This window comes from Hyperoodon ampullatus (assembly GCF_949752795.1).
Source record: "Hyperoodon ampullatus genome assembly, chromosome: 12".
NCBI classification, from domain to species: domain Eukaryota; kingdom Metazoa; phylum Chordata; class Mammalia; order Artiodactyla; family Ziphiidae; genus Hyperoodon; species Hyperoodon ampullatus.
The window spans coordinates 80,409,095-80,481,183 of record NC_136925.1 but is presented as its reverse complement, the minus strand read 5'-3'; the positions used below and the strand labels follow the sequence as shown (position 1 = coordinate 80,481,183).

Here is a 72,089-nt window from a genome sequence, read left to right as displayed (position 1 = left end):
TAGGTTGTTGGTGGAACTGGATTTGAAACTAGGCAGTGTGGTTCTACAGAGAATATTATAAACCTCTTTATACTTTGCCTGCAAAGAAACAAAAAGTAGACTTACAACAGATTTCTTATGAGCATCAATAAATACCAGATGAAATGTCACTAGAAGTAGCATGAATATGCTTAAGGAAACCTACTGTTAATTTAGAATTCTAAACCCAGCTAACTATATTTTAGGACAGAGTGAAATATAAAATATTAATTTATTTATTTTTATTGAGGTACAGTTGATTTACAATAAATATTATATTTGTTTCAGGTGTACAACATAATGATTCAATTTTTTTGAATTTTACTTTATTTTTTTATACAGCAGGTTCTTATTAGTTATCCATTTTATACATATTAGTGTTTATATGTCAATCCCAATCTCCCAATTCATCACACCACCACCATAACCCCACCACTTTCCCCCCTTGGTGTCCATATGTTTGTTCTCTACATCTTTGTCTCTACTTCTGCCCTGCAAACTGGTTCATCTATACCATTTTTCTAGGTTCCACATATATGCATTAATATACGATATTTGTTTTTCTCTTTCTGACTTACTTCACTCTGTATGACAGTCTCTAGATTCATCCACATCTCTACAAAGGACCCAATTTCGTTCCTTTTTATGGCTGAGTACTATTCCATTGTATATATGTACCACATCTTCTTTACCCATTCGTCTGTCGATGGGCATTTAGGTTGCTTCCATGACCTGGCTATTGTAAATAATGCTGCAGTGAACATGGGGTACATGTGTCATTTTGAACTATGGTTTTATCTGGGTACATGCCCAGTAGTGGGATTGCTGGGTCACATGGTAATTCTATTTTTAGTTTTTTAAGGAACCTCCATACTGTTCTCCATAGTGGCTATATCAATTTACATTCCCACCAACAGTGCAAGAGGCTTCCCTTTTCTCCACACCCTCTCCAGCATTTATTGTGTGTAGATTTTCTGATGATGCCCATTCTAACTGGTATGAGGTGATACCTCATTGTAGTTTTGATTTGCATTTCTCTGATAATTAGTCATGTTGAGCAGCTTTTCATGTGCTTCTTGGCCATCTGTATGTCTTCTTTGGAGAAGTGTTACATATAGGTCTCTAATACATTTTGAGTGTATTTTTGTGTATGGTGTTAGGGAGTGTTCTAATTTCATTCTTTTACATGTAGCTGTCCAATTTTCCCAGCACCACTTATTGAAGAGACTGTCTTTTCTCCATTGTATATCCTTGCCTACTTTGTCATAGATTACTTGACCATAGGTGTGTGGGTTTATCTCTGGGCTTTCTATCCTGTTCCATTGATCTATATTTCTATTTTTGGGCCAGTACTATATTGTCTTGATTGCTGTAGCTTTGTAGTATAGTCAGAAGTCAAGGAGTCTGATTCCTCCAGCTCCGTTTTTTTCCCTCAAGACCGCTTTGGTTATTCAGGGTCTTTTGTGTTGCCATACAAATTTTAAGATGTTTTTGTTCTAGTTCTGTAAAAAATGCCATTGGTAATTTGATAGGGATTGCATTGAATCTGTAGATTGCTTTGGGTAGTATAGTCATTTTCACAGTATTGATTCTTCCGACCCAAGAACATGGAATATTTCTCCATCTGTTTGTATCCTCTTTGATTTCTTTCATCAGTGTCTTATAGTTCTCTGCGTACAGGTCTTCTTTCTCCCTAGGCAGGTTTATTCCTAGGTATTTTACTCTTCTTGTTGCAGTGGTAAATGGGAGTGTTTGCTTAACTTCTCTTTCAGATTTTTCATCATTAGTGTATAGGAATGCAAGAGATTTCTGTGCATTAATTTTGTATCCTGCAACTTTACCAAATTCATTGATTAGCTCTAGTAGTTTTCTGGTGGCATCTTTAGGATTCTCTATGTATAGTATCATGTCATCTACAAAGTGACAGTTTTACTTCTTCTTTTCCAATTTGTATTCCTTTTATTTCTTTTCCTTCTCTGATTGCCGTGGCTAGGACTTCCAAAACTATGCTGAATAATAGTGGTGAGAGTGGACGTCCTTGTCTCATTCCTGATCTTAGAGGAAATGGTTTGTTTTTCACCATTGAGAATGATGTTTGCTGTGGGTTTGTCTTACACGGCCTTTATTATGTTGAGGTAGGTTCTCTCTATGCCCACTTTCTGGAGAGTTTTTATCATTAATGGGTGTCGAGTTTTGTCAAAAGCTTTTTCTGCATCTATTGAAGTGATCATATGGTTTTTATTCTTCAATTTGTTAATATGGTGTATCACATTGATTGATTTGCATATATTGAAGAATCCTTGCATCCCTGGGATAAATCCCACTTGATCGTGGTGTGTGATCCTTTTAATGTGTTGTTGGATTCTGTTTGCTAGTATTTTGTTGAGGATTTTTGCATCCATATTCATCAGTGATATTGGTCTGTAATTTTCTTTTTTTGTAGTATCTTCGTCTGGTTTTGGTATCAGGGTGATGGTGGCCTCATAGAATGAGTTTGAGAGTTTTCCTTCCTCTGCAATTTTTTGGAAGAGTTTGAGAAGGATGGGTGTTAGCTCTTCTCTAAATGTTGGACAGAATTCACCTCTGAAGCCATCTGGTCTTGGACTTCTGTTTGTTGGAAGATTTTTAATCACAGTTTCCATTTCATTACTTGTGATTGTTCTGTTCATATTTTCTTTCTTCCTGCTTCAGTCTTGGAAGGTTATACCTTTCTAACAATTTGTCCATTTCTTCCAGTTTGTCCATTTTATTGGCATAGAGTTGCTTGTCATCCTCTCTTAGGATGCTTTGTATTTCTGCAGTGTCTGTTGTAACTTCTCCTTTTTCATTTCTAATTTTATTGATTTGAGTCCTCTCCCTATTTTTCTTGATGAGTCTGGGTAATGGTTTGTCAATTTTGTTTATCTCCTCAAAGAACCAGCTTTTAGTTTTATTGATCTTTGCAATTGTTTTCTTTGTTTCTATTTCATTTATTTCTGCTCTGATCTTTATGATTTCTTTCCTTCTACTAACTTTGGGTTTTGTTTGTTCTTCTTTCTCTAGTTCCCTTAAGTGTAAGGTTAGATTGTTTATTTGAGACTTTTCTTGTTTCTTGAGGTAGGCTTGTATAGCTATAAACTTCCCTCGTAGAACTGCTTTTGCTGCATCCCATAGGTTTTGGATTGTCATGTTTTCGTTGTAATTTGTCTCTAAGTATTTTTTGATTTCCTCTTTGATTTCTTCAGTGATCTCTTGGTTATTTAGTAACGTATTGTTTAGCCTCCATGTGTTTGTGTTTTTTACATTTTTTTCCCTGCAGTTGATTTCTAATGTCACAACGATGTGGTCAGAAAAAATGCTTGATATGATTTTAATTTTCTTAAATTTACTGAGGCTTGATTTGTGACCCAAGATGTGATCTGTCCTGGAGAATGTTCCATGTGCATTTGAGAAGAAAGTGTAATCTGCTAATTTTGGATGAAATGTCCTATAAATATCAATTAAATCTATCTGGTCTATTGTGTCATTTGAAGCTTGTGTTTGGATGATCTATCCATTGGTGTAAGTGAGGTGTTAAAGTCCCCCACTGTTATCGGGTTACTGTCAATTTCCTCTTTCACAGCTGTTAGCAGTTGCCCTATGTATGTATGTATGTATGTATGTATGTATGTATTTATTTGTGGTACACGGCCTCTCACTGTTGTGGCCTCTCCCGTTGCGGAGCACAGGCTCCGGAGGTTCAGGCTCAGCGGCCATGGCTCACAGACCCAGCCGCTCCGTGGCATGTGGGATCTTCCTGGACCGGGGCACGAACCCATGTCCCCTGCATTGGCAGGCGGACTCTCAACCGCTGTGCCACCAGGGAAGCCTGCCATATGTATTTTGGTGCTCCTATGTTGGGTGCATATATATTTATAATTGTTATATCTTGTTCTTGGATTGATCCCTTGATCATTTTGTAGTGTCCTTTCTTGTCTCTTGTAACATTCTTTATTTTAAGGTCTATTTTATCTGATGTGAGTATTGCTACTCTTTTGATTTCCATTTGCATGGAGTATCTTTTTCCATCCCCTCACTTTTAGTCTTTATGTGTCCCTGGGTCTGAAGTGGGTCTCTTGTAGACCGCGTATATATTGGTCTTGTTTTTGTATCCATTCAGTGAGCCTGTGTCTTTTGGTTGGAGCATTTAATCCATTCATGTTTAAGGTAGTTATCGATATGTTTGTTCCTATTACCATTTTCTTAATTGTTATGGATTTGTTTTTGTAGGTCGTTTTCTTCTCTTGTGTTTCCTACTTAGAGAAGTTCCTTTAGCATTTGTTGTAGAGCTGGTTTGGTGGTGCTAAATTCTCTTAGCTTTTGCTTGTCTGTAAAGCTTTTGATTTCTCCATTGAATCTGAATGATATCCTTGTTGGGTAGAGTAATCTTGGGTGTAGGTTCTTCCCTTTAATCACTTTAAATATATCATGCCACTCCCTTCTGGCTTATAGAGTTTCTGCTGAGAAATCAGCTGTTAACCTTATGGGAGTTCCTTTGTACATTGTCATTTTTTGCTTATTGCTTTCAATAATTTTTCTTTGTCTTTAATTTTTGTCAATTTTTTTACTATGTCTCTCGGCGTGTTTCTCCTTGGGTTTATCCTGCCTGGGACTCTCTGTGCTTCCTAGACTTGGGTAGCTATTTCCTTTCCCATGTTAGGGAAGTTTTCAACTATAATCTCTTCAGATATTTTTTTGGGTCCCTTCTCTCTCCTCTTTCTGGGACCCCTGTAATGCAATTGTTGTTGCATTTAATGTTGTCCCCGAGGTCTCTTAAGCTGTCTTCATTTCTTTTCATTCTTTTTTCTTTATTCTGTTCCGTGGCAGTGAATTCCACCATTCTGTCTTCCCAGTTGCTTATCCGTTCTTCTGCCTCAGTTATTCTGCTATTGATTCCCTCTAGTGTATTTTTCATTTCAATTATTGTATTGTTCATCTCTGTTTGTTCTTTAATTCTTCTAGGTCTCTGTTAAACATTTCTTGCATCTTCTCAATCTTTGCCTCTGTTCTTTTTCTGAGGTCCTGGATCATCTTAACTATCATTATTCTGATTTCTTTTTCTGGAAGGTTCCCTATCTCCACTTCATTTAATTGTTTTTCTGGGATTTTATCTTGTTCCTTCATTTGGTACAAAGTCCTTTGCCTTTTCATTTTGTCTATCTGTCAATGTGGTTTTCCTTCCAGAGGCTGAAGATTTGTAGTTCTTCTTGCTTCTGCTATTTGCTGTCTGTTGGATGAGGCTATCGAAGAGGCTTGTGCAAGTTTCCTGATGGGAGGGACTGGTGGTGGTTAGAGGTGGGTGTTGCTCTCTTGGGCAGAGTTCAGTAAAACTTTAATCTGCTTGTCTGCTGATGAGTCGGGCTGGGTTCCCTCTCTGTTGGTTGTTTGGCCTGAGGCGACCCAGTATTGGAGCCTACCCGGCTCTTTGATGTGGCTAATGGCAGGCTTTGGGAGGGCTCACGCCAAGGAGTACTTTCCAGAACTTCTGCTGCCAGTTTCTTTGTCCCCATGGTGAGCCACAGCCACTCCCTGCCTCTGCAGGAGACCCTCCAGCACTAGCAGGTAGGTCTGGTTCAGTCTCCTATGGGGTCGCTGCTCCTTCCCCCTGGGTCCCGATGCATGTACTACTTTGTGTGTGCCCTCCAAGAGTGGAGTCTGTTTCCCCCAGTCCTGTCGAAGTCCTGCAATGAAATCCCGCTAGTCTTCAAAGTCTGATTCTCTAGGAATTCCTCCTCCTGTTACCTGACCCCCAGGTTGGGAAGCCTGACGTGGGGCTCAGAACCTTCACTTCAGTGGGTGGACTTCTGTGGTATAACTGTTCTCCAGTTTGTGAGTCACCCACCCAGCAGTTTTGGGATTTGATTTTATTGTGGTTGTGCCCCTCCTCCCGTCTCATTGTGGCTTCTCCTTTGTCTGTGGATGTGGGGTATCTTTTTTGGTGTGTTCCAGTGTCTTCCTGTCGATGATTGTTCAGCGGTTAGTTGTGATTCTGTGCTCTCTCAAGAGGGAGTGAGCACACGTCCTTCTACTCCGCTAACTTGAACCAGTCTCAATGATTCAAAAAATTTTAGAGGATATTGCACTTATAGTTATAAAATATTGGCTATAATCATAATCCCTGTGCTGCACTGTATATACTTGTAGCTTATTTATTTTATATGTGGTAGTTTGTACCTCTTAATCCCCTACCCCTACATTGCCTCTCCATATTCCCTCTCCCCACTGGTAACCACTAGTTTATTTTCTATATCTATAAGTCTCTTTTTTATTATATTCACTAGTTTGTTTTATTTTTTAGATTCTACATGTAAGTGATAATATGCAGTATTTGTCTTTCTGTGTCTGATTTATTTCACTAAGCATAATACCCTCCAGGTCCATCCATGTTGTTGCAAATGGCAAAATTTCATTCTTTTTTAAGGCTGAATGTTATTCCGTTGTATATATATACCACATCTTCTTTATCCATTCATCTGTTGATGGACACTTAGATTGCTTCTGTATCTTGGCTATTGTAAACAATGCTGCTATGAACATTGGGGTGCATGTATCTTTTTGAATTAGCATTTTAGTTTTATTTGGATATATACCCAGGAGTGTAATTGATGGATCATATGATAGTTCTGTTCTTAGGCTTTTAAAAAAAATATATTTATTTATTTATATATTTATTTGATTGCACCAGGTCTTAGTTGCAGCAGGCAGGGCTCCTTAGTTGCTGCTCACCGGCTCCTTAGGTGCAGCCCGTGTGCTCCTTAGTTGAGGCAGGTGGGCTTCTTAATTGTGGCATGCATGTGGGATCTAGTTCCCTGACCAGGGATCGAACCCGACCCCCCTGTATTGGGAGCATGGAGTCTTAACCACTGCACCACCAGGGAAGCCCCTATTTTAGTTTTTGAGCAACCTCCCAACTGTTTCGATAGTAGCTGCACCAATCTACATTCTCACCAACAGTGTATGAGGGTTCCCTTTTCTCCACTTCCTTGCCAGCATTTATTATTTGTGTTCTTTTTGATGATAACCATTCTGACAGGTGTGAGATGATATCTCATTGTGGTTTTTATTTACATTTCTCTCATAGTTAGTGATGTTAAGAATTTTTTTACATGCCTGTTGGCCATCTGTGTGTCTCCTATGGAAGAAATGTCTATTCATGTCTTCTGCATTCTTTAATTGGGTGTTTTAAAATGTTGAGCTGTGTATATATTTTGGATATTAACCCCTTATAGGTCATATTATTTGCAAATATTTTCTTCCATTCAGTAGGTTTTCTTTTCATTTTGTTGATGTTTTCCTTTGCCGTGCAAAAGCTTTTATGTCTAATCAGGTCCCAATTGTTTGTTTTTGCTTTTGTTTCCTTTGCCTGAGGGGACAGATTCAAAAAAAATATTGCTACAATTTATGTCAAAGAGTATTCCGTCAGTGTTTTCTTCTAGGGGTTTTATGGTTTCAAGTCTTACATTTAGGTCTTTAATCCATTTTGGGTTTATTTTTGTATATGATGTTAGAAAATGTTCAAATTTAATTCATTTACATGTAGTTGTCCAGTTTTCTCAGCGCCAGTTATTGAAGAGACTGTCTTTTCCCCATTGTATATTCTTGCCTCTTTTGCCATAGATTAATTGACCGTAAGTGTGTGGGTTTATTTCTGGGCTCTGTATTCTGTTCCGTTGATCTATATGTCTCTTTTGTGCCAGTACCATACTGCTTTGATTACTGTAGCTTTGTAGTATAGTCTGAAGTCAGGGATATGATTCCTCCAGCTCTGTTTTTCTTTCTCAAGATTGTTTTGGCTATTTGGGGTCTTTTTTGTTTCCATACAATTTTTAAATTATTTGATCTAGTTCTGTGAAAAATGCCATTTGTATTTTGACAGGGATTTGATTGAATTTGTAGATTGCCTTGGGTAGTATGGTCATTTTAACAATATTAATTCTTCCAGTCCATGAATATGGTATATCTTTCCATCTGTTTGTGTAATCTTATGTTTCTTTCATTAGTGTCTTACAGTTTTCTAAGTACAGGTCTTTTACCTCCTAGGTTTATTCCTAGGTTTTGAATTCTTTTTGTTGCTATTGTAAATGGGATTGTCTCCTTAATATCTCTTTCTGACAGTTCCTTGTTAGTGGATAGAAATGCAACAGATTTCTGTATATTAATTTTGTATCCTGCAGCTTTATTGAATTCATTAATGAGCTCTAGTAGGCATCTTAGGAATTTCTATGTCTGAAGCGTCAGTTTATCTGTAAACAGTGACAGTTTTACCTCTTCCCTTTTAATTTTGATTCCCTTTATTTTTTTCTTATCTCTTTCTGTGGCTAGGACTTCTAAAACTATGTTGAATAAAAGTGGAGAAAGCAGGCATCCTTGTCTTGTTCTGATCTTAGAGGAAATGTTGAGATATGTTCCCTCTATACACAGTTTCTGGAGAGTTATTTTTTTAATCATAAATAGATGTTGAATTTTGTCAGAAGCTTTTTCTGCATCTATTGAGATGATCATATCGTTTTTATTCTTCAGTTTGTTAATGTGATGTATCACATTGATTGATTTGTGGGCATTGAAAAATCCTTGCCTCCCTGGGATAAATGCCACTTGATCATGGTGTATGACCTTTTTAATGTACTGTTGGATTCGGTTTCCTAATATTTTGTTGAGAATTTTTGCATCTGTGTTCATTGGTGTTATTGGTCTGTAACATTATTGTTTTGTGATATCTTTGGTTTTGGTATCAGGGTGATGCTGGCCTTGTAGCATGAGTTGGGAAACATTCCTTCCTCTGCAGTTTTTTGCAATAGTTTGAATGGGTAGGTGTTAACTCTTCTGTAAATGTTTGGTAGAATTCACCTGTGAAGCTATTTAGTCCTGGACTTCTGTTCATTGAGAGTTTTTTAAAAAAATTACTGATTCAGTTTCATTACTGGTAATTGGTCTGTCCATATTTTCTATTTCTTCCTGGTTCAATCTTGGGAGATTGTACATTACTAGGAATTTGTCTGTTTCTTCTAGGTTGTCCATTTTATTGACATATAGTTGTTCATAGTAGTCTCTTATGATCCTTTGTATTTCTGTGGTGTCAGTTGTAGCGTCTGACTTCTGATTTTATTGATTTGGACCCTCTTTTTTTCTTGATGAGTCTATCTAAAGGTTTATTGATTTTGTTTAGCTTTTCTAAGAACCAGCTCTTAGTTTCATTGATCTTTTCTATTGTTTTCTTAGTCTGTATTTCACTTAAATCTGCTCTGATCTTTATGATTTCTTTCCTTCTACTAATTTTGGGTTTTGTTTGTTCTTCTTTTTCTAGTTCCTTTAGGTGTAAGGTTAGGTTGTTCATTTGTTTTCTTTCTTGTTTCCTGTGGTAATCTTGTATTGCTATAAACTTCCCTCTTAGAATTGCTTTTGCTGCATTTCATGGATTTTGGATCATTGTGTTTTTGTTTTCGTTAGTCTCCAGGTATTTTTTTGGTTTCCTCTTTGATTCCTTCAGCGATCCATTGGTTGTTTAGTAGCATATTGTTTAGCCTCCACACACTTGTGGAGGTTTTATGCAGTTTTTTTGTTGTAGTTGATTTTTTTCTTTTAATAAATTTATTTAGTTATTTATTTTTGGCTGTGTTGGGTCTTTGTTGCTGCATGCGGGATTTTTCTAGTTGTGGTGAGCGGGGGCTACTTTTCATTGAGGTACATGGGCTTTTTCTAATTGTGGCGAGCAGGGGCTGCTCTTTGTTGAGGTGCACGGGCTTCTGATTCCAGTGGCTTTTCTTGTTGTGGAGCATGGGCTGTAGGCGCACGGGCTTCAGTAGTTGTAGCTTGTGTGGGCTCTAGAGTGCAGGCTCAGTAGTTGTGGCGCACGGGCTTAGTTGCTCTGTGCCATGTGGGATCTTCCCGGACCAGGGCTTGAACCCGTGTTCCCTGCATTGGCAGGCGTATTCTTAACCACTGCACCACCAGGGAAGTCCCTTGTAGTTGATTTCTAGTCTCATAGAGTTGTGGTCAGAAAAGATGCTTGATCTTTTTAAAAATTCACTGAAGCTTGTTTTCTGGCCTGGCATGTGATCTATCCTGGTGAATGTTCCATGTATACTTGGAAAGAATGTGCATTCTTCTGCTTTTGGATGGAATGTTTTATATATGTATATATAGTCCGTCTGGTGTAATGTGTCATTTAAGGCCAGTATTTCCTTATTGATTTTCTGTCTGGATGATCTCTCTATTGATGGAAGTGGGGTGTTGAAGTCCCCTACTATTACTACTGTTGATTTCTCCCTTTATGTCTGTTAATATTTGCTTTATATATGTAAATGCTCCTATGTTGGGTACATATATATTTATAATTGTTAAATGTTCTTGATTGATTCCCTTATTCATTATGTAATGTCCTTCTTTGTCTCCTGTAACAGTCTTTGTTTTAAAGTCTATTTTGTCTCATATAAATATTGTTACCCTGGCTTTCTTTTCTTTCCATTTGCATGGAATACCTTTTTCTATCCCCTCACTTTCAGTCTTTGCATGTCTTTAGATCTGCCATGAGTCTCTTGTAGGCAACATATATACAGGTCTTGTTTTTGAATCCACTCATCCGTTCTGTGTCTTTTGATGGGACCACATAGTTCATTTACAGTTCAAGTAATTATTGATATGTATGTCTTTATTGCCGTTTTGGTAATTGTTTTTAGCTTGTTTTTTGTAGTTGTTTTTTGTTCCTTATTCTCTTCTTGTTATTTGATGACTGTCTTTAGTGTTTTGCTTGGATTCCTTTCTCTTTTTTTGTGTGTGTATTATAGATTTTTGGTTTGTTATCATGTGGTTTATGTATAACAATCTATATATAAGGTGTGATTGTTTCAATTTGCTGATCTCTTCAAGAGATGTGCCTATGATTAAGCACAGGGCTCGAACCCGTGTCTCCTGCATTGGCAAGCAGATTCTTAACCACTGCGCCACCAGGGAAGTCCAGGGAAGGGGTTTTAAAGGCAAGGTGAGGGAGGGGGCCCTGGGGAATGTGATCAGCTTGTGCACAATTTTCTGTTTGGTAGGTGGTGAGGTGACCAGGTGACGCCCCAGGGCTTAATCATAGGCCCCTGTGCCTATGATTACTGTTTTTTTGTTTGTTTGTTTGCGGTACACGGGCCTCTCACTGCTGCGGCCTGTCCCGCTGCGGAGCACAGGCTCTGGACGCGCAGGCTCAGCGGCCATGGCTCATGGGCCCAGCCACTCCGCGGCATGCGGGATCCTCCCGGACCAGGGCACAAACCAGTGTCCCCTGCATCGGCAGGTGGACTCCCAACCTCTGCGCCACCAGGGAAGCCCTGATTACTGTTTTTGACATCATAGTTTACATCCGGTTGTTTTGTGTATCCCTTAACTGCTTATTGTGGATACAGATGATTTTACTACTTTTGTTTTTTAACCTTCCTATAGCTTTGTGTGTGGATGATCTGCCTTTACTGTATATTTGTCTATACCAATACTTTTGTAATTTTAATGTTTCTAGTTGTGGAGTTTTCTTTTTCGCTTAGAGAAGTCACTTTAACATTTTTTGTGAAGCTGGTTTATATTTTCTGGTTATTATATTATATTTCTCCTGCCTCTGTGGGAGATTCTCCAAGATCAGCAGGTAGGTCTGACCCAGGCTTCCTTCAAATTACTGCCTCTGCCCTGGGTCCCAGAGGGCATGAGATTTTGTGTGTGCTGTTTAAGTGTGTGTTACTGAACCAAACTTGGGTCCACTCGCCTCACATACAGCGAACCTAGTCTGCTGGCCCAGGTTGTGGTGAAGGAAAGTACAGCATTTATTGCGAGATACCAAGAAAGTAGTACAGGCGCCTCTAATAGTCAGAAGACCCTAACTCTGTGATGGCTTTCAGGGAAGGTTTTTTGGGTTTGTTTGTTTTTTTTAATTAATTAATTAACTGATTAATTAATTAATTAATTTCTGGCTGTGTTGAGTCTTTGTTGCTGTGCACAGGCCTTCTCTAGTTGCGGCGAGCGGGGGCTACTCTTCATTGTAATGCGTGGGCTTCTCATTGCAGTGCCTTCTCTTATTGTGGAGTGCAGGCTCTAGGCATGTGGGCTTCAGTAGTTGTGGCACGTGGGCTCAGTAGTTGTGGTGCACAGGCTTAGTTGCTCCCTGGCATGTGGGATCTTCCCGTACCAGGGCTTGAACCCATGTCCGTTGCATTGGCAGGCAGATTTTTAACCACTGCGCCACAAGTGAAGTCCAGGGAAGGGGTTTTAAAGGCAAGGTGAGGGAGGTGGCCCTGGGGAATGTGATCAGCTTGTGCACAATTTTCTGTTTGGTAGGTGGTGAGGTGAGCAGGTGATGCCCCAGGGCTTAACATTAAAATTTCTTTTTCTTAGCTTGCTATATCCTTCTCTTACAGTAACACTTCTGTAAGAAAAATGAGAAAATGACTGTCAGAAAGAGAGCAGCCTTCTCTTTAATGTAATAAAAATTTCCCACAGACTGGAAAAGAAGAAAACCAACCGATGATTCCTGAACAGTGTTTGCATAGTCTCTTGTTCGTTGCACTATTCTCTTTTCTCCCCTGTCTACCATTATCTGTACTCAGTGGAATTCTTTAGCACTCTCTTGCAAGACCTGCTGGACTAGTTCAGATTTTCCCTCCAATCTGTCCACAGGCCAGCTGTCCTCAACTTACACAGTAGAGTCGGGGGTGGGGGGGTTAGTTCCAGTTCCTGTACATATAGTCACCTACATCAGTGTTACCATACATTTATTTTTTTACATTACAGTTTCCTGACGGTACCATAATTGCACCAAATTCCTGTGTCATTCACACTAAAGGTGTTATTGTTACAATACCCATCAGATAGAACGCCTGTCTCATTACTAACTCTTTCTCAGCGGAACATTCCTTTTCCAATATACCATGTGTTATCTTTTTTTTTTTTTTCGGTACACGGGCCTCTCACTGTTGTGGCCTCTCCCATTGCGGAGCATAGGCTCTGGATGCGCAGGCTCAGCAGCCATGGCTCACGGGCCCAGCCGCTCCGCAGCATGTGGGATCTTCCCGGACAGGGGCACAAACAGGTGGACTCTCAACCACTGCACCACCAGGGAAGCCCACCATATGTTATCTTGTATGGGGCTCTTTCTTGTTGGCCAAGTCAGAGTGGTCTCTGAGTCCCACTGGTTTTGAGGGCAGAACCAAATGTTGCTTTTCAAAGTGCAGCTCAACATGGAGACTGGCGTCCAAATGTGGGGCACAGCTTCTTTATTCACCAGGGCCCAGTGGCTTCCCATAGGCAGTATGTGCTGTCTCTGGAAAATGTTCCTGTCCCCTTTGCCTACCAGTTGTACTACCTGATATAGCCCCTTTTTACTAATCCAGGGAGCTGAGGCCGTCAAGGCGCAGTGGTGTAACTTACAGTTACTGCTCAAAATATCCCATCGCCCAGGGTGGGGCCATAGGTTTTCCAAAGCTTGGCTTTCTGGCTTTCTGCACCCCAGTATAGTGGACCATTGCTTACCTGCCACTTTGGCTTCCAATTGGATCAGCATGCTCAACAAGCTTTGCTGGGTCTTTACATAGGCCTGTTCCCAGAGGTGGTACTTGGCCTTTTTGCCATTATTTTCTAGGTCTAAATGAGAGTGTGAAAGAAATGGGTACTTCAGTTCCAGAATAGTGTAATTATAGTGAAGGAGTAAAGTAACTTTATCTTGAGAAGGAGTCAGAACTAGCCTCCAGGATCAAACAAAGGCAGGGTTTTGGTACACAGATAATACGACTTTCCTCCAGCAACAGAAAAATTACAGTCCTTACCTTAATGTAAGGAGCCATCCCCTTTGTTTCTTACTCTTTCTTCTAAAGAGGACTTCCAGATCTGTTAATGGCTTTCAGCAGCAGTTTTCTCCTTTATTGTGGTGATGGGCAAGAGGGATCGCCCCTTCACTTGGGAGTGTATCCAGAGCTTAACATCTTCAAGTTTAACAGGAGAGTTAGTTACTAGCAAAACCTGATAAGGCCCCACCCACTGGGGTTGTGGTTGGTTTTCTGGGAGTACTTCTTTCCAGGTTTTTCAAAGCTCCCTGTTCCCCAGGTTTTGTCTGATGATAGGGGAAATCTGTAGAGTACTTCATCCTGTTATTGGCAAATCTACGAATAGCATTCAAAACTAATTCCAGTGTTTGTACGTACCTCATAGTATCTAATTCTTTTAATTCTGATCAGAAATTTGTCTGCCTAGCAACTCAGAATAGAGGAACGGTCTCTCGTACAGTATCTCATGAGGACTCAGTTGGAGTCTGCTTCTAGGGGCCACCCTGATTCTAAACAGTGCAAATGACAATATTTTGTCCCATGTTAAATCAGTTTTTTGACAGATTTTGTCTATAGTTCTTTCAAAGTATAATTCCTCTTCTCCATTTTCCCAGTTGACTAGGATCTCCAGGATGCATGTAAATTCCATTTTATTCCAGGTTGCTCTGAAACCCCTTGTGTACTACTGTCAACAAAAGTTCATCTGTTGTCACTCTGAATTGAGCTGGAGAGTCCAAACCTGGGAATTATTTCTTTAAGTAAGGACTTCATTCCCTCAGAAGCCCTTTCTGTCTGGCACAGGAGTGCTTTCACTCAGCCTGTAAAAGTGTCTACCATTACCAGTAGATAATGACAGTTCCCTTTAGTCTTGGTCATAACCATGGAATCCACCTGTCACTCTTTCCCTGGGCTTCCCCCCTCACCACCACCACCCTCCTAAATTTCATATGAGGCGGAGGAGGCCTATTTCTGGGTTTTTTTTTTTTTTTTTTTTTTTTTTTTTGCAGTACGCGGACCTCTCACTGTTTTGGCCTCTCCCACTGCGGAGCACAGGCTCCGGACACGCAGGCTCAGTGGCCATGGCTCACGGGCCTAGCCACTCCGCGGCATGTGGGATCCTCCCGGACCGGGGCACGAACCCCTGTCCCCTGCATCGGCAGGCGGACTCTCAACCACTGCGCCACCAGGGAAGCCCTTCTGGTGTTATTTTTAACACAAGTCAAGTGCTTCTGTATAACCCTTTGAACAGTCCTGGACATAATAGGTCCTTGAATAAAATCTTGTATCCATTATAGGGTGGCGTCCCTCCCATAGTGGGTGTTCTGATGGAAAGACCTAAGCACTTCTTCCATTAAGCTTTCAGGAATCAAAACCTTTACTTGGTTATTAACCAGCCGCATTCTGGGTTCCAAATGGGTAGGGTTGAATCCCTTTTTATACAACATAGTTATCAAGCTTGATATAATGGATTTACTAAATTTTGCCCATAACGAAGAGTAAGTTTATATGATACATTTATAAATATTGATTGCAACTAGGTAACAAAGCAAGTCTCCATAATTCCAAAGAATTTATGTCGTATAGCACAATAAAAAGATAATCTTTAGAAATTTTGTATGTTTAGAGACTAAAAACAAACTAATCCGTGGATTAGAGAAAAATCACAGTGGAAGTATCAGGACTTGTGAAATTGAAGTAAAGCAAAACTTAGAGGGGAATTTATGGTCTTAAATGCATTTATGAAACAGCAGGAAGTGCTCATAATATGTTAAGTATTACTGAAGAAGTTGCAAAAAGAACAGAGTGAATCCAAAGAAAGAAAGAAGAAAATAGTGAAGAGCAGAAATAGAAAACAAAACAAAATGAAATAGAGATGCTCAGCAAAAGCAGTAGGTGATAAAAATTAATAAATGATTTTTTTCTATTAATAAACTTTAAGAAGACTGCTCAAAAGTAAAAAAGAAGAGGCACAAATACTGCTAGGAACAAAAACCATAGGCAATTTTGGGATAAAAAGATCATAGGAATAGCATGAACAGCTTTATGCTAATGATTTTGAAAACTTAAATGCCCATTTTCTTGAAAAATAGATATTATCAAGACTAATTCAAGAAAAAAGAAAATCTAAACTAGTAATTTAAAAAATAAGTGACTCTGGGACTTCCCTGGTAGTACAGTGGTTAAGAATCTGCCTGCTAATGCAAGGGACACAGGTTCGAACCCTGGTCCGACAAGATCCCACATGTTGCAGAGCAACTAAACCCGTGCACCACAGCTACTGAGCCTGTGTTCTAGAGCCACGAGCCACAACTACTGAGCCAACGCACCTAGAACCCGTACTCTGCAACAAGAGAAGCCACCACAATGAGAAGCCTGCGAACCACAAGGAAGAGTAGCATCAGCTCGCCGCAACTAGAGAAATCCTGCACACAGCAACGAAGACCCAATGCAGCCATAAACAAACAAATAAATAAATAAAAAAGTAAAAATAAATGACTCTAAAAAAGAGGCACATTAGCAAACAAATGCAATATGTGGACCCTGTTTAGATCCTAATTCTAACAGACCAATAGTGCAAAACAAAAGTTTATGAAATAATTGAAACATTTGTTGGATATTTGATGATTCTAAGGAACTTTTTTTCAAGAGGGACATAATGATGGTTAATTTTTTTTTAACCATCAGTAACATTCTACAGTATTTACAGGTTATATATTACATGACATTATGGATTTGCTTCAAAATAATTCAGTGTTATGGTGGTGGAAAGTGAATGTGGGTTACAATATAGATTTCACTGTTCAGTACCATAGCCACTAACCATGTGGGTATTTAAATTAAAATTAAATAAATTTAAATGACTGAGATTTCAGTTCCTCAGTCACATTAGCATATTTTCACACTAATGGTGCAGATATAGGAAATGTCTATCATGCAGAAGTTCTATTAGATAGAGCAAGTATAGATGAAACAAGATTGACCATGTGTTGACAATTTTTGAAGCTGAGTGATGGGGTTGAGTTTATTATTCTGCTCTATTTGTATACATTTGAAATTTTCCATGAAAGGAAGAAACAAAGAAAAACCATGCATGACCTTTGTGGAGAAAATTACAAAAGATCTAAAAGGAGAATTGAAGATACACTTTTCATGAATGGAGGCACTCCACATGATACCAGTTCTCCCCAAATCTGTAAATTCAATTCAGTTCCAATAAAAAACCCAATAGCGAGGGCAAACAGCAGAAGCAAGAAGAACTACAATCCTGCAGACTGTGGAACAAACACTGCATTCACAGAAAGATAGATAAGATGAAAAGGCAGAGAGCTATGTACCAGATGAAGGAACAAGATGAAACCCCAGAAAAACAACTAAATGAAGTGGAGATAGGCAACCTTCCAGAAAAAGAATTCAGAAAAATGATAGTGAAGATGATCCAGGACCCTGGAAAAAGAATGGAGGCAAAGATCGAGAAGATGCAAGAAATGTTTAACAGAGACCTAGAAGAATTAAAAAACAAACAGAGATGAACAATACAATAACTGAAATGAAAAATACACTAGATGGAATCAATAGCAGAATAACTGAGGCAGAAGAATGGATAAGCGACTGGGAAGACAGAATGGTGGAATTCACTGCCACGGAACAAAATAAAGAAAAAAGAATGAAAAGAAATGAAGGCAGCCTAAGAGACCTCTGGGACGACATTAAATGCAACAACATTTGCATTATAGGGGTCCCAGAATGAGAAGAGAGAGAGAAAGGACCCGAGAAAATATTTGAAGAGGTTATAGTTGAAAAATTCCCTAACATGGCAAAGGAAATAGCCACCCAAGTCCAGGAAGCGCAGAGAATCCCATACAGGATAAACCCAAAGAGAAACATGCCGAGACGCATAGTAATCAAATTGGCAAAAATTAAAGACAAAGAAAAATTATTGAAAGCAGCAAGGGAAAACCAACAAATAACATACAAGGGAACTCCCATGAGGTTAACAGCTGATTTCTCAGCAGAAACTCTATAAGCCAGAAGGGAGTGGCATGACATATTTAAAGTGATTAAAGGGAAGAACCTACAACCAAGATTACCCAGCAAGGATATCATTCAGATTCAATGGAGAAATCAAAAGCTTTACAGACAATCAAAAGCTAAGAGAATTCAGCACCACCAAACCAGCTCTACAACAAATGCTAAAGGAACTTCTCTAAGTGGTAAACACAAGAGAAGAAAACAACCTACAAAAACAAACCCATAACAATTAAGAAAATGGTAATAGGAACATACATATCGATAATTACCTTAAAAGTGAATTGATTAAATGCTCCAGCCAAAAGACCTCTGAATGGATACACAACAAGACCCTATATATGCTGTCTACAAGAGACCCACTTCAGATCTAGGGACACATACAGACTGAAAGTGAGGGGATGGAAAAAGATATTCCATGCAAATGGAGATCAAAAGAAAGCTGGAGTAGCAATACTCATATCAGAGAAAATAGACTTTAAAATAAAGAATGTTACAAGAGGCAAGGAGGGACACTACATAATGATCAAGGGATAAATCCAAGAAGAAGATATAACAATTATATATGCACCCAACATAGGAGCACCTCAATACATAAAGCAACTGCTAAGAGCTATAAAAGAGAAAATCGACAGTAACACAGTAATAGTGGGGGACTTTAACACCTCACTTACACCAATGGACATATCATCCAAACAGAAAATTAATAAGGAAGCACAAGCTTTAAATGACACAATAGACCAGATAGATTTCATTGATATTTATAGGACATTCCATCCAAAAACAGCAGATTACACTTTCTTCTCAAGTGCACATGGAACATTCTCCAGGATAGATTACATCTTGGGTCACAAATCAAGCCTCAGTGAATTTCAGAAAATTGAAATCATATCAAGCATTGTTTCTGACCACAATGCTATGAGATTAGAAATGAATTACAGGGAACAAAACGTAAAAAACACAAACACATGGAGGCTAAACAGTACGTTACTAAATAACCAAGAGATCACTGAAGAAATCAAAGAGGAAATCAAAAAATACCTAGAGACAAATGATAATGAAAATTCGATGATCCAAAACCTATGGGATGCAGCAAAAGCAGTTCTAAGAAGGAAGTTTATAGCAATAAAAGCCCACCTCAAGAAACAAGAAACATCTCAAACAATCTAATCTTACACCTAAAGGAACTAGAGAAAAAAGAACAAACAAAACCCAAAGTTAGCAGAAGGAAAGAAATCATAAAGATCAGAGCAGAAATAAATAGAAGCAAAGAAAACAATAGCAAAGATCAATAAAACTAAAGACTGGTTCTCTGAGAAGATAAACAAAGTTGATAAACCATTAGCCAAACTCATCAAGAAAAATAGGGAGAGGACTCAAATCAATAAAATTAGAAATGAAAAAGGAGAAGTCACAACAGACACCACAGAAATACAGAGCATCCTAAGAGACGATGACAAGCAACTCTATGCCAATAAAGTGGACACACTGGAAGAAAGTGACAAATTCTTAGAAAGGTGTAACCTTCCAAGACTGAAGCAGGAAGAAATAGAAAATATGAACAGGCCCATCACAGGTAATGAAATTGAAACTGTGATTAAATATCTTCCAACAAACAGAAGTCCAGGACCAGATGACTTCAGAGGTGAATTCTGTCAAACATTTAGAGAAGAGCTAACACCCATCCTTCTCAAACTCTTCCAAAAAATTGCAGAGGAAGCAACACTCCCAAACTCATTCTATGAGGCCACCATCACCCTGATACCAAAACCAGACAAAGATACTACAAAAAGAGAAAATTACAGACCATTATCACTGATGAATATGGATGCAAAAATCCTCAACAAAATACCAGCAAACAAAATCCAACAACACATTAAAAGGATCCCACACCACGATCAAGTGGGATTTATCCCAGGGATGCAAGGATTCTTCAATATACGCAAATCAATCAGTGTGATATACCATATTAACAAATTGAAGGATAAAAACCATATGATCATCTCAATAGATGCAGAAAAAGCTTTTGACAAAATTCAAAACCCATTTATCATAAAAACTCTCCAGAATGTGGGTATAGAGATAACCTGCCTCAACATAATAAAGGCCATATATGACAAACCCACAGCAAACATCATTCTCAGTGGTGAAAAACTGAAAGCATTTCCTCTCAGATCAGGAACAAGACAAGGATGCCTACTTTCACCACTGTTATTCAACGTAGTTTTGGAAGTCCCAGCCGCGGCAATCAGAGAAGAAAAAGAAATAAAAGGAATACAAATTGGAAAAGAAGAAGTAAAACTGCTACTGTTTGCACATGACATGATACTATACATAGAGAATCCTAAAGATGCCACCAGAAAACTACTAGAGCTAATCAGTGAATTTGGTAAAGTTGCAGGATACAAAATTAATGCACAGAAATCTCTTGCATTCCTATACACTAATGATGGAAAATCTGAACAAGAAATTAAGGAAACACTTCTTTTTACCTTTGCAACAAAAAGAATAAAATACCTAGGAATAAACCTACCTAGAGAGACAAAAGACCTGTATGCAGAAAACTATAAGACACTGATGAAAGAAATTAAAGATGATACAAACAGATGGAGAGATATTCCATGTTCTTGGATTGGAATAATCAATACTGTGAAAATGACTATACTACCCAAAGCAATCTACAGATTGAATGCAATCCCTATCAAATTACCAATAGCATTTTTTACAGAACTGGAACAAAAAATCATAAAATTTTTATGGCGACACAAAAGACCCTGAATAGCCACAGCGGTCTTGAGGGGAAAAAAACGGAGCTGGAGGAATCAGACTCCCTGACTTCAGACTATACTACAAAGCTACAGCAATCAGGATAATATGGTACTGGCACAAAACCAGAAATATAGATCAGTGGAACAGGATAGAAAGCACAGAGATAAACCCACACACCTGTGGTCAACTAATCTATGACAAAGGAGGCAAGGATATAGGATGGAGAAAAGACAGTCTCTTCAGTAAGTGGTGCTGGGAAAACTGGACAGCTACATGTAAAAGAACGAAGTTAGAACTCTCTCTAACACCATACACAAAAATACACTCAAAATGGATTAGAGACCTAAATGTAAGACTGGACACTATAAAATTCTTAGAGGAAAACATAGGAAGAACACTCTTTGACATAAATCACAGCAAGATCTTTTTTGATCCACCTCCTAGAGTAATGGAAATAAAAACAAAAATAAACAAATGGGACCTAACGAAACTTAAAAGCTTTTGGAAAGCAAAGGAAACTACAAAGAAGACGAAAAGACAGCCCTCAGAATGGGAGAAAATGTTTGCAAACCAGTCAACGGACAAAGGATTAATCTCCAAAATATATAAACAGCTCATGCAGCTCAATATTAAAAAAAAGCAAACAACCCAATCAAAAAATGGGCAGAAGGGCTTCCCTGGTGGCGCAGTGGTTGAGAGTCCTCCTGCCGATGCAGGGGACACGGGTTCGTGCCCTGGTCAGGGAGGATACCACATGCTGCGGAGCAGCTGGGCCCGTGAGCCATGGCCACTGAGCCTGCGCATCCGGAGCCTGTGCTCCGCTGTGGGAGAGGCCACGGCAGTGAGAGGCCCACGTACCGCAAAAAACAAACAAACAAAAAATGGGCAGAGGACTTAGACATTTCTCCAAAGAAGACATACAGATGGCCAAGAAGCACATGAAAAGCTGCTCAACATCACTAATTATTAGAGAAATGCAAATCAAAACTACAATGAGGTATCACCTCACACCAGTTGGAATGGCCATCATCAGAAAATCTACACACAATAACTGCTGGAGAGGGTGTGGAGAAAGGGGAACCCTCTTGCACTGTTGGTGGGAATGTAAATGGATACAGCCACTATGGAGAACAGTATGGAGGTTCCTTAAAAAACTAAAAATAGAATTACCATATGACCCAGCAATCCCACTACTGGGCATATACCCAGAGAAAACCACAATTCAAAAAGACACATGCACCCTGATGTTCATTGCAGCGCTATTTACAATAACCAGGTCATTGAAGCAACCTAAATGCCTATCGACAGATGAATGGATAAAGAAGATGTGGTACATATATACAATGGAATAGTACTCAGCCATCAAAAGGAACGAAATTGGGTCATTTGTAGAGTCGTGGATGAATCTAGAGACTGTCATAAAGAGTGAAGTAAGTCAGAAAGAGAAAAACAGCTATCGTATATTAATGCATATATGTGGAACCTAGAAAAATGGTACAGATGAACCCGTTTGCAGGGTAGAAATTGAGACACAGATGTAGAGAACAAACGTATGGACACCAAGGGGCAAAGCGGCGGGGGGGTGTTGGTGTTGGTGTGATGAATTGGGAGATTGGGATTGACATATATAAACTAATATGTATAAAATGGATAACTAATGAGAACCTGCTGTATAAAAAAGTAAGTAAAATAAAATTTTAAAATTAAAAAAATTAAAAATGTAAAAGATTGCCAAAAAAAAAAAAAGCCCAGTAACCAAGATAATCCTGCCAAGAATGGGGGCAGAGGTACTCACTCTAGAACCTATCAAGGCTTATTTTAAAGGTACAATAATTAAGAAAGGTGTTATATTATTGATGCAGGGTTAGACAAATGTGTTAGCAGAACAGAATTATCCAGAAATGGACCCTAGGTAGATTAGACCTTGGTGTAGGGAAAAGTCATTTCTAATCAATGGGGAAACTATGGTTTAGTAATAAATGGTCTTGGGATATTTGATTTCTAGAGTATGTTGATTTGACTTTAGACATCCTGGGTTTTAGGTGTTTGTGGTGCTTCAAGGTGCAAATATGCATTAGGCAGTTGAATATATGTGCTTAGCAGAGAGACTTGAATTAGCTATAGAGACTTGGGAATCAAAAGCTTACAGGTAAAGCTTTGTGATGAAAACACTGAAATTACTTAGCACGAGAAAATAACATGAGGAAAAAAGAAGAGCACAGGTGGAACCCACTGAAACACTAATATTTAAGGGCTGGGTAGAGGCAGCAGAGACAACGTAAGCTCAGTAAGAGCAGGGAGTTGTGCTGCTTTATTCACATCTCAGGTTTCCATCCCTGACAGGTGGTAGGTGCTCAATAACTGAATAACTGTTTGTTGAATGAGTAATGGGATGGAGCAGCCAGTAATAGGGGAATCAAACTAGAAAACCAGGTGTCATAGTAGCTAGAGGAGACAAGGAGGGAGTAGTCAAATGCTTTAGACAAAGACAGTAAGATGGTGACTGAAAAGTGGATTTAGCAGCAAAGATGTCACTGAGTGGTGACCTTGGGGAGGGCTGTTTCAGGGTTGGAGAAAGACACACTGGGGAAAGAATCTTAGGGAGGTGAGAGAAGTGGCAATAGCTGGAGGGCACTTGGGTAGACTGAGGGTTTCCTTTTTTTCCCCCAATTGTTTGTTTTTGTGTTTTGATGGGAGAACATTGGACATCCAGTATTTAGTGGGGAAGAGTAGAAAGAACTGATAGAGGGGGAGTGTGTGAAGATTAAGAAGAGAAAGACAGATAATGAATCAGGGTCCACATGGAAGGGAAAGAAATGATATCTAGAACATAGGTGGTACATTTCCCTTAGAAAAAGGGATGAGACCTTTTCCTCAGAAACAGGAAAGAACAGTGCAGACAAAAATCCATTTGGAATCTGGAAAAGGCGATGCAGATAAAGATATGAAAGTCGGCCAGCATAGATTTCCTGTTATATTAAGAAGCTTAGGCTTGAGGGTGCCATACTTGCATGGGCCCCTGCGAGTGCTAGGAGTTAACTAGGAGCTGTAATGTCTTAGGGAGGGAGGAACACCAGAGTGTAATCCTGAAGTATTTCTATGTAAGCATTTCTGACAAATTAGCTAATGAAAGCCCAGAAGAAAGGTATCAATATTTCTAAGGCTCCAGTAATTTATTGTGATATCCTTTCTCATTCTAAATCACTTTCATTTTAGTACGTAATTTGATATTTGTGGTTTTTTTTTTTTTTAAAGGAACCTCCCCTCTCCCCACTATTTGAATAAATGTTGATTCCTTCAATACCTGGATCAATCCCTGCTTGTAGGTATGGGGGCAGAAGTTAAGGGACTTCAGAGTTGTAATTTTCTGAGTGAAATAAGAGACAAGATCATTTGAAAAGGATGCAGGTAGGGTAGGACGCTTGGCAGAGTATGTGGATGTTTAGAGCAGTCATCATGGGGGTGAGAAGAGAACTGATTAAGGACAGCCCAGGTCATTCTGAGAGCACACTCCCAGTTTGCCTTTTGTCCCCCTGCCCCCAGTTTTGGCCGTCCAAGTGTGAGAACAGAGAAAACACATGTTTCAGGTTGGGACTGCAGGATAGTAGAAGGAGGAGGGGTCTGGTATGTTGAGGAAGCAGGTAGAGAGGTTGAAGTGATGCACCCTGGAGTCGAGGCTGGGTGGGGAAGGAAGTACAACCATGGGACGGATGCTCACCCCCGGAAAGCAAGGATGGATGGTGTGTTGAGGCTGGAGAGCAGTGAACTGGAAATAGTCAAGACGCTGAGAGAGTTGAAAGAGAGTTAGAGTTAGTTTATTCTGGAAAAATCTGGAAGAGCCAGTGATGTCATTGGAGGAAACCTAGAGGGAAATAAGATGAGGAAGTATATTTCCACTATACTCATTCATACCCAGGACTTGGTGGGAGGGGAACCTGCTGGTGGGTGGTTTGTTTAAGTTAATACCGTGAAGGTTTTTAGGCCAGAGAAGTAATAGTAAACAATATTCGTATAATGTTTTATAGTTGACCACTTTCATAGTAGATGTTGGGATTGAAGGAAGCAGTAGATTTTTGCTCTGCATTTTTGTTTTAGTCAAAAGTTTTCATGTAGTAACTAAAATGAAAATCTATACATAAACTCTTAGTTTACATTGCATTCTGCCTTGGTTTTATAAGCACCTACTTCGTTGCTGTCTTTGTATCATTTTTACCATTATCCTGTGTCTCATAGAGAAGTAGCAGCAACCCTTTAAACAGTGAGAAAATAAGATACAATGACCTTTAAAACAGTGACCTTTACAAGTTTATCTGTTGCCTAAACTAGTTTGCTTAGTCATCAATTGAGGTACTAGAATTACAAGAAAAAATGTTTAAGCTTTTTATTTTGTGTTATTGCTAACAGATTTTCTTACACATGTACACCAAGCAATTTTCCTCTTAATCCCTGTAAAGCTGCCAGAAGTTTTTAATGTATTAAACCAAAGACCATTTCTCACATGAGTTCCTCAAGGCATCTTCTTTCTTTTCTCTTATTGCAAAAGAAAAAAGAAGAAAGAAACGTCTCATCCAAAGACAATCTATGATTCTGGAATACTGAGTTGTTCTAGAAACCATCGCATCATATTTAGATCATCTTTACTCAGTTGATGAAATAGTTGAGCAAAAGGATAGTGATTAAATAGTTGGGCAACATCTCCTTCTTTGACAGGATGCCAACAAGTAACGATTAAATTTCAAAGATTTTAAACAATGTTGGGTACCCTCTTGAAGGCCTTGGAGAAAAGCTAAACACTTCTCTGGGTCCTGAGTATATCTTCCATTCAGAGCTGCTTTTCATTTCTGTAGGGACTTCAGTCACTAAAGATAAATATATCTCTCTATATGCATATATATTTTTTTAGAAGGCATTAAAAATTTTTTGATTCCTATATTGATATTCTGATTAATAATCTCTTTTCCTTTTTCCTACTAATCATTGTTCACAGTTGGACACATTGAAGAATAATCATCGAGGTACTAGCAAAATACTATTCTAATAAGTCTGCTTTAAATTTTTAAGGGAGAAAGTATTTTCTTTAATTGAAAACTTTTTTTCCAGGTCTTGAAAAATCTAACTCTGTGGGCAGTCTACTGTGATTGTGACATGTTCTTATAGTTAAGAGAAATGTTTTTAATTACATGCTAAATTAAACGTGTTATAATTGTTCTAAGTACACAGAATGTCCCTGGCTGCTTATTGCGTCATCTGTTGCAGAAGAATGGGAACCTCAACTCCTCCGCCAAAAAGCAGCACGTACTGGAGAGATGTCAGTGAGTACAGTTTAAACAACAATATCTTCTTGTAGAAACAGTGATAGAATTGTGGTTAAGTTTCCAGGGTTGTCCACAAAAACTTATTTAATCCATGATAAATCTCAAAGTTGTTTATGTCTTTTCTGTACTAAAGGTTCACCCCAAATTTGTACGCCCAGAGCCATGCATACTCGTTTTTCTTGGGAATCTTTTCCCTCCCCTATGTTTCCTGTCAGATTCATACTCATCCTTTTAAACTCGTGTCACTGCATTCTTATTCAGCAGCCATTTATTAAGCTTCTGTAAAACATGGTGCCAGGCACATGTATTAGGTTCTGGGAATTCAGTGGTGAACCAGGAAGATGTTTTGCTTGCCCTACAGGAACTTAGGATCTAGCACTAATCTACTGTCTTTATTTGTAAATCTTTATTTACATTACTTTTACTAATCTTTATTTGTAAAATGAGAATATTGGCCTAGGCCATCTTTCATTCATTCTGCTGTGTGCCAGGTACTATTACTAGGCCCTGAGGATACAGTATTGAATAAGATGAAGTCTCTGTCCTCATGGAGCTTCCTTTTGATCAGTAAGAAAGATCAGTTTTTAGGATAGATCCTTTTCATCTAGAAGATTCTGTGATTTTGTATTTTAAAAATAAAAAGAGGAGTGGGACAGAGAAGGGAGCTTTTCTTCTCTCATCATTTCTAGCAAAACACACTCAAGAGTAGTAAATACACTTCGGGGTAGGAGAAAAGGCTGTGAGTCTGTATTTTGTTTCCAGGGCTTAGTGAAAAAGAAACATCCTAGTAAGAAGAAGCAGATGGCAGCAGTATAGGAGGAAATAAACTGGCTGTTCCCGGGGAAGTCCAGGAAGCCATCTTGGAATGAAAAAGGTCCCAGAGGGGTTGCACAGTCAGGAAGCTCTGTGTGTCACAACTTTCGATCTCATCCCTGCAGATTTTCTGGAACTGTCCTCTTTCCTGTTCTGGAACCACTGGGTCCTAGAGTTTGGGAGGAATTTCCATCTCCCTTGGCTGATGCATAGGGAAGTTGATGGAGGAAAGTTCCTTATCCCTCAGTAGGGAGGCGAAATGTGTTCTTGGCAGCATAAGTTGAAGGTCTGAACAAAGGGCTACCTACCTCTATACATCCAACAAATTATAGGTTACATAGATATTCATGAGCTGCCTGCAGTCCCTAATCATCATGGGTAATATATTAGTTAACATTATGTTCAGTACATATAACAGAAACTAGACTATAATGGCTTAAATTAATAAGGTTTTCATTTTTCTTACATAACAGGAAGTCAAGATGGAGACAATTTAGGGCAGGAACCACAGTTTAGCAATTCTCTCATCTTCCTGCTCTATTATCTTATCATCCTCATGGTAACAAGTTGTTGCTGAATCCCAGGACATCAAGAAGGCAGAAAGACCAAAAGCCATGTTATGAGGCTTTGTCTTTTTATTTGGGGAAGGATCTCTCCCTATAGACTTCCATCTATATGTTTATATAGATGTATTATATCTCTATATATATATGTGTATATATATATTGGCTACAGCTGTGTTGCACAGCCAGCCCTACCTGCAGAGGAGTTTTTAGGTAGTAATCAGGTATCTTTGAATATCTTTAGCTAGTAAAGAAATTTGAATATCTTTAGGTAGTAATCAGGTTGTGTTAGTAAGAATCAAGGAAATTTGAATATCTTTAGGTAGTAATCAGGTTGTGTTAGTAAGAATTAAGGGGCTTATGTGTACTGAATAGACAGCTAGCTGTGTCTACCACTAGGACTTTTTTTTTTTAATATTAAAAAAAAATGTTTTCCAAGTTCCAAACAAAAAATTTTAAATAAGCCTGTAGAAAGTAACCTCTCTCTCTCTCTCTATATATATATATGTATATATATATATATATATTTTTTTTTTTTTTTTTTTTTGCGGTATGCGGGCCTCTCACTGTTGTGACCTCTCCCGTTGCGGAGCACAGGCTCTGGACGCGCAGGCTCAGCGGCCATGGCTCACGGGCCCAGCCGCTCTGCGGCATGTGGGATCTTCCCGGACCGGGGCACGAACCCGTGTTGCCTGCGTTAGCAGGCGGACTCTCAACCACTGCGCCACCAGGGAAGTCCTAACCTATATTTTTTTTAAAGATTTTTTTGATGTGGACCATTTTTAAAGTCTTTATTGAATTTGTTACAATATTGCTTCTGTTTTATGTTTTGTTTTTTTGGCTGCGAGGAATGTGGGATCTTAGCTCCCTGAACAGGTATCAAACCCGCACCCCCTGCATTGGAAGGAGAAGTATTAACCACTGGACCACCAGGGAAGTCCCTAACCTATATTTTAAACAGGACTACCTATATATGGCACTTAACCACCAATTATAACATAATTTCTTTGGGAAGAATCATTTTGTGTCCCACTTCACAAACATAATCCCTTAATATAGTCTTAGGTAGTGATATGGAGAATTCTTCCCATTCCTTTATTTAACTGGTTGTGAACTAAAAAAAAGTCAGGACAGTTAGCTCCCTGGACATTGCATTCAGTGAAAGCACTTTAGGCCTGGCAGTATCAGTAGTGCAGCAAAACGAGGGTTTCTTACTGATTTAGTGTGGAGGATGGCAGAATAAGAAGAGGTGGAGGAAGGGGAGAATTAGTATGAAATACAGATTGTATTTTGGACTCAGTGCCTATTGGTTCATTTTTTGTATCTGGGAATAGGAAGCCATGTGTTGATAGTAAATGATTATATTAATGGAAAGATATCAATTTTTCCAATTGATATTCATCACATTGACTTTTTTTCCCCCTTTCTTTTTGAAGGAAATATAATAAAGTTTACTGGATCACTTATTTTAGGGTAAGTGTCAACTGTGAAATATTAACTGGCTTTATGATACTACTGTTTGAAATCTCAGTGGAAGTGATTTACAGGTAACATGGGGCAGTGAAAGGGTATAGATTTTGGAATCTATAAACATGTGGATTCATCACTGGTTAATCACTGGTTCTACCACTTCAGTGTTGTCTTGATCCAGTTACTCTAACTCCTGAGGAGTGTTTTGTCTTGGATCGAGGTGTACGATGGGGTTTCTCCCCACCTGGCACTGTTTCTCTGAGGGAAGCACTTGGCATGTAGAGAGCAGGCACTCACTAATTAGCTTTCACACACCTAAAATCACATCTTGTGTTAGGTTATAAAGAGGGTGAAGAAGGTAAAAATAAACTATAGTCAGAATTACTTTTGAACATCCTTTAAGTCACCATAGAGCTCTTATGAAAGGAAATTGAGGTTGACTGAGAAAACCAATAGATTGACACTCTCATCTCATGCTGTTTCAGAGACACATGCTTAATGAATGGAGTAACTATCTTCCCCAAAATCGTTATTTTTCATTCTCTTTTCTTTCCTTTTTTTTTGGGGGGGGGGTGCGGAGGATATATATGTTAAATTTATGTCTAATACTGTTCTAGTGTTTTTGTTAATAATATTCTTTTTCATTAGTATAAATATAAAATCAACTCTTAGATGTTAAAATGATAAAGGAGATATATTTGGCATTTTATCCAAATACATACATTTCTCCATGAAATTGTAAGACAAAACATATTTAGATGATTTTTTCTTTTGATTCATTCCAGGCAAAAGATAAATGTATATTCTTTTCCACAATGCAATTTCTTTGTTTATATCACAGTTATATTCAGGAATATAGTGAAAATTAATCACAATTTCTGGTAAAGAATTTTGGCTTTCATGGAAAGCATGATAAAAATACTGAATCGATTTGTTCTTTTTGGCTGCTCAGATAGATTCCCCAGGAGAGGTGATGATTCTTGAGAGCTTTCTCTCTATTCTTCTGGTACTGGCCAGTGTCTGGCCTTTCTGTCTTACTTGCTTTTGCTTTAGGGTGGGAAGCTCAGAAAAAGACTTCATAAAACTGTTGTTTCTAAGTTGTGAATCTAGACAGAGTGCAGCCTTTGTGTCTGGATTTACTGTAGGTCAATCTGATTAGGGGAAAAGTCCTTCATTTTAGGATACACAACATTGTATTTCACTTTTTTCTTTCCAGTTTTCCTTTTTTTTTTTTTTTTTTGGCTGCACCGTGCAGCTAACAGGATTTTAATTCCCCAAACAGGGTTGAACCCGGGCCCTTGGCAGTGAAAGTGCGGAGTCCTAACAACTGCACGGAATTACAGTGCAGTAATACAGGAATTCCCTGTATTTCACTTAAAAAAATTTATTTATTTATTTATTTATTTTTGGCTGCATTGGGTCTTCTTTGCTGCGCGTGGGCTTTCTCTAGTTGCGGCGAGCGGGGGCTACTCTTCCTTGCGGTGTGCGGGGCTTCTTATTGCGGTGGCTTCTCCTGTTGTGGAGCACGGGCTCTAGGCACACGGCCTTCAGTAGCTGTGGCTCGCGGGCTCTAGAGCACAGGCTCAGTAGTTGTGGCGCACGGGCTTACTTGCTCTGCAGTATGTGGGATCTTCCCAGACCAGCGTTCGAACCCGTGTCCCCTGCATTGGCAGACGGATTCTTAACCCCTGCGACACCACTGCGTCCCCTGTATTTCAGTTTTAATATTTGATTTTAGGTATAACTCTCAGGAGAAATTTTCATATGCTGGTGATAAGGAGTACAAGTTGGCTAATCTTTAAAAAAAAATGGTTTGGCATTATTTAGTAAAGTTGAACAATATATATACTTTCAGAAAGTCTGTAATTTTACTTCTAGATATGTATCCTAGAGGAACATATACACATGCATACAGTGTAGATGTATATATACAATGTGTAACAGACTCAAGCTATCGATAGAAATTCCCTAAATTGCCTGTTTGTGGTAGAACAGATAAATAAGTTGTAGTATAGCTATACAATGGATGAATCACATACCATGTGAAAATATAAATGCATGAACTCCAGATACATGTAACAACATGGATGAATCTCACAAGCAGAAGGTGAACTAAAGAATACATACAGTGTGATTTCATTCCTGTGAAGTTCACAGACAGACAAAACTAAGCCCCGTTGTTTAAAGGTTCATGTTTAGGTGGTGAACTATAAAGAATAGCAAGGATATTACTATAATAAGACCCAGAATAATAGCTATAGAGATGAGAGAGTGGGTCAGGATCAGAGAGGGATGCACTGTGGGCTTATGGGTACTGTTAATGTTTTGTTTTTTTTGCCTGGGTATGGTATTGCAGCTATTTATTATTATTTGTAAGCTGAAATGTGTGTATACATTTATACATATATATGTATAATGTATGTTATATGCACATTACTGTATATAGGTTATGTTTCCCAATAAAAAAGAAAAAGTTCTACAAAAAGCTTAATAAAAAAAAGTGGCTCCTGTGTTATATTTAGATCATATATTTATGATGAATTTTTTGTTTCTTTTTAAGAGGTTCTTTATTTATTACATATGAAGTTCTGGCCTTGAAGAAGTCTTTGACATTAGATACTCGAGTGGTAGAAAGAGAAAAAATGAAGTCATATATATATGTGCACACAGTTTCTTTAGATAAAAGAGAAAATCACGGTAAGTTTATGGTAAAGTAATCCCATCTTCATGAAAAATGGAAGCTACTTATTGAATTTAAAAATGAGTATTTAGGAATGTAAATTGGTACAAACACTACGGAAAACAGTATTGAGATTCCTTAAAAATTTAAAAATAGAACTACAATAGAACCAGCAATGCCACTCCTGAGTATTTATCCAAAGGAAATTCTAAAAGATTATGCACTCCTCTATTCACTGCAGCATTATTTACAATAGTCAAGATATGAAAGCAACCTAAGTGCCCATCAGTAGATGAATGGATAAAGAGGATGCGGTACATATATACAATGGAATATTACTCAGCCATAAAAAGGAATGAAACCTTGCCATTTGTAACAACATGGATAAACCCAGAGGATATTATGCTAAGTGAAATAAGTCAGAGAAGGACAAATGCTGTATTATTTCACATATATGTGGAATCTAGAAATAAAACATGAATAAACATAACAAAACAGAATCGTTTCTACAGAGAACAAACAGGTGGTTGCCAGAGGGGTAGGATGAGGGGAGGAGAGAAATAGGTGAGGGCGATTAAGAGGTACAGAGTTCTGGTTACAAAATAAATGAGTTATGGGTATGAAGTGTGGGGAATGTGGTCCATAATTATGCAATACCTTTGTATGGTAACAGACAGTAACTGGACTGAGCGTGGTGATCATTTTGAAATGTATAGAAATATGGAATCACTGTGTTGTATACCAGGAACTAACACAGTGTTGTAGGTCATTATACTTCAAAAACGAACTCATAGAAACAGAGATCGGGTTTGTGGTTACCAGAGGTGGGGCATGTGGAGGAAGGGGAGTTGGATGAAGGTGGTCAAAATGTACAAACTTGCAGTTATAAGGTAAATAAGTACTAGGGATGTCATGTATAACATTAATAAATATAAATGTAAATGTAATTAACACTGCTGTATGTTATATATGAAAGTTGTTAAGAGAGTGAATCCTAAGAAGTCTCATTACAGAGAAAAAGAAACATTTTTTTTCTTTTTCTTTGATTTTGTATCCGTATGAGATGATAGATGTTCACTAAACTTGTTGTGGTAATCATTTCATGATGTTTGTAAGTCAAATCATTATGCTGTTTACCTTAAAGTTATACAGAGCTGTATGTCAACTATATTTCAGGAAAACTGGAAGAAAAAAACTATAAAAAATAAAAAATGAGTATTTAAAGCACAATATTAATAAAATAGGTTCAGCTAAGTCTACAAATCACCAAACCCTATGAGAACCAAGTTCCTAAAGAATTAATTGAAGATAAAATTTTGGACTTTCATATTTAACCCACATTTGCAGCTCTCCTATAACTAAGTCAGATGAAGACTAGCCAGCTTTTTTAGTCTAAACTTGGAGTTCCTCACAGGCTGGTCCTCAGTTTAGCAAGCATAAAAACATGATTTTGTCACTTAGCGCAGAGGTATTTTTGCTCTAAGGCATTTATTCATGCACACTAAACTCATGAGATGGATTCACAAGTATGAATAGCAACTTATTTACAGAGGGAAAAAATCTGTCGTTAAGGCTGGAAAACCTGTCTTTACTAGTCAGAACACTCCCCTTCTCCATATTTTGGTCACATGGAAACCCAATTAGTAATCAGACGATTGCTTGTTGAACATGAGATTTTAGGGCAGAGGAGTATCTTTTCATCAGGATATGGGTAGCTTGGTGAGTCATCACACTAGATTTACAGCTGCCTGTTCTACACTGTCAGCCAGAATAACCATGCCTGTGAGCACTTTACATTCCCTGAGTGGGCAGGTTCTGCTGCTCCCCTGTCTACAGCTATATGTATCACCACTCTCTCCTGTTTGTGTTTATTGTTATTTCACCTTCCTGTTTCAACGTGCTTTTATGGTGTGTTACAATTTCAATTACACAGATAATTTTTATAGCATATAATTTACCTATATAGTAAAGCTTAATCTCATTAGTAAGGTATGTCTAAATTTCACTTTGAGAGTGGTATTTTTAAGTGACATTTTCCTGAATGTAGTTAATCCTATGTTGTATATGAGGCTTTTTGTTAGTTTTAGTTAGTGTTTTTGCTTTTGTTTTGTTTTTACTTTCTCCCTGACTAGGAAAGCAGTGGTTTTTTTGGGGATCTAGAGTTCTGTGTTCCCATAATGGTTTTAGTTGCTTTAAACAGTGACAGTAAAAAGAGAAAGTTGCTGTTTTACGAGACCAGTGCTCTAACCCCTGAGCTATGGAGCCGATGCTGTTTTATATTTTCTTTTTGAAAAAATTGGGGTTTAGTTTATACATTTTTTTCTTTGAAGTATTGGAGCATAGCATTAAGAGTACCTACTTGGTTTTATTTAAATTTGTAATCATTTTAGGAATCACCTACCAGGCAAGAAAAGAGCTTCACAAAGCAGTAAGAAAAGTATTGGCAACATCAGCCAGGATATTACAGGGTCCATTTGCTGGTAAGTATCACATATTTAACTGAAGCTCCTTATCAGTAATCTGAAAGTCATTCGATGATCAACCTGAGATTTTTTTTCCCATTTCTTATACTAACATTTATTATAGCTATGGAAAATTGAGGAACATTATTCTCTTGAGCTATATTTAAGGGCTTGATGCCTTGGACTCTTTTCTTCTATCTTTATGGATGCATTGTTGTTAGATAGTTGTAAATAAATATTGAGACTCTCTTGATGAATATTTCAAAATTTAAAATTTGTTAGAAAATCACTCCCATGCTTTCTCATAATGAGAATATTGCATCAAAAATGTAGATTTCACAATCAGGCAAATCTGCATTGTGAAGCTAGCTATAAAAGAGCTGACCTGATCTCTTTAAAAAGTTGGCATCATGAAAAAAAAAGGTGGGAAAACTTTCTAGAATTAAGATACTAAAGAGACTTAAATCCTGTCTTTTAAAAAGCAGCTCTAAAGATATTTTGAGGGCAATTGGAAAAATTTGAATATGGAATTGGACTGAATTTTAGATGATTTGGAAGATTTTTGTTAGTATTCTTGGGCGTTAAAATGGCATTGTGATTATATAGGAGAATGCAGGCTTATTCTTAGGAGATGCATGTTGAACTATGAAAGGGTAGAATGTCATTATTCCTGCACCTTTCTTTCACATAGTTCAGAAATAAATACACACACATCCTGGGGAATTCCTGGCAGTCCAGTGGTTAGGACTTCACGCTTTCACTGCTGAGGGCCCAGGTTCGATCTCTGGTTGGGAAACTAAGATCCCACAAGCTATGTGGCGTGACAAAAAAAAAAAAAAAAAAAAAAATACACACACATCCATATAGATTAAGCAAATATGGCAAAATAATAACATTTATTAAATCTAGTTGTGGTAAGTATGTGGATGTCAATGTATTATTCTTTTAATCTATCCCATATGTTTGATATTTCTCATAATAGAAAGTTTTTTAGGGAAAAGGAGCCAAAAAAAAAAGATCTCATTGTGAAAGCAACATAATATATAAAACAAAAGCACATACAAAATATACGTAACAAATAAAACAAAATAATATGACAGAACTGAGAACAAACCTATCAGTCATTATCAACACCTGGAGACGGATATAACTTTCCTATTGTAGATTTCAAATATTTGTAAATTACTGTCTTAAATGTGAGGATGAAAATGTTGTTTTAACTGTTCACATTGTCTTTTTTTTTTTTTTTTTTTTTTTAACAAAGACACCTTTAGTACAATTGACATAGAAGATCACGAATGTGCTGTGTGGCTACTCCTGAGGAAGAGTAAGTCCGATGACAGAGCAGCACGACTGCAGGCTGTGCAGGAAATGTCAGAGACCCATCACTGGCATGGTAATGAAACCATCTGAACACATGGCACACCATCAGCTAGCTCTTGATTTCTGATGTAAAAGAGAAGGGAAGGAGGTATTAAGGAAGGAAAATAATTCAGGAAATATTAATATATGTAAAAAATATTTTCAAAAAAATTTAAAAGAAACTCTAGTGATAGAGAAAGTGTAAAACCTGAGAGAAAGTGTAAAACCTGCTGGCCTGGTAGTCATATTGTGTTTGGTAAAAACACCCTCAAAACTGAGGTAGATATATTTGTATAACTTTCTACCAGAATGAACTTTTACTTGATTGGAGAAACTCTTGATTCTGATAGTTATGGCCTAATGTGTCTGTGGGTTTTTTTGGTTCCTATTTAATAAAATATATTTTAATTGCTGGCTGCATCAAAGTTATATTTGCATTCACTTTGACAGTCTATTTGGCTTTAATACTAATACTTCGTTAAATGTGCCTAATTTGCATGTGTATATTTGTTTTTTAAGGAAGATTTTAAATATTTAGTTGTATTTAAAATCACAAGTTCTGCAGTAAAAGTACATGAGCAAGAGATCAGATCTGCTCTGAGTACAGGGACTAAAGTACACTTTGTTAGTAGAGTCATCTTGTAAAAATGGGTAAACAAAAAAGAATAATGTTTTCAAAGAAAAATTTAGTCTCAGAATAAGATCTCTGTCTTCATACAAGTTAATTAGTTTGATTGAGTGGTGGCTATAATAATTTATAATAATTTGTAATGTAAAAATAAGCTTCTTTAATACGAGTGGAGACTTAGAATAAAAATCTGTTTCAAAATCTGCCTCCCAGGACTCCATTTCAGACTTCTGCTGTATCAGAAAAATCACAGTTGGAGCCCTGGCATGTAGATTTTTTTAAAGTTCCCCACTTGATTCTAAAGAGCTCACCCAAGTTATATAGTGCTATTATTAAAAAATGTCTCTTTCAGTGGCTGCAGTTTATTTTTGATACATGTCCTTAATCCATTTGGGATGCTATAACAAAATACCTTAGACCGGGTAGCTTATAAACAACAGAAATTTATTTCTCACAGTTTTCTGGAAGCTGGGAAATATAAGATCAGGGTGCCAGCAGATTCTGTGTCTGGTGAGGATTGAGGGAGCTCTCTGGGGTCTCTTTTATAAGAGCACTAATCCCAGTCATGAGGGTGCCACCATCCTGACCTAATCACCTCACAGAGGTGCTACCTCCAAATACTGTGACATTGGGGATTAGGTTTCAACACATGAATTTGGAAGGGACACAAACACTGTATAGCAATACATAAAGAATGGAATGGTGAAATCATGAAGGCTAAAACAAAGTACTACTGTCTGGAACCTCAGATTATTCATGGGCTTCATGGAATGTCAAAGCACCATGTAGGTACCAGGGGACGACAGGTTTAAACGGAACTCAGGTTTTTTGAGTAGTGATCAAAATAGCTTTTGGATGATGGAATTTTTTTTCTTTAAGGAGAAGTTAAATTGGTTCTGACCTATCAGTTTTCACATTTGAGGTTTATTTTTTTCAAAAAGGTTAGTTTGATTGTGATATACCTAGATATATGTTGAGAATTATGAGATCAGTCATGGAAATGTTGGATATTTAGCTTACTGGTATTGTAAATGCAGTTGCAGTTAAAAAAAATTTGGGAAATTTTGAATTACAAACTTGTAGTTTAAAAGTTAAGTTGTTAATTTAACCTTTGAAATAACCATAAGCTAATTTGGGTGCTCACAATATACTTTTACAATAGATTACCAGTATAGGATAATTGCTCAAGCCTGTGATCTGAGAACTCTTATTGGTCTGGCACGAAGCAAAGATAGTGATCTTCGCTTTTTTCTCCACCCACCTCCTTTGCCATCTTTAAAAGAAGTAAGTAAATAAAATAATCCAGTGAGTAAAAAATGTTTAATATATCATCTTCACTTTGGGTGCAAAATAACCATTCAAAAAGCAGTTTGTTGATTACTTGTCACAAGCAGGTAAACTAGGGTGTAAACCTGCAATTGTAGCTTCCATTCCAAGATTTCTTGATTCCACAGGAGGTGCTGTTTCTCCTAAATTATTTTCCCCTATGTGGAGTTGGGAGTCTCTATACACCAGAGGGTGGCTTCTTAGCATATCAGCATCCATAAATTGTTCCTTTGTTCTAAAGTTGCTATAGAACAGTTTTTCTCAACCTCAACACTACTGACATTTTGGGCCAAATAATTCTTTGTTGTTGGAAGCTGTTCTGTACACTGTAGCAGCATCCCTGGCATCTACTCATTGGATGACAGTAGCACCCCCAAGTTGTAACAACCAAAAATGTCTCAGATATCGCTGAATATTTCCTGGGGTGCAAAACAGTCTCTGGAGAACTACTACATACAGATATTAATGTACTAATATACATGGATATTAATTGTTAACTACTAATATAGATATTAGAGCATGTTCCTTGAGTGCTTTTCTCAGACTTTTCTAGAAAATGAAAATCTGAAAACTTGCAATCCGTTTTTGAAAAATAGAAAAACAAATTATTCTAGATATTAGTTATTAGAAAAAATCAGGTAGGAGTAAGTTCTGCATATTAAAAAGCCAGCTTTAGTTAGAAAGAATGTAATAATTCATTTTGAGTCAAGATGTGAAGTAGACTATGAGGTGAAAATCTTGAGCTATGCTTTGCAATAGGTCTTTCAGATTGAGTTAGCAGACATGAAAGTATAGAATTCAAAATTAAATGATCCTCTACTAACCAGGGTGGTGACTGTTTTCAAGACTAAAAGCACTGATTTACCTCTCCTGTTTTGTTTTGGCTTTGATTCTTTGTGTACTTTTGTTATACTCAATTGTTCAGTTTAATTATGAAGAATTTATTTTCCTTTATTTCAGGATTCTTCCATTGAAGAAGAGCTCAGACAGTTGCTGGCTTCTTTACCTCAAACAGACCTAGATGAGTGCATCCAGTATTTTACATCTTTGGCTCTGAGTGAAAGCAGTCAAAGTCTAGCTGCTCAGAAGGTTAGCTCATTTATTCATTCAGTAAATATTTTTGAGGGCCCACTTTTCCAAGATATTGTGCCAGGGGCTCGCACTAAGAACTTCAGAATAGTCTTTCATCCATGAACTGAATAAACATCCTGATTCCTGGTTGTGTGCCACACAGTGGGCTAGGTGTTCAGGATAATGGGAGACAGGTAAATAAACAAAGTCACAAAGTGTGTAAGAGAGACACAGGTTACTTCAAGAGCCCATCACTCTGTTTAAAAGACCATTTTAAAAAGGCTTCATAGGAAGTACTCTGAAGTCGCATCTTGAAGAATGAATAGTAATTGACAAGGCTTTAAAATATTACCTCTATGTTGGTGATGCCTAAACTCAATCTCTCTAGCCCTGTGTTCTCATCTAAGCTCTAGATATGGATATTCAACCTCCTTCTTGACGTCTCTACTTGGATGTGTAATAGGCATCCCAACTTTACATGCCAAACCCACCCACCCTCTGCAAGCTCTTCCTCCTCTAGTCTTTTTCATTTCAGTAGAGGGCAGAGTACCCACCTAGTTGCTTAAGCTAAAGCCTAGGGATTCTTGCTTCCTTTCTTCCAGGTTCACCTAATCAGCAGTTACTGTGAGCTGTTCCTTCAAGTATACCCTGAATCCCTTTGTCTCACCACCTTCACTGTAGCCACTGACTCCTGGCCATCATCATCTCTTCTTCGTAGTGTCCTGTTCTTTCATCTTGCTTTCTCTTCTTCCTTTCATTTAGAAATAAGTTTAGAGTCTCTTTCACAGTTTTTTATTATTTCAGTTTATTGGGGGTTAATTCCTGTTTGTGGTGGCACAGACTCCCCCTTATGTTATATTGTAGATTAACGTGTGTTAATCATTTTTACTGTGAGCTTATCTTTAGCCAGATTGTTTTCTATGGGAGTCCCAAGCACCTCAGATTCTAAATTTATCTCTACAGAGCAGTTTTTGTGTTTGCTTCTTTTCGATACCCTAGGAGTTCACTGTTAGGGACTAGTTTTTTTATATTGATTCCTCAGTATGGAATTTCTGTAGCACATAGGTAGTATAAATTCAGATATATCTATGGATGGCAGAGTCTTAGGATTGTGATTTCTCACTCAAAGCCCCAAGCAGAAACAGGCTTCTTGTTGCTTTCATGGGCTGCTGGGCAGAGTTTTTCTAGACTCTCTTATAGACAAGGAGGCAATCTTTCCAAGGTTCTGCCTTTATATAGGGATCTCAAATCTAGCTCCCATAGAATGTGAGACTCAAAACCACATCTTCTGCACTGAACAAGTGTTAAAAGCCCATCCTGAGCTGCCTGCAGGAATTTTACATCATCAGCTATGTGCTTATCGCTTCTGCTGAATGTTCTGTTTTCAATTCTAGCACCCAAGGGTTTCCCTTTATTTATTTTTATTTTCTTTAGAGCTTGACTTTGTTTTATTTTTTTTTAAGATTTATTTATTGTTTATTTATTTTTGGCTGCATCGGGTCTTAGTTGCGGCACGCGGGATCTTTGTTGAGGCATGCAGGATCTCTCATTGAGGTGCGTGGGCTTCTTCTCTAGTCGTGGCGTGTGGGTTTTCTCTTCTCTCGTTGTGGCACTCAGGCTCCAGGGCGCATGGGCTCTGCAGTTTGTGGCACGTGGGCTCTAGCTGAGGCGCACGAGCTCAGTAGTTGTGGCACACGGCCTTAGTTGCACCGCAGCATGTGGGATCTTAGTTTCCTGACCAGGGATCGAACCCGTGTCCCCTGCATTGTAAGGCAGATTCTTTACCACTGGACCACCAGGGAAGTCCCTGAGCTTGACTTTGTTTTAAAATAGCTTTTGTTATATTTTATTAAACATGTTTGTCATGGGAGGTGTTCACCATGTCAACTAAAGAAAAACACACAACCTAAAGTTGTGAGTTAAGTTTTATTCGAGGGACCTTACTTAGGACTGTAGCCCAGGAAACAGCGTCTCATATAACTCTGCGGAACTGCTCCAAAGAGGTCAGGGAGGAGCCAGAAATACTGAGTTTTTGTTGGGAAAAAAAGCCACATAGTTGAACATCATAGATTACTGCTAATCACAAAGAACAGACATCTCAAGTTAATGGTTTTATGTAGGGGAAGATGCAAGAATCTGGGCTCACTGAAATTATTCCTTAGGTATGTACCTTAACTATCTAGGGCCAGTATCGAGCACAGAATGTTTCACGTTTCCCTCCACCCTGAATTCCCCTCAGGCACACAGCGGGTGGGGGTGCTGCCGTGGCTGAAGGCTTGATGGTGGGCGCCATTGTTTGTTTTCTGTAATGGCAGGCTATGTTCTTTGTCCACAACTGGAAGCCAAGTTCACCATCTTGCTGGATCCAGAAAGCTTCCTTATTGCGTCTCCATCACCTCTGTGAGCTACAGACACCACATCAACCTCTATCCTCCAATTTACCTCTCCAGTTCTGTGTCCTCACAGCAGCCAGAGTGATGTTTTTAAAAACACAAGTTAGATCCAGTCATACTCCTGCTTGAAGGCGTCCAAATGGCTTCCCATTACATGTTAAGTCTGAGCCCTTTACTTTTTGTGATCCAGACATGGACTGGCCCTTGTTTACTGGTGTGCCTGCCCCTGGGGGTGGTGAGAGGATTGACAGGAAGGTGCCACTAGGCACAGTTACAGAGTGTAAAGTTTGTTTGGTGGCAAGGAGTCTGAAAACTGAAGGAAACCATGCATTAAGTGAGGAAGGCACGGCGTCTGCAGTGTCATCAGAGCTCTCAGAGTGCTCCATGGGGAAGCTCCACTCCTTTGGAATAAGGCTGCCTTCAGACGGGAAAAGGCGCCCCTTCTGATGGAGGTGTTGGTGTTCTCTCCCCACATCTCCTACTCCCATTGACTAGATGTAAATACCTGGCAGACAACTACCCACACATAGCAGAGGGCTTCTGAGTGAATCAAAGCAGCGTCCTAGGCGTAGCATCCTAAACAGACTCCAACTCCGGCCCGCCCGAGGGTGATTACTGAATGCCATTATTCTTGTGGTACCATTTCAGCAAGACTTTTGTCTTCGTAAAATATCTCTTATATCTCTAAGAGAAATCAAAACAAACTATAATCACTATTACTATAATAACTAATCAACTCAGTGAGGAGAAAGTATTTTATCAGTAAAACAAATCATAGTATTTTATATTCTTTTACCAATTGAATTGCCAACTAAAAATTGGCACTCTCCATCTGCCTCTACAAGGATTAAGTCACTGGCCACTGCAGCCACTGACCATCAACACACCCTGAAAGGAGTTCAGGGCAGAGATCGGGAATGAGGTGCTCGGTGCTCTGGGAAAAACTGGCAGAACAGGCCTTCAGATAGTTAGACATTTTCAGGAGAAGGTTTTATGAGCCCAAGTTCTCACATCTCCTCGTATCTAGAAAAGCACTGAGATCGTTAGTGGTGACAGCTGCTCCTCGTGACGAGCAGCAAGCCTCTGGCAACGTGTGCTTGACAGCACGTCCCCCCTTCTTTAAACTCATACATAATACTGACCTTGCCCCCTGACCTCTGTGGAGCAGTTCCTCCGAGCTGTCTGAGACGCTGTCTCCTTGGGCTGTAGTCCTCATTTTGCCCCAACTCACAACTCTCACGTTGTTCATTTCTTTCAGTCAACAGAATGATTTGTCTTTTCCTCACCTGTTTTTATGAGAAATTAGGGACACATCAGTAGATATGACTTCTCTAGTATACTTTTTATAATTTCTCCTTTCGACCATGTCTTGGAGTCGTTCCAGTGAAGTGTAGTCATTTTCCTTTTGATACTCAGAGCGCCACTGCCTGGCCACCAGGACCTGTTCCTTAGGCTGACCTCATTATCCTTTTAAATTCCATCCCCAGGGTGGCTGTGAGAGCACCCTTGTTTTCTGAGAGTAAGATGTCCCTGGCTCTTCTTGATTCTCCTGCCCTACAACGAGCGCCAGCTGCTCCTGCACGGCATCCCACCCCCTGCCCTCTCCCAGAGCCGTCACGCACTTCTCTCCTCGCTCCCGTGCCAGAGCTCCTGGAACCTGGCCTGATGTTCCTCACTGTCAGCACAGAACATGTTCTGCTCATTACTATTCAGTTACCATCCCTCTGCCTTCTAGAGTGTTCTGTCACCTTCTACAGTGCTTCCTTACCTTTTGCTAAGTGAAGAGGAGAGTGGTTGAATACACTCTGCCACTTCTTTTCTGCCCAGAAGTCATGGCCTCAGCCTGCAGTTTAAAGAAGGAGCACATCTTTAGTTAGTTTAATATTGAAATAAATGTTTAGTTTCAATCCTGAGGTCCCATCTCATCAGATCAGTAAGCAGCTCCATCGTAGTTACTCTTATTTCCCCACCCCCTCCCCAGTTTAGTCAGGCTCTGGATTTTTTTTATATGCCAGTAAGTTGGGGATGAAGGAGTGGGAGGGGCATCCATCTGGCTTTTAGTGATCTGATCAGTTTATGACACACCTGTCCCGTGATAATCCCCAGGCTCCCTTCAAATGGAGTGAGCTCCTTCCGTACAAAACTGCTCACGTGAAGAGCTTCCTCTGGGCTTTAGCAGATAGCCTACAGTTATGATCGGGTTTAGAGCAGGGCTTCTTAATCTCTGTACACCCAAAGGTGCATCCCTTTGGTGATTTGGTAAAGTCTATGAACTCATTTCTAGATGCATAAAATACAATTCATAGCATTACATGGGAAACCAATTATACTGAAAGACTGTTATCAAAATAAAAAATTTGTAACATAATTAATATATGTACTTCAATTTCAAACTTAAAGAATTGCAACAATAATACATTTCACTAGATTTTCCAGTTATTCATATTTTATCCCATTTGTTTTATCATTCCCCATTTACTCTCCCTCTTTCTATAGATATATTTTTATATGTCTATTTACACACATCTGCTGTTTCCACCCTGAACCTTTTGAGAGTTAGGTGCAGTGTCGATTTTAGGTCACCATTGTGAGAATGTGCAGTTGGCATGCAAAGGAACGAGGAGCATAATGTTCTTGCCAGGTAGCTGCAGCAAGTGGTGGGGAAGTAGCTGCGCTTTCTGTTGTTGAGAGTCACACAGACTGCTGCTGTTTCTGTGGTTTATTGTCTGTGTTTATAATTGAATACAATGAAAAAATTTAGTTAAGTGTTAGGAAAATAGAGATGTAATTTTCTCCCAGCCAAGCTTACATCCTCCCCTGAATTCTATCTACCCAGACCCTTAAGGATGACCTGGGTTACAAACTCATGCTTTAGAATGAACGTCATTTACGCTGTTAGTTTGCACAAGTTGCAGAGCTCTAAGGTTGTAACTTTTTACGAAGAAACACAGAGATTAGCTCTCACGCATATTAAAACAAAGGGGCCCACAACCACAACTAGAAGCAGTATCAAAACTCCCCATCCTCCCTGCTCCCCACCCACCCTGGCAATAATTTGCCTTCCCTCCTTTTATTCTTTCTGTTCATTGGGAGAACTGGGTCAGTGAAAGTACTTCTCCCACATCTGTCACCTCCTTCCACATCTAAAGCCTTGGTAGCTATCCAAGATCTGCCTGGGAATTTGTTGACTGCAGTTCTGGTGGGAGGTCAGGGGATGGGCCAGGGTGGTCCTTGGTCTTCTACTATCCCAGATATTACTATCAAGATTGCTCCTTCTTTGATGTCAGGATCCGGGTTTCAGTCTTGTTTTGGTTTTTGTTACCATCTGGACACTCCCCATCAGTCAGCTTGTCTCCAGTTTCAACATCGGTTAGAGGACCTCAGGTGAATGTGACCTAGAGCCTAAGGATGCAGAAGTTTGGACATTTTAATTATGATTTCTTTTTGATCTAATGTAGCAAACTGCCTGGAGTCAAGAGAACAGTGGGTATGGTGCATTGAAATGATTTCCCATCGTAAAGCTTTTATGGTCTTGGCTAAGGACAATCCAGCTAAAATCTTGCATTTCTAGTATTATCATCTTCCCTTGTAATTTCCCAGAGTCTCTCTGAAATCAGCTAAGCCATTAAGGTCTGAAGTCCTTGCATCAAGACACTTCTAACATCCATCTGCGTAAGTATAGCAATGGGTTGTGATTGAGAGGAAGATGCCAATAGATGGGGTTTAAGGATGGGAGATTTCTTTAATGCCAGAGGATGTGGAAACCTACAGGGATGCTTACACAAAACAGGAGACTATGCAGCTTGCTTTCAGAGGGATGGACAGGCTTCCAAGGTTCTGCAAGTTCCTCATGATGTACAGCCGCGCAGATCAGGGATTCCTTCTGTTGGGATGAACCCATCATGGTCATCTGCGAACTCCCTGTACCTTCCCTCCTTCCGACTTTGGTTATGGGTAAATCTGCTCATCAAGTGTAAGTAACAGAGACAGAGCAAACCCAGCTCAGTTCTAAGTGTTTGTAGCAGAATAAGTATTTTCAGACATTGCATCTCTTAGCAGGCCTCAGCATCAGCTTGCCCGACTCTGTTTCTTTACCACCTTTCTGACCCTCCCCTCCCTCCCTCATGCACACTGTGCTCCAGCCACACTGGCCTTTTCTTTCCATTCCTTGAACTTGCTCATTGTGTATCTACTTGTGTTCCCTCTGCCTGGACTGCTTTGCCACCGGCTTGTCCCATGGCTGCCTCCTTCTTGTCCCTCAGATCTCTGCTTGTCAGCTCCTCAGAGAGACCTTCCTCTTTATCTCAAATGTTTATTGCATTTATTGCCCTTCATAGCATTTTTCCCATTCTGTAACTATTTTATATATTTATTTGCTTGCTTATTTCTGTTTTTCTCTTCTGTTTTTCTCTTTCTTCTTCTGATTTCTCTTATAATCTCCCCAGTACCAAGTACAGTACCTCGGACACAATATGCTCTCAATAAATATTTATTGAATAATGAATGGATGAATCATGACATTGCTAAAAGAGCCAGCTGTACACAAACTTATATATACTTAAATAACTGGCATATTTCTGTTGTGAATCAAAGCATTTTTGTATGACAGAAAACAGAGATAGCTCTAAGGGTTATGTTTAATTGGAAGGTAGATTATATGGTAAGAAAATACCTATTATGTATTAAATTATTTGGCTGGTATAAACCTGTTGAAATGCATTTGAAAAATACCATGTCAACTCATAGTAGTGTTGTGTCTCTGAGTATCATAAGAAAATGATACATAAAAAGCTTTGTTATATACCTGTAATTAATATATAATATGGATATAAGTTCTTTATTAACTTGATTAGTTGACATTTCCTTTTATGCTTTTATTATTATTGTCTCCTTTTCATTTTTATGCCTTACCCATTATTATTATTTTTAACATTGTCACTTTCTCCACCTCTTCCTATGGATTTCTTTGATCCTTAAGAAATTGTTTTTCAGTATATCTTAATCCAGTGATAAAGAAGCAGTACCCATGTATATTGACTTTTGTGTTAGGAGTTAGAAAATACTTTGTATGACCACACTATGGATTTATACATTTTATTTATTCCTTTTTCCTTATGCTTCTTACTGCCACACAATTTGCCAGTTCACAAATAACTTAAAGCTTTGCCAACAAGGATAAAATGGGAACTGCACTCTTATATCCCACTTTAAAAATGATCAAGAAAAATGAAAATCCTGGATCGTTTTTCTCTTCCTTCTCCCTGTTCTTTCCTTGGAACATTTAGGTTGGAAAGAGGTCAGGTGATTTGAAGGTGTGATGTAAGGAGAGGGCTTTGAGGGAGGCAGGTTGTGGTGGTAGGTTTTTAAGAAAAATTTCCCACCCCCCAAAGCCCACCAGTCCACCCTCTACCCTTATCTCTGCTGGAGGAGGCAAGGACTGTCAATGAGTTAGCCCTTCCCAATCCTCCATTTATTTTATTTTATTATTTTAAAATTTTATTTATTTAATTTATTTATTTTTGGCTGCATTGGGTCTTTCCTGCTGCATGTGGGCTTTCTCTAGTTGCGGTGAGCGGGGGCTACTCTTCATTGCGGTGCGGTGGCTTCTCTTACTGCGGAGCACAGGATCTAGGCGCGCGGGCTTCAGTAGTTGTGGCTCATGGGCTCTAGAGTGCAGGCTCAGTAGTTGTGGCGCACACGGGCTTAGTTGCTCCGCGGCATGTGGTTTCGTCCCGGACCAGGGCTCGAACCCGTGTCCCCTGCATTGGCAGACGGATTCTTAACCACTGCGCCACCATGGAAGCCCCCAATCCTCCATTTAAGTAGCGTGAATCTTTGAGATCCAAGCATGTTTAAAATCAGAAAAAAAGAAGATTATTGTATCAGAGAAGACAGCATGAATAAGAATTAGAGTGGCCAAACATTTTGAACATTTACTAGGTTTACTGAACCATGAACCCTATAAATTAACTCAGAATGCAGAAACTTATGGACTGTATTTCCTACAGGAAACACTGGGCTTTATATATACATTTTTGAAAGACATTACCTTGTAGTTGTCCTCTTTTGCCAGCAGGTGGTCTGTGTGCACACAATTACGACCTCTAGTTCAAATACAAAGCGCTTCAAAAGAAGATACAGTAATAAATCTTCCTTGTATCTCCCCACCCCAATATACACATGTAGTTAACACACTTTTTTACACAAATGGTAGCATATGGTACACACTCTCTGCTCCTTCTTTTTCTCACCTAAGGGTTTAACTTAAGAGACTGATGTATATCAATATATGAAGAGACTCACATAGCATTCCATTGTATAATTGTACCTACCATCCTTTATTTAACCAACCCCCTATTGAAGGACATTAGGGAGCTTCAATCTTTTGTTCTTACAAACAGAGCTGCAATGAACAAACTTGTACCTATATCACTTTGCCAGTGTGTGAGTGTCCTGTAGGATAAATTGTTGAAGGGCATGGGCACTTGTAATTTTGACAGCTGTCGCTAAATTGTCCTCCATAGAAGTAGCCCGTTGATATTACCAGCAGCAGGGTAATGAGAACGTCTTATTTCCCCACCTGTCTGATAGATGTAAAATATCCTTTCTTATCTATTTTAGAGGCATTATATTTCTTTTCCTAAGAACTGTTTATGATTGTTGCTCATTTTTCTATAGCCTTGTTGGTATTTTCTCACTGATTTTTAGGAGATTATTGCATGTTACTGATCTGTGGTAATAGTTGAAATTTTCTTTTCCCCATTTATTCTTATGTTTTAATATCTATTAAGACTAGTCCCCGCTACTCTTCTGTTTCATAATTTTCCTAACTCTTCTGTTTATTCTTCCATGTGAACTTGAATTTCAACTTAAGGAAAATTAAAAGCTCTCTCTCTTGTTTTTCTGGCCGTGCCACGCGGCCAGGGACTGAACCCGACCAGGGACTGAACCCAAGCCATGGCAGCAAAAGCTCTGAGTCCTAACCACTGGACCGCCAGGGAATTCCCTTTTTTTTTTTAATTAAAAGCTCTCTGATAATTGTTATCATTGTCTTTATTTTAAATTTTTCCAGTAATGCCTTTTCTGTTATTTTGATTGATAGATTTTTAAATAGACTCAACTGGCATAATCTGACACTAGAACATTTGTTCAGCTCTGGGCTTTTCTTACTGGGTAAAGATTTATGTGTTAGTCTCTGTACTTTCAGATAAGAGGACACAGAGGAAAGAATTGAGAAAGTCTCAAAGACTGCTCTCTTCTAAGAATAATTCCATATGTTTTCTAGTCTAGCAACAGTTTGCATAATGAAAGTTCCCTGTAAGTTTCCAGAATATTTTGAGTCTTACATATTAGTTCGTTCTAATACTGTATATAGTACAGAGATTTTTTTTTGTCAAACAAAAAACATTAGACACTTTTTTCACTAAGAATTTTAATTATCTCACTTTCAGGGTGGTTTATGGTGTTTTGGAGGAAATGGACTTCCTTATGCTGAAAGTTTTGGAGAAGTTCCTTCAGCTACAGTGGAAATGTTCTGTTTGGAAGCTTTAGTAAAGCATTCTGAGGTAATTTACATTTTCAAAATATGGTTTACTTTTTATGATCACATTGAAAAAATTATACATGTTGGTTCATTCAAGGGAAATAATTCTCATTTTTTATAAAAGAAAAAAAAGCTTTTCACTTGTTTTTAAATTTCTGCTTTTTTCTCAATTGTCAGAATTGATAATCATGATTTAGCAACAATACATGAATTTCACTTTTGCTAAGTATTTCTAAAAATGGATTTAATCTTAATTGCACATAAAGCAACCTGTTGTCTAAATATGGCATTTACCTTTGTGTTATGCTGTCTTGCATTACCTTTCTTAGATAATTTTTACAAGTAATATTACCAGGGAGTTAATTTCCAGTAAAATATCTGCAAAAGATGTGTTAAGATAGAAAAAAGGCAAATACTTGGAAAAAGTATTTACTTGACCGTAGTCTTGATTTTTAACCATAGCATACATATGTCAATGATTTAAAAATTTTTTTGGCAGTATGACAACTTTTCTATCATCATAGTTTGATTTTAAAAAGAAAAAAGCAACAAACTTTGTGGTGCTCAAACATCAGTGCATAAAAATCATCCAGGAAGCATGTTAAAAATGCACATTCCTGCTCACCTCTAGCAATTGTAATTTAGTAGATGTGAGGTGGAGTCCAGGAGTTTGCATTTGTAACAGGCATCCCTTGTGAGGCCGATGTAGTTGGTTCATCCCACATCATGAGAAACACCATCCTAGAGGTTCTAAACGCTCCAGTTTAATTGGGAACCATTAGACATGGCACAAAAGCATGGTGCTCTCTGGTCATCTCAGTTCCCACGGGTGGAGTTAGGAATCGAGCACAAAGCAGAGTCATTAGTGTGGTAACACACTAAAAAGGGAATGTGGGAAAGTAAGCTTGATTTTTTGTGACTTAAGACTGATTTCTGAAACAATAGGTGCATCTGCAGTAGAATGTCCAGTGCATGGAATGTAATAGTTACCTTTCCAGAAACTTCTCAACATATTACCTATCTCACTTGATACATGTCTAAAAGGCATACTTTTTAAATGCATATAAAATGTGGTAAAATTTTATAAAAATTTAGAGAATGAAAATCATTGCATATACATGACATGATATCACATAGGTGATAAAACTAAGTGCTGGGGAGAGGTAAGGCTGTGCTGGTGACGCTGGCAGACTGTAATGGCTTGTTGGTCAGTTATGTCACCTTACCTTAATGTATATATTTCCTTTGGCTTTCTTTTATCTCTTTTCTCCATTAAAAATTCACATCCCTCTTTCTTTCTTTTTAATTTTTACTTGCTCTTCCTCTTTAAAAAAAAATTCCAACTCTTGAATTTGAGGAGAGCCCCATAGCTGTGGGCTTGTGTGGGGTAGTATGTAGGGCCACAGATGTTGCTTATCTCTATATGGGAGTTCTTATAGGCAGAAGCAAAATCTGCCACTTACACAGGGGGATTATTTCCTGTTATCAGGTGCAGATTTCTCAAGGGTAGAGAACCTTTTAAGGTAGTTTCAAGCCAATCAAAGTATCAGTATAAATTGAAACAATTCTGTAATAACGACATTGTGGTTACATCCGAGAACTAAGCAGAATAACTTTAAGAATAAAAATGTCACAAGTCCTAGTGGCCTTAATTTTTCAGTGATTTTAAAGCACTTCCCACACAGATAAGGGTTTGCTTATTTATTTGAGCTGAGCTGAGAGTTTTGGGGGGGTCTCTCTGGGTCTCTTCCTTGAGCAGGAGCCACCTGGCTGCCCACCAGCATGCTGTGTCACCTGGTTAGTGAATCTGTGCAACATAAAGTGAGCTTTCATTAATTTATTGTGCTAGATACCCACACATTGTGATAAAATTGAAGCAAATGGAGGCTTACAACTACTGCAGAGGCTGTACGAACTTCACAAGGACTGTCCTAAAGTACAGAGAAATATAATGCGTATCCTTGGAAATATGGCTTTGAATGAACATCTTCATTCTACTATAGTTCGCTCAGGTAACAACTTTACATACCGAGTATTTTGGATCCAGTCCTTTGTTCTTCTCCCACCTCCACCCCTCATTCATGCTACGCTAATTTTTCAATAGGCTTAAGACTTTGCTTAGGGTTAGTTTTGGGTCCTTAGAGCATGTCATTTTAGAAGGGCAAGGAATTGCTTGAGACATGGATAGTCCACACCTAAGCTCATCAGTGTGTGGACAGTCACAGGAGAGCAGTTTTTGCCATGATGACCATCTAATTGTTTATCTTTTATATGATCTGGTTAACCAAGAGGCACAGTAAGACTAAAAAGAAGTCCACTGTGTAATTGATTTTCCCCCTTGCAACTAATAAACCGCCGGTGGGGAGGTACTTTAGATGAAAATTCCTGCCTGATCCAGTCTTTATCATGATGGTTGCACAACGATGATTTTCCAACTGCAGCATCCCTTCCTCGTTTACTTTTCAGCATCTGGCATTCTACTGTAAGCAAGAGCTCTTCCCTCTCCTTCCTTCTCACTTTCCTTCCTTTCTTCCCTCTCCTCCCTCCTTTCCTTCTCTCTCCCTCCCTCCCTATCAGTATGCGCACATGGTTTCCTATTTTTTAATAGTTTACAACTTATTACTGTCCTTAATAATTTGATGCCAGATTGTCTCAGCTTTGGTTAGTAGGAGCCCGGCAAATTGGCTCCTGTGTCCTTTGGTATGCCCACATCATTTTGGGAGGCATTCCTTACTTTCCAGTATAACAAGATGTTCTAGGCTCATTTGTTCAAAGAATCCTATTTCCTTTTAGTAGAGAATGATTTTTAGAGACCAAGATCTGGGTACTGTCTAGATGTGCTTATTGCTCCTGGGGTGTCTTTGCTTCTGGGCTCTTTCAGTGGAAAAAGCAGGGTGATATATACAAATATATGTATGCATATACACAAATAAATATACATACCTGTGTGCACATATACATGCATATGTTCAACAATATTCATTAGAAACGATGAATTTACATTTTTTTCTTGTATCGCTCTGTTTTTTGGGTTTTTTTTTTTTGAATTTACATTTAAGAGTGTCTTGATCAGCAGAAGTTTTTAACTTGCTGAAATCTGATTCGGGGATCAGCAGACTTTTCTATAAAGGACCATTTACTGTATTGGTTTAATTTGTTCCTCTTTTTTTATGGATTATTAAGGTAGAAACTTAGATCACTGATTTTAACCTTTTTTCTTGTTTCAGTTAATCTATTACTGTGTAACAGACCACCCTAAAACTCACTGGTTAAAACAGCAGCCATATATTTTGTTCATGAATCTGAAATTTGGGCAAGATTCAGTAGGGAGGGCCTTTATGTGCTATATGCAGCATCAGCTGGGCAGCTCAGCTGTGAGATGGAGGATACATTTTGAAGATTGCTCATGCACATGGCTTGCAAATTGGTACTGGTTCTCAGCTGGGAGCTCAGCCGGGGCTGGGGGCATTGGCTTCTTTCAACACTCGCCTTGGGCCTCCTTAAAGCCTGATGGCTGGGTTCCAAGGGCAAATGTTCCAAGAGAGAGACAGGTATGAGCTCTTTTGCCTTTTATAATCAAGCACTGGAAGTAAGTTTTGCCATGATCTGTTGATTAAAAGTTAGTCACTAAGGCTAGCTCATATTTGAGGAGAAGGGATTTAGAAGGGGTTTAGACCCATCACCTCTTGATGAGAATGAATGGTGTCAAAAGGATTTGAAGACATGTTTTAAAGTCATTACAGTTATTTTCTAATATAGGTATTTAGAGCTGTAAATTTCCTCTAACCTGCTTTAGATGCATCCCTCAAATTTTGGATATATTGTATTTTCATCATTATTCAGTTTGAAATATTTTCTAATTTCCCTTATGGTTTCTTCTTTGGCTCATGGGTTACTTAAAAGTGTGCTGCGTAACTTACAAATATTAATGGCTTTCTAGATATCGTATGTCTTTGATTTCTAGTTTAATATTCCATGCATTCAAAGAACACACCCTGTAAGATTTTAGTTTTTGGAAATGTGACACTTATTTGATGGCCCATTTTATGGTCTATCTTGGTGAATGTTCTGTGTGTACTTGAAACGAAGGAATATTCTGTAGTTGTTGGATGAAGTGTTTTATACATAACAGTTCAACCAAGTTGGTTGATCATATTATTCAAATCTTCTCCAGATCTTTACCGAGTTTTGTCTAGTTTAATGAATTACTGAGACGTGTTAAATTCTTCAACTGTGATTGTGAATTTGTTTCTCCTTTAATTCTATCAGATTTTTCTTCCTGGTGAAATGTTCATTTTTTTATTATTAAGTATTGTCTCTATCACTGGTAATACTCCTCTTCTTCAAGTCTGCTTTGTCAGGTATTAAAATAGCCATACTGGCTATTTTTTTTTATGCTTGCTGTTTGCATTGCATATCTTTTGTCTTTTTCCCTTCTTTTGCTTTCATTTTTCTGTGACTAAAAATAAGTACATCTCTAAGACAGCACATACTTGCATCTTTTTTAAAAAGTTCAGCTTGATAATCCCTTTTAATTGAAGTGTTTTGTCTCTTTAGCTCTAATGTAATTATTGATATTGTTTGGTTGTGTCTGTTGTCTTGCTCTTGCAGTTTGTCCCCTCTCTGGTTTTTGTTTCTTTTTTTCTCCTGCACAGTCTATCTTAAATTCATATTATACCATTTTGTATATAACGTGAGAGTCTCACAACAGTATAATTCAGTTTATACCCTCTGCCATCCTTTGTGGTATTGTCATAATTATAGACCATAATATGTTATAGACCACATATGTTATAGACCTCACAATATATTGTTGTTATTTTTGTATTAACAGTCAAGTGATATTTAAAGAACATAAGAAAACTTTTTATTTATATGTTTATAATATACAGCGCTCTTTTTTTTTTGGTGTGTTAGTTTCTGCTTTATAACAAAGTGAATCAGTTATACATATACATACGTTCCCATATCTCTTCCCTCTTGCGACTCCCTCCCTCCCACCCTCCCTATCCCACCCCTCTAGGTGGTCACAAAGTACCGAGCTGATCTCCCTGTGCTATGTGGCTGCTTCCCACTATCTATCTACCTTACGTTTGGTAGTGTATATATGTCCATGCCACTCTCTCACTTTGTCACAGCTTACCCTTCCCCCTCCCCATATCCTCAAGTCCATTCTCTAGTAGGTCTGTGTCTTTATTCCTGTTTTACCCCTAGGTTCTTCGTGACAGTTTTTTCCCTTAAATTCCATATATATGTGTTAGCATACGGTATTTGTCTTTCTCTTTCTGACTTACTTCACTCTGTATTACAGACTCTAGGTCCATCCACCTCATTACAAATAGCTCAATTTCGTTTCTTTTTATGTCTGAGTAATATTCCATTGTATATATTTGCCACATCTTCTTTATCCATTCATCCAATGATGGGCACTTAGGTTGTTTCCATCTCCTGGCTATTGTAAATAGAGCTGCAATAAACATTTTGGTACATGACTCTTTTTGAATTATGGTTTTCTCAGGGTATATGCCCAGTAGTGGGATTGCTGGGTCATATAGTAGTTCTATTTGTAGTTTTTTAGGGAACCTCCATACTGTTCTCCATAGTGGCTGTACCAATTCACATTCCCACCAGTAGTGCAAGAGTGTTCCCTTTTCTCCACACCCTCTCCAGCATGTACTGTTTCTAGATTTTTTGATGATGGCCATTCTGACTGGTGTGAGATGATATCTCATTGTAGTTTTGATTTGCATTTCTCTAATGATTAATGATGTTGAGCATTCTTTCATGTGTTTGTTGGCAATCTGTATATCTTCTTTGGAGAAATGTCTACTTAGGTCTTCTGCCCATTTTTGGATTGGGTTGTTTGTTTTTTTGCTATTGAGCTGCATGAGCTGCTTGTAAATTTTGGAGATTAATCCTTTGTCAGTTGCTTCATTTGCAAATATTTTCTCCCATTCTGAGGGTTGTCTTTTTGTCTTGTTTATGGTTTCCTTTGCTGTGCAAAAGCTTGGAAGTTTCATTAGGTCCCATTTGTTTATTTTTGGTTTTATTTCCATTTCTCTAGGAGGTGGGTCCAAAAGGATCTTGCTGTGATTTATGTCATAGAGTGTTCTGCCTATGTTTGCCTCTCATCTTCCTTCTTTTCTATCTAAATTTGTGTCTGATATTATTTCACTTCAACCTAAAGACCTGGATCTGCTGGCAACAAATTCTGTCGCCTTTCATTTTCTGAACATGTCTTGACTTTGCCTTTATTTTATTATCCAGGGAAAGGGTATTTTCCATGGATAAAGAGTACTTTGTTGACAGTGTGTTACTTTTTTCTGTCAGCACTTAAAAAATATCATTCCATTCTCTCTATTTTTTTTGACCCAAGCCGAACATCAACCTTTTATTGATAACAAAACAGCAATTTGGGGGCATGTTTCCAAGACACCAAGAGCAGGCTTCTGTCCCCATGTTCTGTGTGTGTGTGTTGTCTGATGAGAAGTCTTATGCCCGCTTTTCTTCTCTTATATGAAATGTGTCTTTTTTCCTGTCTTCTTTTTAGATTGTCAGCAGTTTGACTATGAAGTGCCTAGTCTATTTTTATATTTATCTTGCTTGGGGTCTACTGAGCTGACTGAATCTGTGAGTTGATGTTTTTCATCAAATTCGGAAACTTTCCAGCTTGTCTATCTTTAGCTGTTCTTTTTTTGTCCCTTTTTCTCTCTTCTTTCCTCTTGGGACTTCAATTATGTATATTAAATCTCTTGATTCTGTTCCACAGGTCATTGAGACTCTGTCCATGTCTTTTCAAAAAGTTTTTTTCTCTGTGCTTTACCTTTCTTTTTTAATGTATTTTTTAATTGAGGTATAGCTGAAGTTTCAGATATACAACATACTAATTCACAGTTTTTAAGGATAATACTTCATTTATAGTTATTGTAAAATATCAGCTATATCCCCTGTGCTGTACAATATATCCTTGTAGCTTATTTATCTTATACATCGTAATTTGTACCTCTTAATTTCATACCCCTATCTTGCCCCTCCCCCCTGCCCTCTCTCCACTGGTAACTGCTAGTTTGTTCTCTGTATCCATACGTCTCTTTTTTGTTACGTTCGCTAGTTTATTTTTTAGATGCCACATATAAGTGTTATCATACAGTGTCTTTCTGTTGTATCATACAGTGTTTGTCTCTCTGTTGTCTGACTAATTTCACTAAGCATAATACCCTCCAAGTCCATCCATGTTGTTGCAAATGGCAAAATTTCATTCTTTTTATGGCTGAGTAGTACTCCATTGTGTGTGTGTGTGTGTGTGTGTGTGTGTATGTGTATATATATAATATATATACACACACACACACACACACACACACACACACTGTATCTTCTTTACCCAGTCATCTACTGCTGGACATTTAGGTTGCTTCCATATCTTGGCTATTGTAAACAGTGCTTCTATGAACATTGGGGTGCATGTATCTTTTCAAATTAGTGTTTTAGTTTTATTTGGATATATACCCAGGAATGGAATTGTGGGGTCATATTCTAATTCTGTTTATAGTTTCTGAGGAACCTCCATACTGTTTTTCACAGTGGCTGCACCAATTTACATTCCCACCAACAATTTAGAAGCGTTCCCTTTTCTCCACATCCCTGCCAGTATTTGTTAGCCGTGTTCTTTTTGATGGTAGCCATTCTGACAGGTGTGAAGCGATCATTTCATTGTGGTTTTGATTTGCATTTCCCAATGTTGAGCATTGTTTCATGTACCTGTTGGCCATCTGTACATCTTCTTTGGAAAAATGTCTATTCATGTCTTCTGCCCATTTTTAAATCAGGTTATTTTGGGGTTTTTTGATGTTGAGTTTTATGAGCTGTTTATATATTTTGGATATTAACCCCTTATGGGTCATATCATTTGCAAATATTTTCTTCCATTCAGTAGGTTGTCTTTTCATTTTGTTGATGGTTTCCTTTGCTGTGCAAAAACTTTTAAGTTTAATTGGGTCCTATTTGTTTATTTTTGCTTTTGTTTCCTTTGCCTTAGGGGACAGGTCCAAAAAAATATTGCTATGACTTATGTCAAAGAGTGTTCCACCTGTGTTTTCTTCTAGGGGTTTTATGGTTTCAAGTCTTACATTTAGGTCTTTAATCCATTTTGAGTTTATTTTTGTATATGGTGTAAGAAAATGTTCTAATTTCATCCTTTTACATGTAGCTGTCCAGTTTCCCAGCACCACTTACTGAAGAGACTGTCTTTTCTCCATTGAGTATTCTTGCCCCCTCTGTTGCAGATTAATTGACCGTAAGTGTGTGGGTTTATTTCTGGGCTCTCTATTCTGTTCCATTGATCTGTATGTCTCTTTTGGTGCCAGTACCATACTGTTTTGATTAATGTAGCTTTGTAGTAGAGTCTGAAGTCAGGGAGCATGGCTCCTCCAGCTCTGTTTATTTTTCTCAAGATTGTTTTGGCTATTCAGGGTCTTTTGTGTTTCAATACAAATTTTTAAATTATTTGATCTAGTTCTGTGAAAAATGCCACTGGTATTTTGATAGGGATTGGATTGAATGTGTAGATTGCCTTGGGCAGTATGGTCATTTAAACAATATGAATTCTTCCAATCCATGAACACAGTATATCTTTCTGTCTGTATGTGTCATCTTCAGTTTCTTTCATCAGTGTCTTATATATAGTTTTCCGAGTACATGTATTTTACCTCCTTAGGTAGGTTTATTTCTAGGTATTTTATACTTTTTGATGCAGTGGTAAATGGTAAGTGGTAAGTGGTAAATCCTTAATTTCTCTGACAGTTCATTGTTAGTGTATAGAATGCAACAGATTTTTGTATATTAATTTTGTATCCTGCAGCTTTATTGAATTCATTGTTGAACTCTACTAGTTTTTTTGGTGGCACCTTAGGATTTTTTTGTGTATAAAGTATCAAGTCATCTGCAAACAATGACAGTTTTACTTCTTCCTTTCCAATATGAATTCCTTTTACTTCTTTTTCTTATCTGATTGGTGTGACTAGGACTTCCAAAACTATGTTGAATAAAAGTGGAGAGAGTGGGAATCCTTGTCTTGTTCCTAATCTTAGAGGAAATGCTTTCAGCTTTTCACCATTGAGTATGATGTTAGATGTGGACTTGTCATATATGGCCTTTATTATGTTGAGGTATGTTCCCTCTATACCCATTTTTTGGAGTTTTTATCATAAATGGATGTTGAATTATTTTTATTATTTTATTTTTTTAAATAAATTTATTTATTTTTTTTTTGGCTGCGTTGGGTCTTGTTGCACGTGGGCTTCTCATTGCGGTGCTTCTCTTGTTGCGGAGCACGGGCTCTAGGCATGTGGGCTTCAGTAGTTGTGGCTTGTGGGCTCTAGAGCACAGGCTCAGTGGTTGTGGCACACAGGCTTAGTTGCTCTGTGGCATGTGTGATCTTCCTGGACCAGGGGTCGAACCCATGTCCCCTGCATTGGCAGGTGGATACTTAACCACTGCACCACCAGGGAAGTCCCCTGGCTGTTGAATTCTGTCAGTAGCTTTTTCTTCATCTTTTGAGATGATCATATGGTTTTTATTCTTTAGTTTGTTAATGTGGTGTATCACACCGATAGATTTGAAGATATTGAACCATCTTTGCATCTCTGGGATAAATTACATTTGATACATGGTGTATGATCCTTTTAATGTGTCATCAAATTCAGCTTACTAATATTTTGTTGAGAATTTTTGCTTCTATGTTCATCAGTGATATTGGTCTGTAATTTTATTTTTTTGTGATATCTTTGTCTGGTTTTGGTATCGGGGTGGTGCTGGCCTTTTTGCATGAGTTCAGAAGCATTCCTTCCTCTGCAATTTTTTGGAACAGAATGAGCAGGATAGGTGTTAATGCTTCTCTACATGTTTGGTAGAATTCACTTGTGAAGCCGTCTGGTCCCGGACTTTTGTTTGTTGGAAGTTTTTTTTTTTTATTACTGATTCAATTTCATTATTGGTAACTGGTCTGTGTACATGGCTGAAGTATAAAATCAAGTCACAGGCCAGTAGGAATAGTATAATTCCATTTAGGCAAAAAAAGAAAAAAAAAGCATATGGAGGTATAGTGTATATGTATAAATTATAGGTATGTAACTGAATTTTTAAAAAAGTTTGGAAGGGTGTCCACCAGACTTTTAACTTTGATTACTTCTGAGGATATAAGTGGGAATTGGGAAATGATGGGAGTGCTAAAGTGGGATGTTCATTATTAAGTGCTATTTTTGTTTGTTTATTTTTACAATTAAAATGTATTCAGAAGTTATGTAATTAAAAAACAGTAAATATTTAAGAAAGACACAAGTTTTCCAAGGAGCATTAGGTGAAGCATCTCAGGCATTGTAAAAATACTTTGGCAACTAAAAAATGCTGTAGAAATGGCTTGTGCCATGCTTTCTCTTGTGTCTCCTTTCTTGTGACTCCATTAAAAATAAAGCCATATTTTTGGGCTTCCCTGGTGGCGCAGTGGTTGGGAGTCCGCCTGCCGATGCGGGGGACACGGGTTCGTGCCCCGGTCCAGGAGGATCCCACATGCCGCGGAGCGGCTGGTCCCGTGAGCCATGGCCGCTGGGCCTGCGCGTCCGGAGCCTGTGCTCGGCAGCGGGAGAGGCCACAGCAGTGAGAGGCCCGCGTACCGCAAAAAAATAAATAAATAAATAAAGCCATATTTTTGTACATACCAATAACATACTTGTATATCTCTATAGGTAGAATTTTAAAACAATTATTATAAAGCATTCTATAACAGATTTTGAGGAGGGATTTTCTAATATTACAAATTAGAGTATTGTTAAAGAATTATTGGGTCTGAAATTTCTTTTGGATTATTAAATAATGGCCTCCTATCATCACAGTGATTCTCAACACTTTTGCCACAGAAAGTGGGAGGATGACATGAGGACAAGCTGCTCTCTATTGAGCACCTGCTGCGCTTGGAAATGGCAGTTTTTATATAGATTAATTTATTAGAACCTTCCTTCAGGTCAAATGAGCCACGCAACTTGACTGAGTTTCCATAGCAAGTAAGCAAGGGACAGAAATTTGAGCTCAAGTCTCTCTGACCTCAAAGCCCATATTTTGTTTTATTTTAAATTAAATAATGCATGAATAGACTCTCATTGTAAATACTTCGGAGAACACAGATACAGCAAAAAATCAAACCCAGCTTTATACAGAGCCCTCCACAACCCCAACTCCCTCCTAAGAGGCAGTGACTTTAATAGTTTGGTGCCTCTTTCTAGATCTTTGTGTGTTTGTGTGTGTGTGTGTGTGTGTGTGTGTGTGTGTGTGTGTATGCACGTGCAAGCATAAACTTTGCCCTCATATTTATGTTTGTAAAGCAATACACTGTTTTAAACAACAAAAACATAAAAAATAAATGAAATTGTACCGCACAAAGTATTTCTTTGTCTCCCTTTAAGAAATAGTTTTTCCAAACTGTTACATATAGAATGGATAAACAACAAGTTACTACTGTATAGCACAGGGAATTATATCCAATATCCTGAGATAAACCATAATGGAAAAGAATATGAAAAAGGATGTATATGTAGGTGTAACTGAGTCACTTTGCTGCACCGCAGAAATTAACACAACATTGTAAATCAACTAGACTTCAATTAAAAAAATGAGTTTTTCCTTCCTGAACCTCAGGTTTTATAAGATTTTTGTCTGTCAAACAAGTTCATTATTAAGAAACTACTCACTCATGTGTATTATTAAGGGCTGCTAAAATGACTGCCAATCAGAATGAAATAACTAGTGTTAACTCACTGAGTTTAATAATTTTTGCTAAAGCAAAATATGACATTTTCTTACCATTTATGGCCTCATCTCTAGTAATTACAACTTCTGTTAGATTTTCTAAATAAAGAAAATGGCTCTTAACCTTCGTTGAGATCCCTAAGGAGTACCTGGCTGGGGACATCATGGCATTGTGTTGTGGGACCCAGGGGGCCTTAGGGAAGAATGTAATTGTGGTAGTAGGGCTTTTTCTCGTAGACAGATGCTGAGATTTGCCTTCCTCCCATCATTTTCAGCCTGAAACCTCTCAACAGTTTGAGACGGATTAGTGCTGGTGTTTAGGGAATATGTTCTTTTCACCAGGCTGGGTTTCCATACTGGTAGAAGCAATAAAGTCCCACCACATTATGGAGGCCTCACACGCTGCCAGAACCCTGGCTAATCTAGACCGAGAGACTGTGCAAGATAAGTACCAGGATGGCGTGTACGTGCTGCACCCCCAGTACCGCACAAGGTAAGGCCGGGTAGAGCCGCTTTGTCCCTGTGGGGATGTAATGCTTCAAGGGCTTAATATTCTAACTTCTTTCTGCATAATTTAGATAAGTGAAATACCTTACAAATAAGTCAAATACCTTATTTACTGAAACAGTTTGCCCCTAATAACCTCAGAAGAATTGGAAGCTGTCGTGAAAGTATGGAACTAGCTAAATTACCAGGGTTATTTTATACCAGCGGCTTACCTTCAGGAAGGCTGCATTCACCTTTTATAACGTGTCTCACATAAACTCTGTAATGCATATTTCTTCTTTGTTTCATTACATTTTTCATGTAAATCTAAGTTATTAACTGATTAGGGTTGTAGAGGTTGATCTGGATGAGAAGGAGCTAGGACATTATTATATGCAGGCAACCAAATCAGCCTGGGCCTAGAACTCAAGGGACTAGAGAAAGCTTAGGCGAGGTTATAAAAGCATGTATCGGAAGGAATAAGTTGTAATAAATTAGACTCATACTCCTTCTTAAGGTTATTTCTTTTTTTGTTTGTTTGTTTTCTTAAGGTTATTTCTGGTCACTATTTCCAGTCGTATCATTGCTAAGGCAATAAATATAGAAAGGACTACAATGAAAAAATTACACATTTCTTAGATTTTTGTCAGGCACTTTAATACCTCAGAAAATAGCAATAACTTTTTGTAACTTGAAAAATAGATTTCCTGGTTAATTCTAATTTGTAAATAAAATAATATGGTAATGTATTTTATATGTGTTACATAATTGGGTGTGTATTATAAATAGCTTGCAAGTAATATACTATTGCAATTTTTTAAATCATATACAAAGAAAGAATGTTACTTTAAAATCTCATTTGCTCTCTTTCTGATAAACATCATTTTTCTTGATAAAAACAGTCTTTTTCATGCATACTGAGTTTGAAACTACACTAGTATATGATTTAATTTCTTAAATACTTTTATTGATTTGTGTAATATTCTCATGGAACTCTTTGGAGGGTAACCTATGACATGTCACTTCATTGACCACTACGTGCATTACAGTTGATTTTGGTTGGTCTGCCTGCCTAGCTGTGTTTCCATCCTTACAGAGAGAGCAGTGAGCACACTGCATATGTCTTTGCCAGAACTCCTTTAGGGCTCCTCAGCAAACCTGTGCTTATAAAGCTTGCCTTAATTAAGTTTATTTTATGTCATATAAACCTGCTAAAATAAGCACCATCCAAAGAGAGTGCTGTGTAGATTCTTATCAAAGTAATAATGCATTTTTTCTGCTTCTTTTAAAAACTCTCTCCCGTTAGTCAGCCCATTAAAGCAGATGTCCTGTTTATTCATGGCCTTATGGGAGCAGCATTCAAAACGTGGCGCCAGCAGGACAATGATCGGGATTTAACTGAAAAGGTTTCAGAGGATGAAACCAAGTACACAACATGTTGGCCCAAGGTAAGGAAGCAGCTACCTCTGGTAGGCCACCCTTATCCCGACACACTGCTGTGTCACCGGCCTTTAGGGTCCTTATTGTGACATGCTTACTTTTCTCTTTTTACTGGGATTTTTTTTTCCATGCAGTTTTTCTTTTCCTTAGGGACACTTATAATATGTTACATGAACAACTGGGCTTATCACTCTGTGTTGTATAATTTAGGATACATTCTATGACTCTAAAAGAGTATTCTGTTAAGTAAAAAATGGGCAAAGGGCAATGGCCAGTAATAGTTCACTTCTGTTAAAAATATAATTCAAAAAAAATATATATATATATAATTCAATAACTAATATATTAATAACAGCTGGCTAGTTCTGTGATTTTAATAATTATAAAAATAGAAAGACTTTGAAGAAGTAATTCTGCTTTGGATTTCTTTGACATTATTTCTTCTAAAGAGCCCAAACGTTGGCATTAATTTATTGAATGAAATTTACCTAAAGCTCAGTGAAAATTGATGCTGTAAATATGTGTAAATAGTTCCTGGGGCTTTGTCCCACTGCTCCTTATCCACCTTCACAAGGGCTTATCAGCAGAAAGAGTGGTTGGCACTCTTTCTCTGGTGACACTGAAATATGGAGATGATGATAAACCTCGGATCCACAGAGACAGAACTGTAACTGTAATTAGTATCTGAGTTCTCAGGTCAAATGTAATTAGTATCTGAGTTCTCAGGTCAAATCTCTAACCTCCGTCACACCCTTCTGTCTGTCTTGAGATCACAGCTTTCTGTTAAATGCTTTCAAAAAGCCAATTTGATCTAGACTCCAAAAACAGGCCCTGCTTTTGGCTATAGTAGATTAAAATTGAGAATATTCTCTTGAAACCTGCATAGACCTTATGCAATATCACCTTATGAGCAGAGATACAAAAAGATAAAATGCTGGAGTTATTTTTTGTAGTCACCTTTACACTTTACTCCAATGCAGTCTTTTACTAGTTGTCAGTATTACCAGGGTCCTTTAGTTACGAATTTCAATTGCTAGGAAATAAGTGGAACAGTGGAAATTCATATCTTCCCTTTTGTACCTTTTATTTTACATAGTCGTGGTTAGCAAGAGACTGTCCCGCTCTCCGAATTATATCTGTGGAGTATGACACCAGCCTTAGCGACTGGAGAGCAAGGTGCCCTATGGAAAGGTAACGGGGGGGAAGGGTCCAGGCCACAAGTGGGCCCTCTGGGATGGAGGGGGGTTTTACCTTTGAGGCCACAGACAGGATATTCTTATGGAAAACTAACCTAACCTTTCTTCTCTTCCTTATAGAGGAAGTTAGCTATAAATAATGAAACTGTATAAGGCTTAGATATAGTGTCAATGTTGGGCTCCTAACATGGTTCACTTAAAACTATTCTCATAGTAAGGACCATGGATTCGAGAGCAAAGTTTCCTTAATTCCTGGAAGTAAACCTGGGGCTTTTGGCTTTTGTGTTCACAAGCATACCACCTAAAGGAAGCCAAGAGAGATGCTGAGCAGTGTAGGCTCCTCATGTCACTTGTACATCGTATGTGCCAATTGTATGTACAGGAGAGAGCGCTCGATTTCTGGGCTTCAGGACCTAGACTATAGCCAGTTCTGCCTTTGACTCACTAGCCATCTTAGGTCATTAACCTGGTCTGGGAAGTCTGGTCTACAAATGGAGGGAGTTGGCCTGATCTGTATTATCAAACTGAGTGTTATATACGAATGACCCCCACCTAGGTGCCAGAGAAATGGTGCTGAGGGTCAGCGGGCAAGACCCCAGGGCTCCTTCCCCAGGTCACCCAGAGGAGCTCGCAGAAACCTTTATTTTGAAGAAAGGATTCTCCACATACACAGTTTAAAACTACCAGACCAGACAGCTTTAGAGTTCCCTTTTAGTTTGAAAATTACTTATTTGAAGTCTGATTCTAATAGCTTTGTGCTGTTTCTAAGTAACATGATGAAAGCTTAGTGTTTGTAACATAAATACAAGTAGAACTAAACAGCAATGACAGCTGACTCCACAGGTGAACTCGCAACGGACAGCATGGTCTCCGCTGATCCTTGTCAGGCCACCTAACGAGGAGGGACGCACACCCTAAGTGGTGGGGGCAATGGGGTGAGACCCAAGTTTGACCCGTGAAAATTGCCTGGTACGTTTTAGATGCCTAAACAATGCTTGTTTCATAAATATTCCCACCTATGCCAGTGTGACTAAGTTAGAAATGGGGAATGAGCAATTGCAGGAATCAACCGGAGAGAACAGAGGTATTCCTGACTCCAAAATGTAGCATGTAGAATTGGTCCAATAAACAAAAGATCTTGCCTTAAAATGTGGATAGCAAAATTGGGGCAGGGGGAATCAATGGCCTCCTGTCATACCCGCTGTTTTCATTTTGTTCAGAAAGTCCATTGCATTCAGGAGCAACGAACTTCTGAGGAAGCTCAGAGCTGCTGGTGTTGGGGATCGCCCAATGATTTGGGTATCACACAGCATGGGAGGTAAGTATGTTTCATTGTTGCCAAGCAGGCATTGTGAGGTTGTCAGCCCTGCGAGCTATTTTGTTTATCGGTAGACCATTTCCCCCCTAAATTAATGTTTTTGGCTATGGCTCCTTCCATGCTATTTGTTTTTCTAAGAGGGGACAACTAGTAAAAAACCATATAAAAACATGAGTTTGACAACTTAATGCTTTCGTTAAGCACTAAGCTTGATAATGAGTAAATATCAGAAGCTGTCCATGGCGTATGTAAGCCCAACTTGTAAATATCTCTCAGCGTTCCTGGCTGGTCCCAGGGCCCGCCCCCTTTCTTCCCTGTTTCTCCAGCCACCGCAGAGTCCGTCACTGCTCCTGTGCCCACAGCCCCAGCCCCCTGCATGCCTGCTTACCCCTCGCCGAAGCCTGCAGAAGTGGTGGTGTGATCACAGGTGTCCCCTCTTTGGTCCCAGTGCTCGCTTGCTAAGCCACATCCCCTGCTTCTCCCAACCCACTCCCAGTCCAGTGCTAAATGTTCACCATCCGCCTTGCAGAGGGCCTTTCAGCAGTCCTTGGCCTAGTTTATCTGATGAAATGCTCAGGACTGCTGACTCTGGAGTCTGGGCTTTTTGCCGAGAGAAAGGTGGATGTAGCTCTTTGTATCCTCAGAGACCGACTGTTACCATCCATGTTACCTTTGCGTTTCCCTATCAGCTCCAAGCCCAGGTTGGGGGACAGAAAAGAAGGTGCCTTCCTAGGTGCATTTTCCCACAGCAGCTTTGTTTTCTCCCCAGTGGATATGTGAGGACTATGTGTTTTTTAAATATCAGCACTGTCCTAACGGAGCGGTCATTAGTGGGCTGCTGTGGGTCGGTGGGGAGGCAGGCTGCTGCACATGCACTTCATTGATGGACGCCCAACATGCAGTGCCTCTCTTCTCTGGGAGAGCGCATCCTGTGATGTAACATCTGCTTTACAAATGAGTTTCTAGAATCTTACCTGTTCGTAGTCTTGTGCTATATATTTTAGAGGATTGGGAGCATTACTAAGTGTTAATATTTTAAGGCCCTGTTTGTTGACTACAGAGAATTATTGTTTAAACTTTTTTAAAGAAAGCATCTCTTTTTCTGTATTTCTTGGTTACCTTTTTTTTTTTAAATAAGGGAAGGAAAATAGCTTATGCCTTGTTTTTCTTCTCTATGACTAGGTCTTCTTGTCAAAAAGATGCTGTTGGAAGCCGCTAAGAAGCCAGAAATGAGTACTATTATAAACAATACCAGAGGAATAATTTTTTATAGCGTCCCTCATCATGGATCCCACCTGGCTGAATACTCTGTTAATATTCGCTATCTTCTCTTTCCCTCTTTGGAAGTCAAAGAACTCAGCAAGGGTAATATTTTTTTTTCTAAAGGGAATTGGCATTGTATTAACACCAGTTATACAGGAGAAGGAGGAAAACAGTTTTGACTAACAGTTTTAACTTGGCTGTATTACCTCATTTTACTATTTGTACATCAATTGTGTTTAGACTATCATGGAAACTTTTTAGTTTGGGGTTAGTTTTTCTTTGATACGTTCCCTTTTTGTTCTTAAGCCATTATCTGCTTAAGAAATATAACAATAATTTTAACACTATCTTAAATAGTTAAAATTTTAAAAGTTACATAATGTTTTGCATTAAGTATTATTCCAAATTACCAAAGAACTACTCTTTTCCACAAGTTTGGAAAAACATCAACTGTTAAAATATACACGAGCTTTACAGATGTTCATATTAATTATAAGGCACTATATTTGTTTGGGGTTAATAAGCATCTTCTCTTTCTCTGGAACACCTGTTAATCAGAATTTTGGGACCCGTGGCTTGAGCTTTAGTATACCATTGTCTTTTTGCTCATATGTTCTTTGTTCTGCTTTATGGAGAGTAATTGGACTTTATTTTCAAACCTTTTGTTGAATTTGATTTTTTTGCAGTCAAATTTTATCTTCCACAAGCTCTTTCTTGTTCTGTGATCCATTTTCTTTTGAAATCATTCTAAAGATACTAATTAGAGGTTTTTTTTTTTTTTTTAAGTGTCTTCTGTGCCCAGGTTTTCTGTTTGCTCACCTGGTCTGTCTCTCTTAGGTGGTAGGCTTTCCTCTAAGACCTGGTGCTTCTTGGTCGCCCTTTGATACTTGAGGATGGGGGACAGGAAGGGGATGGGTGCTCTGTGATTATAGACAGGCTCTGTTGATGGGAGGCTGTGCTTCAGAGTGGATGTGGAAGTGCCAGCCAGCACACCGGGGGACCCCCTCAGTCCCACACACTGAACTGCCCTGGGTACTGCTTCTGGTCAGCCAGCAATGTGAGAAAACTCTCCCGCTGACACTGGCCTCTAAGTTCTAGATTGGTTTTAGCCCTTTTCTCTCATCTTAATGGCTTCTTAGGAAGAAGAGAAAATAAACAAGCCACCGTCTTGAATCAGAACCCTAATTTCCTCTCTAAATTTGGAAGGTTGATGCATTTTATTATGAACTAGATAAATAGATCTTGTTACAATCATCTCGCTTTCTATAATTTTACAGATTCTCCTGCACTTAAAACACTACAGGATGACTTTCTGGAGTTTGCAAAAGATAAAAACTTCCAGGTGCTGAGTTTTGTAGAAACACTACCAACCTACATTGGTAGCATGATTAAACTCCACGTGGTGCCCCTGGAATCAGCAGGTATTCACTCTTTTAAAACTTGTTTGTCCTTAGTTTCCTGGTTGGTGGTAATCATAAACGTCAACTTTATATCCAGTTTCTCGGTTTTAGGAGACAGTTTTGTGAAGATTTAGATTCTGTTATTCTTTTAAGCCACAGATTAAAACTTCTCTGCAAACATTTAACCTTGGCATTCCCCTTCCCTCCTTTTGTTTAACTGATTAGACAGCAAAGGTTAATTGGCTAACTCTGTGTTAGCTCTCAACAGTGAAATCTGCTGCATTAAGGTAAGAATACAGAGCTTTTCTATCAGCTAGATTAAAAGGAGCATTTCATTTAACAGATTGATAGCCGCCTGCAGGAACCTTAAAGAAATCAGCTAAAGGTGTGGAAGCTTAGTAAACAACTGGAAGATACATGGGGAATATTCAAGCAACAGAGATTTTGAAGGAAAAAAACTAGTGTTAAAGTTCAGTGTCTTCCTCATCCTGGGACTGAGGGAAATGACCAATACCTGCTACTGCAGAGCGCTGTAGTCTACTGCAGGCTCTGTGAGGGCAGAGCCCAAACCTCAGTTCTCCTTATAGCCTCCCGTGTTACTCTGAGCATAGTAAATAGCCCATTCATTTCACCCCCTGAAATGCTTTCCCCTCAACCTGGCGAACTCTTAAGTTTGCTTGTCAGACCCTTTTCTGATCACTTCGGGGGCTGGGTCAGGTGCTGTCCTGGTAGCACTCCGCCATTACTGAGAGCTCCTGCCAGCCAGGCATGGTGCGTGTCTGGAACACCTGCCAGATGGTTCTTCTGTCTGCATAACAAGTTTTGTCCTACTTCATTATTATCTATATAAAATGAAAAAGGCTTGATATCCTATAGTGGAATCTGAAGAGACTTTACCTTAAAGCAATATGCCATAGGGTGAGGAACTGCTGTTTGGTAGTTGAAGAACCTGAAGAGTTCAAAGAACAGTGGCCAGTTTTTGGTTTTCTTAAGCTGACTTTGGGAGCTTAAAGCAAAATTAATATTGTGGACCAGCTGCTGGTAGTGACATAGCCTTGTCATAATTCTGTCCACCACTTCTGTGTCACCAGGTGGCCTGTCTTCCTTCATAACCACCAGCTGTACTTCCTCACCTGGCTGGCCTCACTAGTACCTCCTGTCACTTCCATCTAGGTGGACTTGATTAGGCTGAAACATCAAAAACTCAACCAGATCTCTCAAGCACCACATCATCTCCTTCCCTAGTAGAGTGAGCATGGAGGGTCGGGTATAGAAGGGATTCATGTGAGACGTTCCCATTCGTTTCATCAGGGCAAGGGAGCTCATTATCAAGTTTCTAATATTAGCCCTAGAAATAGAAATGGTTCAGAGAAGTGTGGAATAACTTAGTAATAACCTGCAGTGTGTAAACGTTTTGAAGGTGACAGTGCTCAGGCTCTGTTCACTATTGAATCAGGAAATAGGCAGCAAACACACACACACACAGAATTTATGAGAAAAGCATAAAATTATAATTACACCTACTGAGACTCCATTCTCACATGATTAGTCAAATGCAGTTTAGTTACAGTCAAACTAAGTTCCTTTATCTCTTAAAAAGAGGTTCTCTATCACATCCAAATCAACATTTACAACTACCCATTTGGCCTCTTTCACTGTTGACGGGGCAGCTTATATTTTTACGTAAATTTTATTGACATTTTTGTTTTCTTCAGATCTAGGCATTGGAGATCTAATTCCTGTGGATGTTAACCATTTGAACATTTGTAAGCCAAAGAAAAAGGATGCTTTTTTGTACCAACGTACCTTACAATTCATCCGTGACACTTTAGCCAAAGACCTGGGAAACTGACAATTGTCTTCTTCTGTTTTCACACATGAACACAGTGCAAGAAACGTGGTGTTCTCTCTTTTTAAGCTCTACGCAATCATGCAAATGTAGTCATCATGGCATTAATGTGGCCTGGAGTATGTTGCAGGCAACAGAATATTGTTCTGTAAAACACAAACCCAGAAGTGGCAATCAAAGAAAGAAGGGCTAGACTGGATTCTTCTGATTTAAAACACTTCCATATGTGCCAGTTTATGTTTTGCAATGTTGCCCCTGGTGAGAGGGAGCAAGCTGCTATGGCTAAAGGATGTGATCTGTGACTCTTGTCATCTGTGACTGTCCCTGGCTCATGCTGGGAGCAGCACTGATGGCTTCTGAAGGGAGAGCCGTCACCAGTTTACCACAGAAATGCCTGCTGGAGGGTGCTTAAAATGGAGAGAGAATGAACTAGAACATAAAGACTCTGTTTTGGGTCAGGGTTTCCATGTGCTGTAAGTTTTTAAAACTTGTCAGTGTGAACTTTTGTGTAACATGTTAGCTTTGTTACACGCCTTGTCATCCGTGGGTCATTTCCTTGTAAGTTTTTAGTTTCATATTGCTGAGAACAAATATTTCTCTTTTTAAAAAATTTCTAGCCTATAATAATTCTTTCCAGACTGTAGCTACCTATACTTTGAATTTTTCCCAGATAATAAGAAATCCATTACTGATCAGAGTGTGAAATAATAATAAATCCATTATTGATCAGAGTGTGAAATAAAACTATTCTAAGCTATTATATATATATTAGCAATATTTAATATCAAGATTCTCAGATTCTTTTTAGCGAAATAAAGTATACCATTATTTCTTGCTCATTAGGAAATGGTATTAATTGGTCTCCAGCATGTGAGAAATAGGAAATCATACTGATGACTTTTTAAAAAAATAACAGCATTATTGAGATATAATTCACATACCATAAAATTCACCCTTTTAAATGCACAGCTCATTGATTTTTAGTGTGTTTACAGAGTTGTGCAACCATCACCACTATCTAATTTCAGAACATTTCATCATCCCTCCAGATAACCCCACACCCATTAGCAATCACTCCTCCTCTCCCCTCCCCCAGCCCCTGGTAAACACTAATCTTCTTTCTGTCTCTATGGATTTGCCTATTATGGACATTTCATATAAATGACAAGTTTTTTAAAATTTACAATACGTGGCCTTCTGTGTCTGGCTTCTTTCTCTTAGCATAATGTTTTGAAGGTTCATCCATGGTGTAGCATGTATACATGCAGTAGGACTTCGTTCCTTTTTATGGCCAAATAATATTCCATTGTATGGATGTACCACATTTGTTTATCCATTCATCAGTTGAGGGACATTTAAGTTCTTTCAGTGTTGGGGCTGTTATGAATAATGCTGCTGTTAACGTTCATGTGCAAATTTTTGTGTGGACATGTTTTCCATTCTCTTGGGTATATACTAGGAGTGGAACTGCTGGGTCATGTTAAGCTTATGTCTACCATTTTGAAAATGATGGACATTTGTAAATGGGATAGTCAAAGCTAAAAGGAGTACAGCATCTGAAGGGTAAACTGGGGGCATCAGTGAACCTTAACAACATCTAATTGTTTAATTATGCAAAAACCTAACAAGTGACTTAACTACTTGTTTTGTTATGTAGCTATAGAGTGTGCTAGTTAGCTATCAACAATAAACTCTAGCTAATGGGATCACGTGGGGAGAGGGGTGTAGATAGGCTTGGTTCGTTTTCTTTTTCCGTTTTCCATGAACCATGGCAGATGTACCATGGCTGGAATATCTGTTCATTAACTTAGAGTAATGAAATGAAACCCCACTTCGTAAAAACTCAATATAGCCATTATAGCTGTGCTTTAAAAATAAGGTCTGGGAAAGAGATCCAGTGTACTTCTGAATGACTATAGCTTTTCAGGCAAGTCACTTACCATTTCTGTTCATTCTGTTTATGAAATGGATATGATGTATACAGATTCACTTCATCAGTCCTGTAAGATTTAAGTCAATAATGTTTTAAAAATGATGATCACCTGAAAAACTCTAAGAACACAGAAGTATGAAAACATATACATTTGAAATAATTTTAAACTTAGACCATCAGTAAAATGGTTCTCCTAGTTCAATCAGCCTTGTTTAAATATCCTTTCTGGAAAAAATTTCAAATGAAGCTTCCTATTACCTTTCCCCTCATGGGAAAAGTCTCTTTAAATGATCTATCCAGGAAGGAAATAAACAGAATACAGGTGTTAGCAGACTACTGAAAGCAAGCTGTAAATAAAATTCAGATGAAAAATGAATTATCCTTATCTATAAGCCCCTTACTTCTTTCTGATTACGTTGTCAATCCTAAAAGTTAAGGGCACCGAGTCCCCCCTTTACTCCAGTGTTTAAATGTCACCATAGAGAAAGTCAGACTACAAATGGAGGATCATGTTGCCTTTCTTGACTCCATCTCAACCATTCATTCAAGGTCACAGCAACAGGCATAATATGGTGGAGGACGCGGCCCTCTGCTCAGGTCGGGCACCCATGATAGTGGATGCCAGCACTGGTTTCCTGTTGTTGAGAAAGACAGCACAGTCACAGAGAGACGTGCGTATCTCTTTTGAGCTTGGCTCATAATTTACAGTGCCCCTCAAAGTATTTCTAATTCCTAAAATTTGACTTTCAGGCATACCCTCCTGAATTTTCATCTCTTTGTAATATTAAATATGTTAATGTATGGTTTGGCTTTTATTGACATTTGGTATAAAAATTATGTCCATGAAAAAAGTTTAAACATGTTCAATAAATGCAATTTTAATGTACTCAGTAAAACTGATTGTGCCCTTAGATGTTGAACACTCCCCGAAGCTAATCACTTAAAATCTATTAGAAATTTATTGTATAATTATAAATTGCCTTAATAAAGTAGAAGACACAAAAAGGCAGTTTAATAACCAGGAAGTTTCCAAATTTAGAAAAAGCCATTCTTGTAAAAATTCCAGTTCTTAATCCGCTTTTAGCTTGGCCTTGGAGTTTAGAAACAGTGTCATGGAATTCAACACCTGGTTCCAAAGTTTGGGAACACTAAGCTTACTAGAAC

The 72,089-nt window shown here is 38.5% G+C and overlaps 1 protein-coding gene and 1 long non-coding RNA gene across 3 annotated transcripts; one reads left to right on the top strand and one right to left on the bottom strand.

Moving 5' to 3' along the window:
• Positions 1-25,835: 25,835 nt before the first annotated feature.
• On the top strand, positions 25,836-69,045 carry SERAC1 (serine active site containing 1; the record flags this gene model as incomplete). 2 transcript variants are annotated; one of them, XM_079716245.1, is made up of 16 exons in its annotated part: positions 25,836-25,927; positions 28,743-28,779; positions 31,337-31,473; positions 33,847-33,936; positions 35,183-35,314; positions 37,071-37,192; positions 38,195-38,323; positions 48,150-48,263; positions 50,091-50,253; positions 60,383-60,533; positions 61,833-61,974; positions 63,063-63,157; positions 64,383-64,480; positions 65,663-65,845; positions 67,021-67,164; positions 68,859-69,045. In XM_079716245.1, 16 exons carry the CDS (start codon positions 25,837-25,839, stop codon positions 68,993-68,995), a joined length of 1,965 nt encoding a protein of 654 aa, XP_079572371.1. In that variant the 3' UTR covers positions 68,996-69,045. The 2 variants fall into 2 exon arrangements, with proteins under 2 accessions (XP_079572371.1, XP_079572372.1); XM_079716246.1 differs by lacking the exon at positions 33,847-33,936 and having other exon boundaries at positions 25,837-25,927.
• Positions 35,058-41,980, bottom strand: LOC307061201. The gene is made up of 3 exons (XR_013811173.1): positions 41,841-41,980; positions 41,204-41,382; positions 35,058-35,364 (listed from the first exon to the last, which is right to left on the bottom strand). It is a non-coding gene; the product is annotated as an uncharacterized lncRNA (long non-coding RNA).
• Positions 69,046-72,089: the final 3,044 nt, after the last annotated feature.